This window comes from Carcharodon carcharias, chromosome 12, assembly GCF_017639515.1.
Source record: "Carcharodon carcharias isolate sCarCar2 chromosome 12, sCarCar2.pri, whole genome shotgun sequence".
In the NCBI taxonomy this organism is placed as follows: domain Eukaryota; kingdom Metazoa; phylum Chordata; class Chondrichthyes; order Lamniformes; family Lamnidae; genus Carcharodon; species Carcharodon carcharias.
Window position 1 is genome coordinate 46,811,087 of NC_054478.1, and position 72,089 is coordinate 46,883,175.

Here is a 72,089-nt window from a genome sequence, read left to right on the forward strand (position 1 = left end):
TGGACAAGTTTTACTGGTACCCTTGATTTCCAAGTTTTACCCTTTTCTTCCTTTTAAAGAGGAGGCAGCATGAAGTTTGCATGCTCACTAGTGGGACTGGGCATTATGGAATCATGACCTTCGCACCCAAAAGCAGCTACAGGTCAATTTTGAGCAAATAAATTCATTCTGCTGCAACAAAAAGCCCTGCTATCAGTTCATAGCTGAATCAAAATAAGCTTTCCACAAGGAAAACCATAATTCATAATTCAGTTACAAGAAGATGTTTTAAAAGCTCCAGCACTTAACCCAGGAATTTTAATGTTTAATCTTCTGAAGAAATATTTTATAAGTTTGAGAACAACCTAGTGGATCGATTCAAACCATAATTGTTTGATCTTTACACCAACAAACCTGGACAAGGATATATAATCATTAAGAAAAATTTAAGTAAAGTTAGTTGATTAATGACAGTGATAGAAATCAAATCAATAGTCAATCACTATTGCATACAAATTATTATTGAAAATAATTTTCCCATTTTCCTCCCTTGAGCGCTGAGGTTGACCTGAACTTCAGCCTTCAGATCTGCTGGAGCAGTTTTCCTGAAATGCACTATTTGTGTAATGAAATCCAACAGAAGTTCCCCATTTTCACTTCCTTCAATGAAACACTCTATGATATCCATGGCAGAGGAAAGCTTATAGATCCGATGCTTCATTCTCATTTCATCAAGTGTTTTGTGGACATCAGGAAAAAGATGATTGTTCGGAAACTGAGGCATAACATTTTCCCAGAGTGATTAAAATCCACTGTCATCTGTTATTAATAACATTTAAACAATGTTAAAAAAAGTACTTATTTAATGAAAATATAGATTTCCTCTATTTTTTTCTGTCGTGATGGTAGTTTACAATTTATTTACCTTTTTTGGAAAAGCAGATACTCTGGTGTAACACATGTGGCATATTACCCAAAGAATGTTAGTACATTTATATCTTTAATGGTTGGAATAAATTTTCTCTTATTACGTTTAATATGTGGCTTCTTGTTAGCACCTCACTATTGGAAACATTCCATCAGTAGTCATTCTATCATAGAAAAATATCACAGCTCATCTTACCATCACCTTCTCAAGGGCAATTAGAGATGGGCTATAAATGCTGGCTTAGCCAGCGATGCCCTCATCCCATGAATAACTACAAAAAACATGAAGGCTTCTATCAGATCACTGCTTCTCAGCTCCAGTGAATAAAAATCACTAAATTATGTAGTCTTTCTTGCTAACTGTAAACACTCAACCCCATCAAAATCCTAAAGAAACTACGTGACGCAAGGCAGATGAGCAGGACCTTGGTGTCCTGACTCTGACTTTGGAGCCGGGCCAGATGCTTGGCTCTGCCCACAGCAGAGTATATCCTACGGGGCACTGGCTCCCCACCAGCAGTGGTTGGGCCTCGACAGGGAACTCAGTTGGACCTGTGGGTCTCATTGGGATGAGTAGAGATGCCCTTTGCAGGCTGGGGTTGAAGCCCGAGGCCCGAAATCAGAGGGGGCAAAGTCTGCAGACCAGAGTGCATGCTGGAGAAGCCTGAGAGACAGAGAGAGGAAAGCAGGGCAGCAGCAAGGAGCAGGAGCAGAAGCCTGAGGTTGCTGGGTCACAGTATTAAGGAGCCCTGGCCATGAATATGACAGACTGAAGCCACTGATGGTGGCTGGAGCACCAGGAAGTGGCTGTGGAGCAGGCAGTTGGGGAAGACCTTACTGGGCCTCCTGGAGAGCATTCCTGAGTTTGAGAGACTACAAGCAGAGGGTGATCCCCTTTGTATGTGAGAGATAGGGTGCTCTGGGTCACATGGTGATGGGAAGTAAGCAGTAGGAGTTCCATCAAATGAACTCTGCCACCCGGCCGATTAGAGATCAGGACTTAAGCTCTCAACGCTATCCTTGTGAATCCAGAGCATCAGCCATAAATATCCATTGTAAATCGTTTGTTTATCTCAGCTAAGCTTCTCCATTAATGTTTAACAAGATTTGATGTCAGTGCACTAAAAGATCCCTGTTTTATAACTTACACGCAGTCCATCTGCTTGAACTTCACATTACGTATGCCCTACCTTTTCCATTGTTACTATAGACTTCCTGTAAAAGATTGCCCCAAAATTGCACACATTATCCCAAATATGACTGAGTTTAGATCTTGTTCGTGTTCTATATGTCCACTGTGAACTGATCTTAGCTCAATTACGTTAGTGAGGTAGTGGGAAGTGGATCAATGCAGGAAATCATGTGTTGCGAAAGGCACAAGGCTTTCTGAATTAGCTATGAAAGTTCCAGTGGAGTGATCTTCCTTCAAACGTATGGTCAGAGACTGCTGCAGCAAACTGGGGAATGTACATGGCAAGAGGTGCCTGAAACTAAGAAATGGACTTTCAAGTACACTTTGGTGCTACCCATTATAATGCTTATTTACTCTGTAACGTTATGCTTTCAGCACCCTCTACAACTGCAGCAGCTTTAGACTCTTGAAACCATTTTTCTCTCCCTCTCTTCCTCTTTTGACTTTTCCCATGTTACATGAGGCTGCAACAAAGCTGGTTGATCGCCCTTCATATCAACCATCATGTTTGGATTTGTTGGTGGTATTAACAAATGCCCTTCCTGTCACTAACACTCACCCTTCAGACCATTTAACATTTTCAATTTATAATAGATATATCAATGACTAGATGTCTGAGGGCCAATCTGTTGAGATTTCTGTGATCATAGTTGCTCATTTACAATGTTCAGTATTGACAACTATCCTCTGTTTTGATTATCAAGTCAATTCATTGCACACAATATAATTATTTACTTTGTCCCACGAGCTGCTCCAACAATTGCAATCTTTTCACACATATAACAGATTGTATAGAATGAAACATCAGGAGGAAGATCAATAGCAAAGATAAGAAATTTGTTAATCATTTTTCCCCTGTAGAATTTCAGTCTGTAGAGACATCCTGAGTGCTAGAATATCAAAAACACTGGACAATCACATACCTGAAGTATGGATTATTAACAATTTGCCATTAGTTTCCAGAAGACTATGGAAATATGTGATGGTACCCTGCACACTTTCCACAAAACACAGCATCTAGACAAGAAAAAAATACTGAGAAAGACTTCGGATTGGAGGAGGATAAGATTAGGCAGAGCCTGGTTCTGTCAGGATTGCACTGTTTTCTTTCATTTGTCACTTTCCTGTCATGGAAAATGTGAACAAATTTGCTGTTGCCCCAAGGAACAACATCTGGGGGAGTTTTGCATAGTGTGGGAATCATACCAAAAATACCTTTGTGAAGCCTCAGCAGCGAGCAAATGTGTTCTCTTATAGCCTTTGGACTGGATCTTAAATCCAAGGCAATGAATCCCAGGGGCAGATCACTTACCCATCCCAAATCTCCTGAAAAGGCTGAAGATTTTCTTCTCCAATGGTTCCTTTCAGGCCTTCTCCTTTTCACTGCTGCAAGATGACAATACTCTAATATTCCAATCTTCTGTCAGGATGGGAATTGCTGGGACAATATTCTGACCCTAAATTTCCTGTAGAGATTCACTGGTGAAAGAGTAATGGAGCAGACACTAAGCCTGAATACAAAGACCCAGTCCCCAACCCAAATTATAGTGATGGTAATTGTATCAATTATACTAATATGCAGGGCAGACACACACTCCAGGAAGGATGCTTCAGCAACTCGGAGACACAGAACGCCTGGAGGTACCGTTATAAGCTTCTGCAGGCTTTCCAATTTCTGGCAAAATCTGAGATCTGGGTCGACCTTCCCTGAATCCTTTATAAAGTGCACATCAGGCAGAATTGCCAAGAACAATGTGAGACCACATCTGGAGTACTTGTACAGTATTGGTCTCTTTATTTAAGGAAAGATGTAAATGCGTTGGAAGCAGTTCAGAGAAGGTTTACCAGACTAATACCAGGATTGGGCAGGTGTCTTATGAGGAAAGGTTGGGCCGGTTAGGCTTGTATCACTGGATTTTAGAAGAGTAATAGGTAACATGGTCGAAACCTTTAAAATCCTGAGGGGTCTTGACAGAGTGGATGCGGGGAGGATGTTTCATCTTGTGAGAGAATCTAGAATTAGGCGTCACAGTTTAAAAATAAGTGGCCACTTATTTAAGACAAAGGTGAGGAGAATTTTTTTCTCTCAGAGGGTCGTGAGTCTTTGGAACTCTATTCTTCAAAAGGTAGTAGAAGCAGAGATAGATAGATACTTGATGAACAAGGGGGTCAAAGGTTATCGGGGGTGGGCAGGAGGTTACAATCAGATCAGCCATGATTTAAGTGAATGGCAGAGCAGGCTTGATGGGCCGAGTGGCCTACTCTTGCTTCAAGTTCGTATGCTCATAAGCTGAAATCATTGCATTGCGTGGGCACTGAGGCCACCAATACTGCAGTTTTACACAGCAAAACTGAATGTCTCACCCACTGTTTATAGGGGGTATTTAGGCTGGGAAATGGGATATTCCAGCAATTCCTGCCCTCCCACTGCCTTTTCCATGTGGTGGGTTGGGATAGCAGCATGCACTGCAGACTAGCCTCAGTAGGGCCTGAGGAATTAACTGCAGCTGTTTTAAAACTGCAGATTCTAGTGAAAGGTCCCCAATCCTATTACTTTCTATTTTCCACCCAGCACTGTTTCAAAACTCATGGTAAACTGCCACTGGGTCAAAATCCTGGAACTCTCTTCCTAACAGCACTCTGGATGTACCTACACCACATGGACTGCAGCGGTTCAAGAAGGCAGCTCAGCACCACCTTCTCAAGGGCACCTAGGGGTGGGCAATAAATGCTGACCCAGCCAGTGAAGCCCACATCCTGTGAATGAATAAAAAGAAAGAAAGATACACCCACCCTGTAATGAAGAAATTAGATTACATGAGAATCATCTCAAACAATAAATATTAATATTAACTGTAGTCCAATTAAATCAACCTTGCTTCTCAGAGGTTTTTCCAATACTTTAGAACCACAAAATGCACATGTAATTTTAGAAGTTGAAATACAACAGAAGACCATCTCATTTAAAGAAAAAAGCATTAGCAAATATCACAGTATTAATATAATTTTTATCAATTTCTTCCCTTTCATCTGAAGGCATTGATGTATGCTGGATTACTGTCTCATGGGGTTGACAAGCACCATAACTGAACAACCATATTTCACCTGCGAGCACCAAAAGTGAATGGCACTGAATTATTTGATTATGGGTAAACGTTATCACGGCCAAACATACTTCTCCCCTCACCCATCTCCCATAAACAGGGAATTTCCAGAGAAAGGAAGAAAATCTAAATCAGTGTTATTATGGATGTATATGAATGCATGTAGTAAAGTAAATAAGATTGGGGAGTTACAGGTGCAGATTGCCAGGTGGAAATATGATGTTGTGGCGATAACAGAGACCTGGCTTATGGAAGGGCAGAACTGGATGTTAAATATTCCTGGATACAAGATGTTCAGAAAAGATAGAAAAGGAAGAAAATGAGGAGGGGTGGTAGTGTTGGTTAAGGAGAACATTGCAGGTCTGGAGAAAGAGGATGTTCCAGAGGGTTCAAGGACAGAATCAATTTGGCTAAAGCTAAGGAACAAAAAGGGTGCAATTACATTGCTCGGTGTAGTCTATAGACCACCAACTAGTGAGAAGGATGTAGTAGAACTGCAGGGAAATGGCAAAGAGATGCAAGCATTATAGAGTAGTTATAATGGGGGACTTTAATTACCCAAATGTAGACTGAAACAGTGGTAGTGTAAAGGGCAGACAGGCAAAAGTTCCTTGATGGTGTTCAGGAAATTTTTCTACAGCAGTGTGTGTCAAATCCAACAAAAAAGGCACACTGTTGGACCTGATTCTTGGAAATGAGGTGGGCCAAGTAGATCAAGTGTCAGTGGGGGAGCATTTAGGAGGCAGTGATCATTGTATTGTACATTTTAGGATGATGATAGAAAAGGGTGATAGACAATCCAGAGTAGGAAAAATTAATTGGATGGGAGTCGACTTGGATGGGGCAAGAATGGAGCTGGGCCAGATAGACTGGAATGAAAGAATGGCAGGAAAAACTGTAGTTGAACTTTGGGCTACCTTTAAAAACAGAATTGGTTCGGACATAGTCAAGGTATATTCCATTGAAAGGGCAAAGAAATCCAGAGCTCCTTGGATGAAAAAGGAGATAGAAATTATGATAAAGAAGAAAAAGTGTGCTTAAGACTGGTATCAGGTAGAAAATACAATTAAGAGCCTAGAGGAATACAGAAGGTTCAGAGGGGAGGTGAAAAAGCAAGTTAGAGAAGTGAAGAGGAATTATGAGAAAAGACTGGCAGCCAACATAAAGGGGAATCCCAAAATCTTCTATAGGCATATAAATAGTAAAAGGGCAGTAAAAGGAGAAATAGGGCCAATTAGGTACCTAAAAGGGGATTTACACATAGACAAAGGGGCCATGGCTGAGGTATTAAATGAACACTTTGCATCCATCTTTACAAAGGAGCTGGATGCTATCCAGGCCTAGTGACGGACAAGGAAACTCTGTCACTAGAAGGGTTCAAAATTGATAAGGAGGAAGTGTTGAATAGACACTCGGCACTTAAAGTTGACAAAGCACCGGGACTGGACAAAATGCATATGGTAGTCAGCTGACATAAGCATAAACATAATGTCATGAACAATACTGTTGCCAGCATGAAGATATTACATGAAAAAAAAAGGATTCCTTTTAAATGGACTCTGTGAACTTCAAAATGGCTGCTGATGCTTCACCTGACTATTGCAACTTTAACATCCTGGCAAGCTTTCTGAAAAGTTGCAAATTGGAATATAATGGACAGGGTTCTCCCTTAAAAGGACATGCCTAAACAACACTCTTCTGTGAAACTTCACACCTGCTATTGTCAAGGATTAATCCAAAACACAGGCACAAATAACTCCCAGAATCTCTGACTCTAGGTCTGCCATGTAACAAAGGAGGGCTATCGAGACTGAGTATCCAAAATGAAGAAGTGCTAAAGATCGCTATCTACCTTGTAGTGCATATCAATGGCTTTTGACCATGTGACTGAAACTCCTTCTTCACTATGAAAGACAATCATTTACTTTCCACTTTGTATCAATGGTCATTTATCATGTGATTGAAACTGCCCTCCAATTTTAAAATCCTTTTATCCAAAAACTGAGAGAGGGACTGGACGGTCTACAGAACACCACCAACAATATCACAACTGCCAATGAAAGGCTGTGTCATCTTGCACTCAAGGTCTGTGAGGCTTAAAGTATTTTAAAAGTCTCCTCCGACCTGTTTTAAACAGCTGCAAGTTGGCCTGTTAGAAATTGTACCTCCAGTTACATTAGTCATCAGGACCTGTCTAAACAACCTGGTGAAGAGTTCTGCTTTGAAGGAATCCTGCAGTTAATCCAGGTTTGACCCCAGCCATCTGAAATTACCAGGACATCAATTCCAGAGAGGGAAATGTTCCCTTCTTCACAGGGATCTCAAACACATATGAACTGCTAACTATTCTGTTTGGTTTTAGTACTTGTAGAAGTGCACTACTTTCTTTAATTGCATCTTTCTTAGGTATATGATGTGTGATTGATGTAGCATTAGACTTTCTGGGGCAAGTGTGTGAATATTTACTCCCACAGAACATCGCCCCCCCCACCCCCCCCCCCCCCCGCAACCTTTGGATTCCCCCCACTTCAGGACTCTTAAAATCATTACACCCCACCAAAAGGCTTGAATTCGACTTTCAATCCGAACCCCTGGGGTCCGACCATACCCAATTCCCCTCCTATGGCCCCACCCAACTTGACTGTCACCACCCACCAGCGCCCCCACCCCCCCCAACCCCCCACACCGAGGCCTGACCTGACCCAACCCTTCTCCTGTGGCTCAACCAGCACTCCCCCGAGACACAACCCTCCACCCCGAGCCAGACCCCTCCAAGGCAAAACCCAACCACCCCCCCCGAAAAATAGCCTCACTGAAATCCTACCCTATAACCTTGGACAATTACCATCTCCCTGGCCTGTCAAGGACCTTTAAACTTGGTTAGACCTTTAACTTACCTGGTTTGTGGCAGCTAGTGCCATAACAAATGGGCGTGGCCTCCTCGCATCTGACAGAGCTGCCCTCGACACTAGGGCCCGGGGACAAGCTGCACTCTCGGATCTCACCAGGCCTGAGTCAGAAGGTCGGGCAAGATAGGGTCAGAAATAATTTTGTGTAAGAAAGTAGGAGTGGAGTGTTATTCTGAGGAGTGTTGTGCAGAACTCGGGGGAAGTCAGACTCTGATGATAGGCACCTAAAAGTGTGATGTCACTCACCTTTACTGCCTTTATTAGATTATTAAACCTCTCGAGGCACTACATCCAGCTGTGAGGGACCACACTCCTGCTGCTGCTCAATATCTCACTGACCATCTGGCCTCTTCCTCACTTCCGTTGGGAGCTTCTCTTTGGTCCTTCAGCACTGCAAGCATGAGCTCCCAGGAAGAATCAGCGAATTGTGGGGTCTGGCAGGGGAGAGTGGGGGCAGGCGGAGTGTATGTGTGCCTTGCCATGCCTTCCTGCCATCCTTTGTCTTTTTTCTGCCTTCAAAAGCAATGTTGGTTGCAGCTATTCTGACCCCTGCTGGTTTTCCACTAAATAGACACCCTACCTTTGACAGAGTGTCAGTCATCGTCATGGGCAGAATTTTGAGGTTGAAGGGCGGGCACAGTTGGCGTGACTGGGAGCAGCCGGGAAATGGCCTGCAGCCCGCGATCAGCCCCGACCGCGATTTCATGCTGGTGGGCCAATTAAGGCCCACCCAATGCGAAACGCGCTCTTCACTTGTTGGGCAGAGCCGAGTGGGGGCCTGTCAGCCGCCAGGTCCAATGGCGACCCGGCGGCCAGCTTAAAAATGGTCCAGGCAGCCCCAGAAAGGCTGCCACAGAAGGATGTCTGCTCTGCGTTGTCTTGATGGAGTCGAGTGCGGCTGGAGATGCCAGGCAGGAGGGCAGGCCATGTGGGCACTCGGCTCCCCACTTTTCAGGTGAGTGCCTCACGGTCCTGCTGGAGGAGGTGGCTACCAGGAGGGACACCCTTGTTTCCAGAGATGGGAGCAGGAGGCCATTGCACCTCACAAAGAGGGCAAAGGAAGAGGTAGCAGCGCTGGTGAGCAGCCATGACATGGTGCGGCACACATGGGTTAGTGCCGGAAGCGGTCCAATGACCTGCTGCGCTCAGGAACAGTGAATACCGCGTTGGCATGGGTCAGCCTGCAAAAGTGTTAAGGTGTGGCCGTATCCCTGTGGACCTCAGGGATGCTAGGGTCTGAGTGCCAACTATCAATGAAGCCAGAGCTGGCCAAGGTGGGGTGAGCCCTTGCTGCTTGGACTGAGTGCCTTGTGGTTCAAGGGCCATGACTCGGATGTGCCCTGCGAAGTGTTCCTCAGGGCTGGCCAGGCTGAAATTGCGCTGCAGGTAGAGAGTAGACTAATCAATGCTCATCTACCCTTTCAGGAGAAGACAAGCCATAACCAAGCAGAGAGGGCACGTGCAGATGGAGGCCCACCCAACCTGCTGCTGCTCAGCAGATTCGAGCAAGATGCCTTAGAGCTGGCAAGCTCCCCATGCAATTGGGCGTGGAGTGGCGGGGCTGCAGGATGAAGGTAAGAGCACAGTGTGCAGAGGTGGTTGTTTCAGATTGTCCAGCCATTCTTGTGTAGTCTCTTCATTGATGGGAGCCTTGAACCTGGAGTCCCCATTGATCATTGGAAGATGATGGCACCATGATGCAGATCTCCACTGTCTCACCAGGGTGTCTGGCATGCACAGTGACAGTGTGGTGACTTTAACTAATGATATGTCCTTGTTCTCCCTTTTAGATTCTCCAACAAGCACTCGCTCTCTGGATCCTGAAGGGCTTCACTTGCACCTGCTTCAAACCCGCTCTCTGAAGCAGGCACCAGCGCAGATACCAGCATCTCAATGGGCATTAGATCAGCAGTTCGAATGTTAGTGCATATTGATGAGGGCACTTCACATTCGCATGTGGTGCAGGTAGAGGCAGAGAGTGCCCAAGGCGCAGGCAGTAGGAGGACTGCTGGGAACTGCTTGGTTGAAGGCAGCTGATGAGTCTCTGGAGTCGTCCATTAGATGGCAGGTGCTGGAGGTCCAGCGGGATGTGCGCGAGGATCTGGCAGACATCAATGAGGATCTGCATGCCTTGGTCTGTGTTGTGGAGGAGTCCATGCAGAGCATGAGCACCGTGTTGACCTTCATGGCCGAGCGCACAGCCCCTTCCATCGAGAGAGTGGAGACTCTCTTGGAGAGGCAGCTCCAGGGACAGAATTAGGGGTTCCTGCGATTGCGCTCGGACCTGCAAGCCCTCACACAGGCAATGACTTCAGGTGGTCAGTGCCATTGTGGGAGATGGAGGAGGCACCCAGTATCCCAGCTAGGTGCCTGTTCATCCATGAAGAGCAGGGAGGTCCAAAGCAACCTCACGTTGGTGCACGAGCAGTTAGTTGTCTCTACAGGCTTCTCTCAGAGTGCTCTAGATGATGTCTGCAGCTCCTCCGACCCTCTGCCAGTGACCATCGTGTCTGATGAGGCTACGATGACTGGGGAGATGCCAGCCATGGCGGGCCACTCCTTCCCAGGTGGGGCCAGCACAGGTTCCATTGGCCAGAGGACAACCGCCAAGGTATCAAGCCTATCAAGACATCAGAGTCAGCAGGCTGTCTCCAATGCCAGTACCAGAGAGAGTTCGGGGTGGGGCAACAAGATGTAGCACTCGCAAATGTAAGTTTAAGGCACCATGAGCACAAGAGGGACAGTTCATGGGTGGTTTTCTGTTCATTTATTTTGGTTCATATGTCTGCTTGTGTGGACATCAACAACAGTAATTATAATGTCATAATGATTTCAATGTGACAATAACACTAAATCTGCTTTGGTTCTGATGGCCTGAGTATGCTTCACATTTTTTCTTTCTAGTGCAGGGTATGCCTGTATGTAATGCTGGATGTGAGTGGCTGGATATTTTATTCTTTTCTGTAGTTTTCTGCTTATTCCCTTATAATAATGTAACACCATGGAAATCCAGGGCCGAACGTCATGGCTGTCGCATTCCACCAGCTAGAAAGCTGGAGGCAACATCACCACAGCCCTTTCTGGGAGCCTCAATGCGACCACACACCTATCAGGCAACTAACTGCCCGGTGTCAGGGCTTCCCTCCCTTCAAACAACCCAGTGCGCATTATTCTTGTGTTTTCTACAGAATTAAGTGCAGGTGATCCATCAACATTCAATACTTGATCCCTATTCTTCATATGTTATAGCCAATCTATATTTGATTAAATACTCTGTGTCGGATGATGAAATACATGTTTCATAAATATAACAGATACATCATTAGATACAGAACAATGGACTCTGCAGCACCTACCTGAACCACTTCCTACCCCCAAGACATTTAGACAGGAAACTCCCTTTTGCCCGATGCTGCAAAGGAAGAAAAGTTTTACTTTGAACAGACGTAAACAAATCTGAAATGATGTTTGTAACAAAGAACAAAGAAAAGTACAGCAGAGGAACAGGCCCTTCGGCCCTCCAAGCCTGCGCCGATCATATTGCCTGTCAAACTAAAACATTTTGCATTTAACAAATGGCTTCACTGAACAATGGCTGTGTAGATCTGAATTTTAATATGCAAAAGGACAGCAGTTAATTTATACAGCTGCAAAGCAAAAGTTATCAAATCATTTGAACTATTTCAGCTAATAACGAAGAAGAAAACAGCCTGTACTTGCAGTAGGAATGATGATGAATCTATCAGCAATCCTCTGAAACTGATGGCAACTTCTGGAGTCCACACATACAGTTAAACATGGAAATCCAAAAGTTGCTGTCAGTTGTTCTATGCATCTACACAGGTTGCATTGTGAGGTCCCTCCAGAATGCAATCGATTCGAAATCAGGGAACTGATAAAAACACACTCTCTTGTGCTCTTAATATTACGAACAATTGCTTGGAAAAGTTACACCTTGTTTAACTGCCAAACAGCCTCACTGACTCTGAAAGTTTAATTTTATATGTGCTGAATGTCTAATTTTTCCATTATGATAAGACATTCCATATATGTTTTCTTTCTATTAAAGGTGATGATACTTTAGCTTCTACCTGAATCTCATGTATATGCCCCAATCATTTATCTCCCTATCTGTAAAATTGAAAAGTTATGAGATTCAGTGGTTCTTATTTCCTGGTTTCCACTCTGCCAGAATAAGGCAATGTGATGAGCTGTATTCCCTGCCCAATGCAATTGAATAGCTGGAGATCCCATTGACTTGGCATCGGATTCAAACTGACATCTGGAAAGGGGAAATCCGTGCTACAGAGATCTCTATATTGTGAGATTTAAAAACAAAAAACCTTGTGACTTTTAACTTTAACAGATGCTGTATCATCCATATATTCTGTAACCATTTGGAACATTTCTTTTCACCAATACTTGACCAAGCATCCAAAATTATGGTGATTGGAACATCACAAGACTGTTGCACTTGATGAATACATAATATGCCAATTTTCCTTTTTCAAGTGTATCACACTGTTATACTGCTGATATACTGAGTGAGAATTTATCAGAGGTTAAGCTGCATTACCAGACGTGCAGCTCAAGTCCAATTTCCCTTGTGTTATTAATTTGACTGCTCAGTCAGTAGTGTTCTGCACTACAGTAATATAATCAAGGTAAAAATGTAAATTATAAAAAGCATGTGCTTTATATACATATATAGAAAAATATATTCATTTTATTCATACTGAATATAGAAAATTTATGTCAACTGTTGTATTCATTGAAGTTCAATTTGTTTATCTGTACGACATGATGCCTGCAGAGGTTTAACAACTCATTCTTCAGCCAATGCAGGGAAGCTGTTGGGAAATTTCTGTGTGATACCGATCTATAAAAACTAGAAAGATCCCAGTTTCAATCCTTGGTCTTTGCTGAATTATCTAACATCAGTCAGACGCTGATACGGCATTAGATTTGGACTCAGCACGCTTGTTAGGGGTTCCCATTTTCAATTGATATTTAACTAATTGTGGAATATATTTTTGTTTTCAATTCCACTCCTCTCTGGTGAAATAGCCTCATAAGCATTATTATCTCAGCTTATATGATTAGCCATTTTACTAAGGTACTGGAATGCTGCCAGTGTCCAACGGACTGGGAGAGGAATCATGAAAAGCTGAAGAAAAATTAATATTAAGATGCCAGATATGAAGTTATTTAACAATGAGTCACTCTTCCATCTAAAGCAGAATGTCATGGATTTAAGCTACACCCTAGGATTTGGGCACCTGATCTAGGCTGATACTTCATACACCTATTTATGGTGGCTCCCAGAAAAGCGAATTCCTAAAGAACTCCTCACTGTATGCTTCTATCTTCGGCTATCCACTGTAACTGCTTGCCCTTTCTCTCCCAATCTCTTCCCTTTTCTCACTCCCCTGGCTCTAATAGAGGGTGTATTTTAGCCCAAACCACAGGTTGACTGTTAGTTTAGCCTGCCAACTGCTCATTCTCTAACCATGAATGCTCTTTATTTTCCTCAGAGAGCAGTCGATCTTTTCAGCAATGGCTCATTTGGTAGCAGTCTCACCTCTGAGTCAAAAGCTTCTGGGTTTAAGTCCTATCCCAAAAACCTGAGCACAAAAGTCTGGGCTGACACCTCAGTGCAGTAATGAGTGCTGTTTTCTGGGTGGCACTGTACATCAAGTGAGACTTTAAACTGAGGCCACATCTTCTCCTTCAGGTGGATGCAAAACATCCCATTGGCTATTTCAAATAAGAGCAGGGGAGATTTCCCTGGTGTCCTGGCAACTATTTATCCCTCAATCGCCATCAGTTTTTTTTCTCATTTTCATTTTCAAATCCTTCCATGGACATTCCCTCCCTGACTTTGTAACCTCCTGAAGCGCCATTACCCTTTGAGAAACCTGTGTTATGCTATGATGTGCATGTACCTTTAAGAGAACTTTTCTTAAACTACTGACAATCATTATACACCTTGACAAGATATGATGTATTACATATAAACATACAAATTAGGAGCAGGACTAGGCCACTCAGCCCCTTAAGCCTGCTCCGCCATTCAATTAGATCACGGCTGATCTGATGGTAACCTCAACTCCACATTCCTGCTTACCCCCAATTCCTTCTGCCTCCTTGTTAATTAAGAATCTATGTAGTTCCGCCTTAAAAATATTCAAAGACCCTGCTTCCATTACCTTTTGAGGAATAAAGTTCCAAAGTCTCATGACGCTCAGACAAAAAATTTCTCTTTATCTTTGTCTTAAATGGACAAACCCTTATTTTTAAACAGTGTGACCTCTAGTTCTAGATTCTCCCAAAAGAGGAAACATCCTCTCCACATCGACCCTATCAAAACCCTTCAGGATCTTAAAGGTTTCCATTAAGTCACCCCTTGAGCTTCTAAGCTCCAGTGAATACAAGCCTAACCCGTCCAATATTTCTTCAGAAGACAACCCACCCATTCCTGGTACTAGTCTAGTAAACCTTCTCTGAACTGCTTCTAATGCATTTACATCCTGCCTTAAATAAGGAGACCAGTAATGCACGCAATACTCCAGGTGTGGTCACACCAGTGCCCTGTACAACTGAAGCATAACCTCCCTATTTTTTGTAATTAACTCCCCTAACAATAAACAATAAACAATAACATTCTCTCTCTCTCTCTCTCTCCGCCCCCCCCCCCCCCCGCCACACATACCTTAAACCAGCTTATATTTCAACTCATTCTTGGACTCGAACTCAAGTTCTGTCGAAGGGTCATGAGGACTCGAAACGTCAACTCTTTTCTTCTCCGCCGATGCTGCCAGACCTGATGAGTTTTTCCAGGTAATTCTGTTTTTGATTTTGTTTTGGATTTCCAGCATCCGCAGTTTTTTTGTTTTTATTAATAACATTCTATTATCTTTCCTAATAACTTGCTGTACCTGCACGCTAGCCTTCTGTGATCCATGCAGTAGGACACCCAGATCCTCTGAGCTCTGCAATCTCTCACCATTTAGAATATAAGCTTCTTTTTTAGTCTTCCTGTCAAAATGGACAATTTCACATTTGCCCACATTATATTCCATTTGCCAGATCTTTGCCCAATCACTTAACCTATGTCCCTTTGTAGCCTCTTTATGTCCTTTTCACAGTTTACTTTCCTACCTTTCTTTGTGTCACCAACAATTTTAGCAACCATACCTTCGGTCCCTTCATCCAAGTCATTTATATAAATTGTTAAAAGGTTGAGACCCCAGCACTGATCCATGTGGCACACCACTCATCACATCCTGCCAACCAGAAAAAGACCCATTTATACCAACTCATTGCTTTGTGTTAGCTAGCCAATCTTCTATCCATGCCAATATGTTATCCTTTATACCATGAGCTTTTATTTTCCACAATAACTTGCAGGCAGTCAATAAGCAGCAGTGGGAGAAGGCAGGTGTACTATAATTAGCACCCAGTAAATATTTTCTCTATATATTCTTAATCTTCAAATAAGGTACCTACATTATTGTTTCACCAATTTTTGTGCATGATTGGTACAGTTACATTGAAGAAAAGAAGAATGTAACATGGTGACAGTAGAGGAAGCATATTTTTGAAGATTCGACTACAAAATATACAAGGCTCAAACCTTCACACACAGCAGACAAAAAGAGCTAGTGTGAAAGTGAAACAATTATCAAGGCTCATTGGGCTGAATTTTGCCATCGGCGAGCAGGGGGCAGGGCCCACTCGCCAATGCACAAAATGATGCGGGATGACATTGGATGGAACCCCCGACGTCATCCTGCCCCATTTAAATTTTCAGGAAGGCGGGCCAGGAGCAAAATCAGCTGTGGGCCCGCTGGCCTGTCAATGGCCAATTGAGGCCATTGACAGGATCATTAAAACAATTAAAGGACCTGCCCGTCCAACCTTAAGGTTGGCGGTCAGGCCAGGAGCCCCGGCGAGGAATAGAGAAAACATGAAACCTCATCTACCGGCGGGATGAGGTTTCATGTAGGGATTTAAAAAGTTCAATAAAGTTTTAGTGAAATTTATGAACATATCCCATCTCATGTGACACTGTCACATAACGGGGACATGTTAAGGATTTTTTTTTCTATTTTTATTGTTTTTACAACTGTCGGCGATTTCCCTGAGGCAGCACCTAGCCTCAGGGAGATGTACGCTTTTTCATGCACATGCGCGAAAGAGCGCACTCTCGCATTTGGGGAATCACCTCTGCCCGCACAGAGCGCTCCCCGCCGGACATCACGCTGGCCGGGCCTTAATTGGTCCACCCACGTAAAATGGCGGCAGGGCCCGCTTCTCCGGCGGGGATCGGCTCCCCGCCCTCTGGAGATTGGGTCGAGCCCGCCCGCTCGGAAGGCAGAAAATTCTGCTCATTGTGTGTATAAGGATTCTGCAGCTCAGTCAGGATTTTTCACACACTATACCTTCACTCTGGGGTCACACCTCACTCCAGTCAGCAGTCATCAGGTCCCTGTAAGACTATTCAAATCTGGGAGAACTTAATTAGTAAAAGTCTACAACTACTGCAAAATTTATACAAGAGCAGAAATTAAGTAGCAGAGTCTGAAGTGAGATCTCACTTTAATTAAACTCCACAGGCAGGAGAATTCAACACTACTGACACTAAATACCCGATACTGAGCTGGGAAAGATAATCTATTCAGTAACAGTTCCTAACGGCTACAAGAAGCCTGTAAAAAAGTCTTATTTTCACTTAGGAAGTCCTACAGCCATGTTACTTCTTAAAATCACTCTTTTATGGATGGACCTTAGGGCTAAACCAGTAAAAATAGAAAGAGCTGAACATCACCACCATTGCAGTCATGCAGTAACCTATGATCAGCTAAGGCAGTGGCCACTAAAGGTAGTGCATGCCAGAGCCAAATTAACTCCAAATGTGCTGGAGGAAACTTGATAACTGTAAAAGCTCCAGATAGCTTTCAAAACATTGTAAAAGCTGAAAGACAATGTATCTCCTATCCGAATTTACTTTGTTCTGACAAGGCATCAAACTGTGTTCTCTGGACCTCAATAGTTCCGAAACAGAGAAACATGCCATAAACATTTAAATTGCTATCGGCAATGAAGGCTTCCGCAGACTGAACACGTCAGGTCTGTTCGATGGCCATGTTACAAATCCAGTTAAGATATGGCCAACACTCGAAAATCAATTATGAATGAAGCTCAACTTCCGCGTACACTCTCTGGAATTCTTGTCCTTTAGACAACAACCGACAGAGACCATTGACCAATTCATAGGTAGATGCAGAGAAAAACGATATGATTACGACTTCACAACAGCCGAGCTACCCAACAGAATAATCAAGCTTGTGACATCTCTACTCCAATGCAAACATTCCAAAAAGACATCTTGGACCAACCCAAAGGTTACACCATGGAAGTACCACTATAAAGCAAACATAAGTACAATGCCATACACATGGTTAGGCAGAGTCTACAGGCTAGGCATAATTCGTTCACTGTTGACACAATGGCTAACTTAGGAAAGTCTAGTAAGAAATACAGCCCCATACATGTACCCAGAAGTTGTCCAGCTTTTAATGTTTTATGAAAGGCATTATATGGAAATGCCCATTCAGAAAGCAAAGGCTAAAACAAGTGGTTCAATGTCACGGGAAGCCACAAACAAAAGCCACACAGGTACAAAATTCTAATCAACCAAGAGCACATACCAAACAGCGTGAAGACAAGATCCACAAAATGTCTCCCTAATCTATGTGGTCAGATCATGGGGTTGACCAGCACATCAACACACAAAATGAACAGACATTTAGCATGGTGAACATCAAAGAATGTATTGACACAGTGGTACCAAAAGAATCCTTTGCCACCACCCAGATTATATGTCCACAGATAAAAGGTCAGTGTAATCTATTTGGAAACCTGGATACCAGTGCAGGTGCAAACATGATTCCAGTTTGTACACTGAAATGTATGTACTCACAGAAGTGACAAGCTGTTAGATCCTGGTCACTAGTTCAGTTGGACTAATGGATCCAGGTGCATGGATTCTGACTGTGTGTCCATAGAGTGATCAGCGGACAGCATGCAGATTCTACATTTACAAAGGAAATCATGTGTACACCATGTTGATACTGACACCATGTAATAGATGTCAGCTGACTACATGACTAAATCCTGGACACAGTCAAATGGTACTGATGATTGACTATTGTTCATGCTATCCTGGTCACTAGTTCAGTGTGGTCACTCTAGAGTCATGACAGTTAACATGCGACATATTCATATACAATTGTATCATGGATAGACACTGCATGTACTGTACAATCAGCATTCAGAAATTCTGACATTACTACATTGAACTAGAATGCATGTCTGTACTATGGATATAAATCACTCCCATTATAATCTCAACACATAGCGCACTCTACACCCCTCTCCATTAACACTCACGCATCACACGCCCTGTCTCACCTGCATCAAATACTGCTACCCTCTCCACACTCCTCTTTGTGATCGCCACAATGGCATGCAAGCACCTATTGGCTGCGGTCTGTCCCTGGTCACTGTCCATGGTATTGTCAAGACAATGGTGAGGATCAGAGATCACAAGGAGCACCATCAGAAACCCTGCGCTTACATTGGGAGAAGATCACCTAACTCTGCAATGCAGATGATCAGCCACAGGCTACACGGCAATGTTTCAGCTGAATACATTGACCTATGCTGAACTTAAAAACTTCATACTGTAGAATCAATGTGCAATTGCTATTCGGTAGACAAGTGCAGACAAGCCTCCCCGGTCATCCGTCATCGATACCCCTAGGGGTATGTGATGCATTACTCTAAAAACAGGGAAAGCTGAAAGATGCCTATGACCTGCATGTGCGTAATGACTTGGCAAAACCTGAAGCCTGAAAGTTTGAGTACAACACCTACCTGACGTAACATATAATCCAGCAGAAATTATCAGCATAGGCCCAGAACCAAGATCATATCCAGTACAAACACCAAGTGGCATGACAGTGCAACAAAACAGATGTGAAATCAGAAAAATACCACAACCAGAAACACTGAGCTGTCCTACTGTGCACAGAACACACTCTAAGATGCAGCACAAACAAAACACCCCTAACCAGCATTCTGAAAACATATAGCAGCCTCCAATAAAGATCAGCATGACTAAGCCTGGATGGATAAGCAAATTACTGACACATTTCAGAGATTTGTATATTGATTGCTCTGTGTTAAAGCACATTTGGGCATGATATTATTTTCTTTGCTGCCATGTAAATAGTTTGTTTCTTTAAAGGAAAAACTTACACTCAGAAAAGGGTTGAAATGATGTGCATGCACCTTTAAGGGTGTGTATCTGAAACTATCGTTAATCATTACACACCTCCATAGGATATGATGCAATGCTCCCAGGACTTGCAAGCAGTCTATGGGCCGCAGGTGTAAAAGTCAGATGTATATATTAGCTCTGAGCGAACATTTGCTTTACAGAGTCTTAACCTTCAAATAATGAACCAACATTATTGTTTCACCAATTCTTGTGTATGATTGATGCTTTTACATCTAAAAGAATGCAACTGCCTGCATTTCCCCAATTCTGGCCTGTTGCACATCCTTGATGTTAATCAGTCTAGTGTGGTGGCCATACCTTTGGCTGCCAATGCCCTTGTCTCTGGAATTCCCCCTCTAAACTTTTCTCTAGCTCTCTTTTCTCATTTAAGGCACTCCTTAAAACCTACTACTCTGCTGTTATATCTCCTTGTGTGTCTCGGTATCAAATAATGTTTGAGAATGCACTTATGAAGCACCTTGGAATGCTTTACCATCTTTAATTGAGCTTTAAGGATGCAAGTTGTTGTTGTTGTTCCATGAATGCTACAGCTTGGAGGTACTGACAAGGTATTAAACTAAGAGTCTGTCTGCCTTCTCAGGAGGATGTACAAAATCCAGTTGCCTAAACAATGGCAGGCATTCAGTCGGTGTCCTAGCCAATATTTATCCCTCAACCATCATCACTAAAATCACATTAGTGTGGAAATTGGAATGCATTTTGCCACTTTTACAGGTGTTAAACAAGGATTAATTACACCAATTTAGCAATGGGATTGCCTGCATCCAACTTGCACAGGTGCTGATCCCACCACTAAACAGTAGGCCTCACTTTTTTGGGCATCCCAGATGGACACTTATTGGGTCTGTATAACTATTGAAGGACAATGTGGCTGCCAATGAAATGTAACTTGTTACAAAAAGATCTTTGAAGAAACATTATTGTGTGTTAGCCAATCAGAGCGGTACTATATTGTATTCAATTTCTTCTGCTAACAATTCTATATTCACTTTATTTTCTGTACTAGGCTCAAAGGCCAACCCCCCAAGTTATGTTGTTTTTGGGGCCTATGAACATAGGAAGTTCAAAGACACACACGTATACTTAAAAAACTGGCAGAGTCTCTGACCAGAGGCATCATAAGAGCTGCAATATTCCCTAAAAACTGTTAATTTAGCAGTGACCCCAATACCATGTCAATGACATGTAAAATAAATAATGACACAAGATTTGTAATTTAAGTTGTAGGTAACATTGTATATTATTATTAGGAGAGGGAAAATCAATTAAAAGCTAAAAGAGCGAAATGCAGTATTAATGGTAGACGATGGTACATTTCTAAGGGAAACTGAGAGAATTGTTAGAGATTTTACATTTAACTTCAATGATTCTGGTGAATTTTATGCACTTTGATACTTCCATAATAAAAATGACTGCAAAATATTAAAATGATTTACAACAATCCAATAAGACCATCAGTTCCCCAAAAGTTGCTTCAGCCGTCACTCTTTCTTTCTGCTCCTCTTCACTCCAGAATTTCACCCAGGCAAAGCACTGGAGCATGAACGAAACATGACTGGGGATTTACAGGCGTAGGCTGTGATAGGCCTAGGAAGCAAGAATATCCAAAGGAAATATGATAACATTTTAGATGGAGGAGAGGAAACATTGTGCATTAGGACAGTTAGATGTTAAACTTACAGAAGATTTTTTATTAGGTCACTGTTAAAATATCACATTTAGTTCTTGATTTCTTATATTAGAAAGGACTTAAAATCTTCACAACAATTGCAAGAGCTTTCAAACACATCTGAGTAAGCTGAGAATGTACTTTTTTCAGAATTTCTGAGCATGCATTTTGGGCATCACCAGAAGTCATGAAGTTATGAAGGCATGAGCTCTGTCTACCCCAAAAAATGATCTGTAGAAAGCCTGGCAGGGTGGGTGGTAGGGGGGGGTGGGTGGGGTGAGGTGGAGCAGGGGGAACGGGGCAAGTTCGGGTGGGGAGGTGAGACGTGGGATGGTAATCCCATGTTGGGTGATCCTCAGTGGTATCCTGCTGGACATTAAGAAAACCTCCAATCAAACTGCTCACTTGTGCCGTAAAATTGTCAATCTTACAAAGCTGATTGGGTTCCACTGAAGACAACTCTCTGGCTGGGGTCAGGTGGAAGGGGATGGGGGCATCTGATCAGTGAGCGGTTCACCAGTGTTATTTTTCCCTCTTCCATCTACGAGTGATTTTGGTGCTACAATAGCTTTGGAAATATGGTAACCATTAATTGGCACCAGATACACAGAGCAGTCTGGACTAGATGTCATTGGTATCCTCTCCGCTGCACTGTGAATGAGATAGGCCCTGCAAATTGATTCATTAACTAAAAATAACAGTCACTTACAACAACGTTTTACCTGTTGGCTGCGATTGCCGGTTTTCACGCCACATCATCACAAGCCCATCTATTATTTATGCATTCCAGAGAAACATGACGTTTCCATGGCAGGCGGGCTGTCATTCACCCACCGGCCATTACCCCTCCACTGGCACCTTGTGTGAAGTCCAGCCGCAAGCACAGCGCTCATAGCTTTCGGCTCACCACTGCTGCCTGGGAGACATGGCCAGCAAAGGAAAAAAGACCGCAGCCCCCTGCTTCAATGAAGGGTCCTTCGAGCGGTTGGAGGCACGCCGGGATGTCCTGTACCCCCATTTCTGGCCGCATAATGGGCAGCAACGTGACCAATCCAGTTTGGGAGGCAGTGGCAGCGGTGGTCAATGCACATGCCCTTCAGAAGAGGTCAGCCACCCAGTGCCGCAAGAGGATGAATGGTCTCCTTCATTCCGCCATGGTAAGTCACTCTACTCATCACTCTCAACTCACACACTTACAAACACATCACACATCCACAGGGCCTTCACTCACTGCCAGTTCGAGGGACATCACCATTCGCTCCCTCTCACACACCATCATTGTCCTCATCCCATCCTTGGGACCACTGCAACACGACTGGCGCGTGTGTGAAATCCAGCCGCACACAGGCCAGGTATACTTATCATCTGAAAAAAAACAAAAAAAAAAACAAACAAACAAAAAAACTGCGGATGCTGGAAATCCAAAACAAAAACAGAATTACCTGGAAAAACTCAGCAGGTCTGGCAGCATCGGCGGAGAAGAAAAGAGTTGACGTTTCGAGTCCTCATGACCCTTCGACAGAACTTGAGTTCGAGTCCAGGAAAGAGCTGAAATATAAGCTGGTTTAAGGTGTGTGTGTGGGGGGCAGAGAGATAGAGAGACAGAGAGGTGGAGGGGGTTGGTGTGGTTGTAGCGACAAACAAGCAGTGATAGAAGCAGATCATCAAAAGATGTCAACAACAATAGTACAATAGAACACATAGGTGTTAAAGTTAAAGTTGGTGATATTATCTAAACGAATGTGCTAATTAAGAATGGATGGTAGGGCACTCAAGGTATAGCTCTAGTGGGTTTTTTTTTATATAATGGAAATAGGTGGGAAAAGGAAAATCTTTATAATTTATTGGGAAAAAAAAAGAAGGGGGAAACAGAAAGGGGGTGGGGATGGGGGAGGGGACTCACGACCTAAAGTTGTTGAATTCAATATTCAGTCCGGAAGGCTGTAAAGTCCCTAGTCGGAAGATGAGGTGTTGTTCCTCCAGTTTGCGTTGGGCTTCACTGGAACAATGCAGCAAGCCAAGGACAGACATGTGGGCAAGAGAGCAGGGTGGAGTGTTAAAATGGCAAGCGACAGGGAGGTTTGGGTCATTCTTGCGGACAGACCGCAGGTGTTCTGCAAAGCGGTCGCCCAGTTTACGTTTGGTCTCTCCAATGTAGAGGAGACCACATTGGGAGCAACGAATGCAGTAGACTAAGTTGGGGGAAATGCAAGTGAAATGCTGCTTCACTTGAAAGGAGTGTTTGGGTCCTTGGACGGTGAGGAGAGAGGAAGTGAAGGGGCAGGTGTTGCATCTTTTGCGTGGGCAAGGGGTTGTGCCATAGGAGGGGGTTGAGGAGTAGGGGGTGATGGAGGAGTGGACCAGGGTGTCCCGGAGGGAGCGATCCCTACGGAATGCCGATAAGGGGGGTGAAGGGAAGATGTGTTTGGTAGTGGCATCATGCTGGAGTTGGCGGAAATGGCGGAGGATGATCCTTTGAATGCGGAGGCTGGTGGGGTGATAAGTGAGGACAAGGGGGACCCTATCATGTTTCTGGGAGGGAGGAGAAGGAGTGAGGGCGGATGCGCGGGAGATGGGCCGGACACGGTTGAGGGCCCTGTCAACGACCGTGGGTGGAAAACCTCGGTTAAGGAAGAAGGAGGACATGTCAGAGGAACTGTTTTTGAATGTAGCATCATCGGAACAGATGCGACGGAGGCGAAGGAACTGAGAGAATGGGATGGAGTCCTTACAGGAAGTGGGGTGTGAGGAGCTGTAGTCGAGATAGCTGTGGGTTTGTAATGGATATTGGTGGACAGTCTATCACCAGAGATTGAGACAGAGAGGTCAAGGAAGGTAAGGGAAGTGTCAGAGATGGACCACGTGAAAATGATGGAGGGGTGGAGATTGGAAGCAAAATTAATAAATTTTTCCAAGTCCTGACGAGAGCATGAAGCAGCACCGAAATAATCATCGATGTACCGGAGAAAGAGTTGTGGAAGGGGGCCGGAGTAGGACTGCAACAAGGAATGTTCCACATACCCCATAAAGAGACAGGCATAGCTGGGGCCCATGCGGGTACCCATAGCCACACCTTTTATTTGGAGGAAGTGAGAGGAGTTGAAGGAGAAATTGTTCAGCGTGAGAACAAGTTCAGCCAGACGGAGGAGAGTAGTGGTGGATGGGGATTGTTCGGGCCTCTGTTCGAGGAAGAAGCTAAGGGCCCTCAGACCATCCTGGTGGGGGATGGAGGTGTAGAGGGATTGGACGTCCATGGTGAAGAGGAAGCGGTAGGGGCCAGGGAACTGGAAATTGTTGATGTGACGTAAGGTGTCAGAGGAATCACGGATGTAGGTGGGAAGGGACTGGACAAGGGGAGAGAGAAGGGAGTCAAGATAACGAGAAATGAGTTCTGTGGGGCAGGAGCAGGCTGAGACGATCGGTCTACCGGGGCAGTTCTGTTTGTGGATTTTGGGTAGGAGATAGAAGCGGGCCGTCCGAGGTTGGGCAACTATCAGGTTGGAAGCTGTGGGAGGGAGATCCCCAGAGGAGATGAGGTCAGTGACAGTCCTGGAAACAATGGCTTGATGTTTCCAGGACTGTCACTGACCTCATCTCCTCTGGGGATCTCCCTCCCACAGCTTCCAACCTGATAGTTGCCCAACCTCGGACGGCCCGCTTCTATCTCCTACCCAAAATCCACAAACAGAACTGCCCCGGTAGACCGATCGTCTCAGCCTGCTCCTGCCCCACAGAACTCATTTCTCGTTATCTTGACTCCCTTCTCTCTCCCCTTGTCCAGTCCCTTCCCACCTACATCCATGATTCCTCTGACACCTTACGTCACATCAACAATTTCCAGTTCCCTGGCCCCTACCGCTTCCTCTTCACCATGGACGTCCAATCCCTCTACACCTCCATCCCCCACCAGGATGGTCTGAGGGCCCTTAGCTTCTTCCTCGAACAGAGGCCCGAACAATCCCCATCCACCACTACTCTCCTCCGTCTGGCTGAACTTGTTCTCACGCTGAACAATTTCTCCTTCAACTCCTCTCACTTCCTCCAAATAAAAGGTGTGGCTATGGGTACCCGCATGGGCCCCAGCTATGCCTGTCTCTTTATGGGGTATGTGGAACATTCCTTGTTGCAGTCCTACTCCGGCCCCCTTCCACAACTCTTTCTCCGGTACATCGATGATTATTTCGGTGCTGCTTCATGCTCTCGTCAGGACTTGGAAAAATTTATTAATTTTGCTTCCAATCTCCACCCCTCCATCATTTTCACGTGGTCCATCTCTGACACTTCCCTTACCTTCCTTGACCTCTCTGTCTCAATCTCTGGTGATAGACTGTCCACCAATATCCATTACAAACCCACAGCTATCTCGACTACAGCTCCTCACACCCCACTTCCTGTAAGGACTCCATCCCATTCTCTCAGTTCCTTCGCCTCCGTCGCATCTGTTCCGATGATGCTACATTCAAAAACAGTTCCTCTGACATGTCCTCCTTCTTCCTTAACCGAGGTTTTCCACCCACGGTCGTTGACAGGGCCCTCAACCGTGTCCGGCCCATCTCCCGCGCATCCGCCCTCACTCCTTCTCCTCCCTCCCAGAAACATGATAGGGTCCCCCTTGTCCTCACTTATCACCCCACCAGCCTCCGCATTCAAAGGATCATCCTCCGCCATTTCCGCCAACTCCAGCATGATGCCACTACCAAACACATCTTCCCTTCACCCCCCTTATCGGCATTCCGTAGGGATCGCTCCCTCCGGGACACCCTGGTCCACTCCTCCATCACCCCCTACTCCTCAACCCCCTCCTATGGCACAACCCCTTGCCCACGCAAAAGATGCAACACCTGCCCCTTCACTTCCTCTCTCCTCACCGTCCAAGGACCCAAACACTCCTTTCAAGTGAAGCAGCATTTCACTTGCATTTCCCCCAACTTAGTCTACTGCATTCGTTGCTCCCAATGTGGTCTCCTCTACATTGGAGAGACCAAACGTAAACTGGGCGACCGCTTTGCAGAACACCTGCGGTCTGTCCGCAAGAATGACCCAAACCTCCCTGTCGCTTGCCATTTTAACACTCCACCCTGCTCTCTTGCCCACATGTCTGTCCTTGGCTTGCTGCATTGTTCCAGTGAAGCCCAACGCAAACTGGAGGAACAACACCTCATCTTCCGACTAGGGACTTTACAGCCTTCCGGACTGAATATTGAATTCAACAACTTTAGGTCGTGAGTCCCCTCCCCCATCCCCACCCCCTTTCTGTTTCCCCCTTCTTTTTTTTTTCCCAATAAATTATAAAGATTTTCCTTTTCCCACCTATTTCCATTATATAAAAAAAAAACCCACTAGAGCTATACCTTGAGTGCCCTACCATCCATTCTTAATTAGCACATTCGTTTAGATAATATCACCAACTTTAACTTTAACACCTATGTGTTCTATTGTACTATTGTTGTTGACATCTTTTGATGATCTGCTTCTATCACTGCTTGTTTGTCGCTACAACCACACCAACCCCCTCCACCTCTCTGTCTCTCTATCTCTCCGCCCCCCACACACATACTTATCATCTGGCCTGGCAGGCATTTTGCTTATGCTCTCTCCATCTCTATTCATTGCAGGGCAAGCTGGCATACAACAGAGACAGGTCGCGGACCGGTGGTGGAATACCCAAAATCAAGGTCCTCACGGATTTTGAAAACAGAGCCATCCAGCTGGCTGGCCACAATTTGGACCATTCCTGTGCAGACGGTGAGGTCGGCGCTTCTCTACCAAGTGAGTATCCAGTGGTGCAACATCCATCAGACAACCATGCCGTGAGTGATGTGTCCTCTTTCACTGGCCACTGCCATGCACTAATTATCTCCCTTTGCTTTCACAGGCACATCTGCGAAACAGCCAACAGAGAACATGACCCAGGGCCTTCTAACAAGCCCCAAAGAAACCTCTGGTTTAAGTATCTGGAGGCACCCTCTCTGAAGTCTCGTCACAGAGCTCACCTATACCCTCCACCAGCGCAGAGACAAACACCTCGGTGGGACCTAGCTTTAGAGTAGCCCCGGGATCACAATCTGGTGAGCATATCACACTGTTTGATCCACAGCAGGCAGAGGCAGGGATTTCCCAGGTGTCCGGCACTCGGAGGACTGCTAGAGGCCAGAACGTTGCTGAGTCCGAGTCAGATGTCAAGCCTCTGGACTTGGTCATGGCACAGTTGCTGGAGCTGCAAAGGCAAGCTCGGGAACATCAGAAAGGGATGTCCACTGCACTCCTCAGGTTTCAAGGCATGATGGAGGAGTCCATCCACCTTCAGACTGAGGTGATAATGTCGGCATGCCAACATATTGAAGTCAACACTGGTAGGGTGGCAGCCGCATTGAAGACCTTGATCCAGGACTTTGCTCCTGCACTGCTGTGCAGGCTCACCTCCATTGTTGATGCCATTGTCGGCCTCCAGCAGTGTGTACGCGAGAGGGGTGCCTGGTAGCTCAACCTCACTCCAGCTACCCCTGCTTCTCAAGAAGTCAGCCTGGGGCCCCCGGGCACCCACAGGGAGGAGGATCCACAGGTGCACACTCTGGGAACATCCATCCAAGTGACTCCAAGAGTGTCCGGCCAATCTGACTCCCCTCTTCCTGTGACCTCAGCAGCTCCAGCTTCACAGGCCGAGGACGGTACCAATGCCATACAGCTGGACCCCAAAAGCAGGCTGGGGCCCTCCGAGTCTCGGCCTCCTGGAGGACGCCTGCCAAAGTCATCACAGACAGGGCATTGCAGTTAGCAGGCTGCCTCCACCTCCGCTGTGGATGTCTGGGGAGACACAAGACCTAGCGGCAGGGTTAGGTCAGTTAAGGAGAATCAATTGCACAGCCTGGGCGTGGGTGTTAATCACTTGTACATACTGTTCACTATTGTCAATGAACTCCCAAGAATGTCATCCTGTCTATGGCTCCTTGTTCTGATGAGCAGCTTTCGTGTCACTCAGATGTGAAACCTTTCTGCATAAAGGCAGGTGTCTCAGTCTAGGGCCTCTTCCCTGTGCTCTGTGCAGCCTTCAAACCAAAGTGATGGTCCAGCTTCACACTCCCCAGAAACAGTACTGATGCCTGCACCTCAGGGGTGCTTGTCATTGCTGCCAGAATGTAGTGGGCAGGCTCCACAGAGTTCTCTCATTCTCTCTGTGTGCTCTCAGTACCCTTACGGAGGGGCTGGCCCCCATCTCTTCAGCATCTGTGATCACTGATGTTGTGCTCTGGCTCCTGAAGGGATAAGGTGCAGAAAGCATTAGACAGGTGGACAAAGCATCAGGTGCTTCTAAAGTTTCATGGCTGCGTCTCTGAGATGGCCCTGATCACGGTGCACAAACGAGCTGCCCTCAGCCAGCAAGGACTCAGACATTCTCAGAGGCTGTGTGAAGATTCATGGAGTGCCCTCACTGCATGTTGTCATCATCCTCCTCTGATCGAGCGACTATTAGGGCCTCCACTGCACCTCCATGACAGGAGAATTTTCACAGATGGCATTCATGCTGCCATAAGGCAGAATGGAGTCAAACGTTCAATAATGCGATGTGAGGATCTATGGGGTCACCGCACTGCATGCCGTCATCATCCTCCAAAAATCTAGCAGCTATGAGGGCCTGTAGAGTGCACCTGCCTCTTCTAGCCAGTGCGAAGGCCTCACCGACCCCTGTCATTGCCAGCTCCGAGGAACTCCTCAGCCTCATCCCCTATGGTGTCCTCCTCATTGGTGGAGATGTGCAGCTCTTCCATCTCCTCCTCAGCCAGCTCCTCTCCCCGTTGCAGCGCCAGGTTGTAAAGGGTGCAGCAGATGGTGACGATGCATGACACCCTCTGCAGACTGTATTGCAGGGCTCCACCAGACCGGTCCAGGCACTGAAACCTCATCTTCAGCATCCCGATGGTCTGCTCCACCAAGTTACGAGTTGCAGCATGAGCCTCATTACACCGTTGCTGTGCTGCCTTCTGAGGCCACCTCACAGATGTCATCAGCTACAGCCTCTGTGGATAGCCCTTGTCCCTGAGGAGCCATTCCTGCAGCTTCTATGGACCCTGGAAGACTCCAGGTATCTGTGACCAACTCAGGATGTAGGTATCGCGCACAATGCCTGGAAACTGTGCGCACACCTGCAGGATACACTTTTGGTGGTTGGATGCTAGCTGCACATTCAGTGAGTGGAATCCTTTGCGGTTGATGTACTCCACCATGTGCGGCAATGGAGACCTGAGCACCATATGAGTGCAGTCAATCGCAACCTGCACCTTTGGGAATCCTGAGATCAGGGTGAATCCAATAGCCCTTGCATCCTGGTTGTCCCAGTGCTGGGTGAAATGCACAGAGTTGTGTGCTCTCGAGAAGATGGCATCCGTGACCTCATGGATGCATTTGAGGGCGGGGGCTTGTGATATCCCACAGAGGTCACCTGTGGAGCCCTGAAAGGAGCCACTGGTATAGAAATTGAGTGCTGTGGTCACTTTCATAACCACTGGCAGTGGATGCCGTCCATGTACTCTTGGTGCCAAGCCCTGCAGTAAGTGACAGATGTGTGTGACCAGGTCCCTAGACAGCACAGTCATCGGCAACGCTAGTTCTCGGTCATCTGTGGAAATGATAGATGACATCTATAGGTCACTGCTCCCTCTCGCTCCTGGGCAGTGTGTGCAGGAGCCCCAGCAGCCCCTTCTTCCTGAGGTTGCTGCTCCTGCCTTTGCACAGCCAGCAGCCTCAGTCGCTCTCTCCTCCGTCTTTTCCGCTTTCTGTTGGCCATCAGGCGTACAGCTAGGCCACTAGGCTCCATGCTCCTGAAGTGGTCCTCCTGTGGCATGAAAGACAGAGAGACCTTTTTGTCATGGGTGAACTTAGCACCTTCCCTGGCCCTGTGTGACAGGCCCTTAATGCTTCCTGGAGAGTGCTGACCACCCCTCGGATGGCTACAGATGAGTGCCCTGCGACATGGGGGAGACTGCCCCTAACTGGGATGCTGAGATTGCAAGGGGCTGTGAGTGCCTCCAGCAGTGACTGTTACATGGCCAGCATTGGCGAGGAGACTGTACAACATGTGCAGTCCAACTGCTCCACGGTCCAATAGTCACAATCTATACCGGGGCGGGGGGGGGGGCAGGTTGAATGGGGATAAGGTCTGGAGCGCTTGGTGGCACTTTGGTGGCCCCCCCATTGCTTGCATGGGTGGGCAGTCTAAGATCCCAACCCCAATCATATCACTGTGGCTGCGCCTGATCTGTCTCAGTCGCAGAGGCATGGCCAGTTTATACAGTGTATCCCTTATGCATGGTCATTTCCCTCACTTACCCTGCCCCCACTCCCACAATTTATTGCTCGTGGGATTCAACGCCAGGGCAGCAGTTGCAACCGCTCCCCCCGTGACACAGTCACCTCCGAGGCTGGGCTTCAGTTGCCCCAGGACAGCCCCCCCCACCCTGACAACAGTTGCCTCCGTGGCAGGGCGGCACTTCACCCCAACCCCACGATGCCTCTGAAGCCTGCAAAGTAACAGGTGACCCTGGCAAGATCTGAAGAATGATGCTATTCACTCACTTCCAGTTCCCCCAAAGTGAAGGCCACCAAGTGCACATTGCCTGTGTGCTGTTGTGAAACATGTCAACGTGCTTTCCCACCTACGTGGACAGACAATATTGCAGGGATCCAAGAGCCTGGCAGGATGGCCTCTTAATGATATGCTGAAGTATCACAATGAGCTTCCCTCCAGCTGTTGGCAGGAAACACACGGCCTGCTGTCAGCGGGCTGAGTGGATGTTCACGACCTGCATTCCTACCATCGTGAGACTGATCGTGCCATATTGTCCGCTCATGCCACCAGTAGCGGGCATGAAAAATTTAGCCCTATGATGCTCATATTCTTTTCAGGTTCCTCAGGTTTGAACATGAACAAAAACATGCCTTGCCTGGTCACTACATCAGCCAGATTCTCCTCAATGAACTTTTTCATGCACTGATGTTCAGTGGAGCGTTCCAAGAAAAGTTCAAATGATTTAAAATACAGACCAAAATCTGAGAAGAGGGATTTCATAGATGACTCCATCTCAGGTTTCCTGCTGTTCAAGAGAAGTAAAGGTTCAGTTCAATCTGAGTTTCTATCTCTAAAAAAGCTGGTTCTGGACTTTGCCTTGACCTGAATTGTAAAATTTCAACACTCAAGTACTATCTGCAGCTAGAAAACATTAACTCCTTCCTGTAAGACCTGTTCAATTATATTCCTCATCCATAGCCTCATGTGCTTACCTCCACCTCATCGTGCTCTTTCATTGCCTTTCTATCCACCCTTAATCTCTCTCTTCATGTAAACTCCCCAACCCATATTCATGGCTACCCCCTTGAACTTGTCGTCTCACATTGTCTTGCTACTCCCATCATATCAATCACAGATAAGGCCATCCCTGATCACTTCCTTGTGTCACTGTCCACCAAATCGCTGTTCTACGCCCCTATCTACACCCATGTAAAATCATAACTCTCTCTCACCCTGGTCATTCCCTCTGTTAAGTGCATGATGGGCTGACTGGACACCTTCTGTGCCATAACTTTGATTCATCTCCACTTCCTTATGCCCAAGGGATGTAGATTTGAAAGGAAATGGTAGACAAGTGGTTTAGCCATTTTCTCCCAGATCTGGTTGGGCCACATGAAATATTATTCATTCCTGCTCTCCTCTGCTAAAACCATTCACTATTCCAGGGTCTTTAATGTCTACTTCAAACCATATTCTTCAGCCCATCTCCACTATCTCCTTCACTTTCACCTATAACAATAAGTGTGAGGAACTCATGGACTCCTTTGTCACTAAGATCAAGACCAACCAATCAACTGCCTCTGCACTTCCCTGCCTCTCATTAGCCCACTAATCAAACTTCTTGTAAAGTTTCCCCTTGCACCCACCCTGAACTTGCACATTTCTCTAGCTTCTCTCCTATCCCCCACCTCCTCCATGCCTTCTCTGAAGCCATCTTGTATATGAGACTATTTCCTGTTCCCTCAACCCTATTCCCACTAAATATTTCAGGTCTGTCCCTCTCTTCTTTAAATCTGCCATCATTACCCCTCTCCTAGACCCCATCGCCCTTGCAAACCTCTGTCCATTTCCAACCTCCCATTTCTCTCCAAAGTCCTTCAATGAGTTGTTGTCTCCCAAATCCCTGCCCATATTTCCTGGAACTCCATGGTTGAATCCCACCAGTCAGGCTTTCCCCGTTATCGGACCAAATCAGCTCTTGTCCATCACAATTGACATCTGATGTAACTGTGACAAAGGTAAATTATCCCTCCTCCTCTGTCTCAACCTTTTTGCAGTCTGTGACACAGTTACCTACACTATCCTTCGCCAACAACTCTCAACAGTCATCCAGCTATTAGGGTCTACTGTCACCTGGCTTCATTCTTTTCTAACTAATCAAAACTAGATGATGACATGCAATGGCTTCTCTACCCAAGCCAGCACGTCACCTCTGGGGTCTTTCAATGATCTCTTCTTGGGCCCCTCATATTTCTCACCTATATGATGCCTGCCAGCAACATCGTCTACCTGTACAGTGGACACATCCAGCTGCACCTCACCAACACCTCTCTGAACCCCTCCACAGCATCTAAGTTAACAAAATGTGTCTGATATCCAGTACTACCTCTTTGATGAAACTTTCAGACTTTTGTAATAATACTCCATAATACTCCAGCTACATCAGATGTCAATTGTGATGGACAAGAGCTGATTTGGTCCTGTAATGGGGGAAGCCTTGGTTTGGTGTCATTTATAGGGTTATCCAACAGGCATCCCATGGGCCAGTATCAAGCCTGTCCATCTGGTCTGGAGTGGACCCCAGAGCAGGGGGTGGGAGGGCAGAATAGGGGCTCACCAAAGTGAGTGAATATGTGTGCATGCATGTGATGAGAGTGTGAGAGGAGAGAGTGTGTGTGTGTGTGTGTGTGTTTGTGTATGTGTGTGTGTGTGATGAAACTAACATTTTTTTTCAGAATATTTTTCTGGTTTATTGTGAAGCAGGCTTATGGGGTAACTATAGTTGGGCTTGTGTGATTTAATAACATTTGTAGTCAAGTAGATTGCAATCTTTAAATTATCAAAAAAAGCTAGGGGCTTGACATGCTAATGAGTAAATGTGGATGCTGGCTTAACATATAAGATGTGAAGGGAACTTGCACTTTTAGATAAGTGAAGGGATATTTGGATTTTAAAGGGATCTTATTCTGTTTACAACAGATAAGCAAGGCTAAAGAATGTGATTATTTTTCCCAAAGCTTACTGACAATATATAGCGGCAACATGAACATTTTTATATCATGAGGAAGATACAAGTTCAAAGACACATGAACAATAGAATTTACACATTAAAAAGAGAGAAACATATATAAGGGAGAATGAAAGGCTATGTGTCAGAAAGCCATGAAAGATCAAACTGGAGTGTATGAAATAGCCTTAATGAAGCCTCCAGCATTTGTGCATAAACTTGCTATCTAACAGAACTGAAAGTGGGTAAAAGCCATTTGGAATCCCACTGTCCAGAGTATTATGGTGACTTGCTGAGTTTGTTTAAATCTAAAATCTATTGTGGGCCATTGACTTAAAGGGAGTATAATTGGAGGTCAGGTTAATTAGGAATCTTAGGAGTTATTATAGTAGTAATTGTAGTGTTATTTATGCATTTGAAATCTTTTAATTTGTTAAAAAATATTTTAATTTAATTTTTAAAAATCTCTAAAGGTGTTGATGGACCTATTACTTCTGAATTCAGTGCATACATCTCGTAATAAACATTAATTGCAAAATTGTTGTGATAGCATGACAAAGTTTCCCTCGTGGATTTGGTCTTCCTGGCACACATCATCTGCCTTGTCATAACAATGTGTATGAGAGAGTGTGCGTGTGTGTATGGGAGCAAGTCAGTGTGTATGTGTGAGAGAAAGAGAGCTTATATGTGTGCGTGTGTGTCTGTGGATGTGTGTGACAGAGAGAGAGAGAGGGAGAAAGGGAGATAGAGAGAGAGAGAAAATGTATGGCCTGAATTTTGTGGAGTCTCGCTTCCTGCAATGTGAACACATCCCCACCGACTCCAAGTTGCTCTCAGCCATTTCATGCTTGAGTGACTGTTAAATGGCTCCAAGTGCGAATTCTGCCCCTCACTCAGGAGGAAGTCCTGCCTTAAAGAGCTGCTGGCCAATTTGATTTGCCAGCAGTTCTCCAGCTCCTGCAGCTACAGTACTACAGTGGACAGAAAATAAACTTTAGGAAGACGTTGGAGCTTAAGTCCGGGGACCGGAGACCGAGGTAAGTTGAAGGGACCCCAATGCAGGGAGGGTAAGGAAGGCATGGGCGGGACGCGATGGGAGAGATTGGGGAAGGTTTGGGGCTACTGGACCTTAAGGCGGAAGGTGGTTTCTCAGAAGAGAAAAAGACCAGCTACTGTTTGAAATGCAGAGACAAAGAGGATACTGATGTAGGGAAGCAGGGAACTGCCTGTCCGAGATCTAACTCTTTTGATTTTTAACCTTTCCCCTTGGAGGCTCAATCCTCCCACCAGCCTAATAATTGGCCACTTAAGGGCTTTAAATGGAGCAAGGATGGGCTTCCCGTCTGAGGCCTTGCCCGCCCAACGTAAAATCGCTGTGTGGTCAGAGTCGGCAGGAACTCAGAGGGAATCTTATCCCTTCAATTTCACACCACCACCCCTCCCCCCCATCTAAAAACCCACCAGTGGCGGAGTGTAAAATTCTGGCCGATTATGTATTTGAGAGGAGTGTGTGTCTGTGAGTGAGTGAGAGAGGGAATGTATGTGTGTTTATGTGTATGTGTGACAGAGAGGAGAGTGTGTGAGCGTCTGGCTCACTCCCAGTCTCAGAGTCCTCATTCACCCTCACCCCCCACACCCCAAATCGCACACACAACCACTCAAACAGTGGGTGAGGGTGAGTGAGTGAGCACCCTGAAGCTGGAAGTGAGCCTGGTCACACATTCTCACCCTCTCACGCTTCAATGGTCATATTTATTTATCAAGCATTTTTTTTTAAATTAACAATTTATTGCTTTGACATTTTTTTGTTCAACAAGTTGTTTCTTTTCATACCTCTGTTTTTTTTCAAATTCATGTTTAATGTTGTACCAAACCATGTCTTTCAAAAATATGCTCATCGGCACCCTGAGTGAGAAAAGTTGAAATGTGGTCCTCTCCACCATTCCCCCATCCAGACCTGATGAAAAGGGTTTGGACAAGCCTACATTATAACATTCCTTTGAAATGCCTTCTTGTCACAAAATGACATTTGTTAAAATTCCCCTAGGGACCGACAATTTTTAAAAAGAGATTTCCCAATGAAGGACAGAACTGAAGGATCAGCTTTCACAGTTTAAAACTTTTACTGTAACAAACAAACTCAAAACAACAAAGATCAAATGTTGATTAGCAGACAACTAATGCATAAAATTGAAGAAAAGGTGCTTTTGCATTATCTGCAATCCCTTGCATCCAGCAGGTATGTAGCTTTACAGGAAAACATAGAAACAGAACACAAAAAATAGGAGCAGGAGTAGTCCTTTGATTATTCATTATGATCATGGCTGATCATCCAACTCATTAGCCTGCTCCAACTTTCTCCACATATCCTTTGATTCCTTTCACCCCAAGAGCTATATCTAACTCCTTCTTGAAAACATACAATATTTTGGCCTCAGCTACTTTCTCTGGTAGCAAATTCCACAGGCTCATCACTCTCTGGGTGAAGAAATTTCTCCTCAGCTCAGTCCTAAATGGTCTACCCTGTATCCTCAGACTGTGACCCCTGGTTCTGGATTCCCCCACCATCGGGAACATCCTTCCTGCATCCACCCTGCCTAGTCCTGTTAGAATTTTATAGGTTTCTATGAGATCACCCCTCATTCTTCTGGACTCCAGCGAATATAATCCTAACTGACTCAATCTCTCCTCATATGTCAGTCCCGCCATCCCAGGAATCAGTCTGGTAAACTTTCACTGCACTCCCTCTATGGCAAGAACGTCCTTCCTTAGATAAAGAGATCAAAGCTGCACACAATATTCCAAGTGTGGTCTCACCAAGGCCCTGTATAATTGCAGCAAGAAATCCCTGCTCCTATACTTGAATCCTCTTGCTATGAAGGCCAACATACCATTTGCCTTCTTTACCACCTGCTGCACCTGCATGCTTACATTCAACGATTGGTGTACGAGGACAACCAGGTCTCGTTGCACATTCCCCTCTCTCAATTTATAGCCATTCAAATAATAATCTGCCTTCCTGTTTTTGCTACCAAAGTGGATAACCTCACATTTATCCACTTTATATTGCATCTTCCATGCATTTGCCCACTCACTCAGCTTATCCAAATCACCCTGACGCATCTCTGCATCCTCCTCACAGCTCACCCTCCCACCCAGCTGTGTGTCATCTGCAAATTTGGAGATATTACATCTAAATCATTAATATATATTGTGAAAAGCTAGGGTCCCAGCACCTATCCCTGCGGTACCCCACTAGCCACTGCCTGCCATTCAGAAAAAGACCTGTTTATTCCTATTCTTTGTTTCCTGTCTGCCAACTAGTTTTCTATCCCTCTCAATACACTACCACCGATCCCATGTGCTTTAATTTTACACGCTATGTGGGACTTCATCAAAAGACTTCTGAAAGTCCAAATAAACCATATCCACTCATTCCCCCTCATCAACTCTACTAGTTACATTCTCTCAAAATTCCAGTAGATTTGTCAAGCATGATTTCCCTTTCGTAAATCCATGCTGACTCTGTCCAATTCTGCCACTGTTTTCCAAGTGCTCAACTATTAAATCTTTTATAATGGACTCCCCACTACAGACATCAGGCTGACTGGTCTATAATTCCCTGTTTTCTCTCCACCTCCCTTTTTAAATAGTGGGGTTACATTAGCTACCCTCCAACCTGTAGGAACTATTCCAGAGTCTATAGAATCATGGAAGATGACCACTAATGCATCCACTATATTTAGAGCTACTTCCTTTAGTACTCTGGGATGTAGATTATCAGGCCCTGGGGATTTATCGGCCTTCAATTCCCATCAATTTCTCCAACACCATTTCCGTACTAATACTGATTTCTTTCAGTTCCTCCCTCTCACTAAATCTTGTGTTCCCCAACATTTCTGCTATGTTATTTGTGTCCACTTTCTACTGTCAATCCTAGCTCTGGGAGATGAGCCTAGCAGGAAAGACAGTGGAACAGCAATGGCAGGAGTTTCTGGGAGTAATTTGGGAGACACAGCAAAAATTCATCCCTAGGAAGAAGAAGCATACTAAAGGGAGGATGAGGCAACCATGGCTGACAAGGGAAGTCAAGGACAGCATAAAAGCTAAAGAGAAAGAATACAATGCGGCAAAGAGCAGTGGGAAACCAGGGGATTGGGAAGCCTACAAAGACTAACAGAGGACAACTAAAAAAAAAAGGAGGGAGAAGATTAAATATGAGGGTAAACTAGCCAGTAATATAAAAGGAGATTGCAAGAGTTTTTTTAGTTATATAAAAGGTGAGAGGGAGGCAAAAGTGGACATTGGGCCGCTGGAAAATGGCACTGGAGAAGCAGCAGTGAGAACAAAGAAATGGCGGAGGAACTGAATAGGTACTTTGTGTCAGTCTTCACAGTGGAAGACACAAGTAACATCCCCAAAATTCAAGAGAGTCGGGGGGCAGAGGTGAGTATGGTGGCCATTACCAAGGAGAAGGTGCTAGGAAAACCCAAAGGTCTGAAGGTGGATAAATCACCTGGACCAGATGGATTACACCCCAGAGTTCTGAAGGAGATAGCTGTAGAGATAGTGGAGGCATTAGTGGTGATCTTTCAGGAATCACTGGAATCAGGGAGGGTCCCAGAGGACTGGAAAATCGCTAATGTAACCCCCCTGTTTAAGAAGGGAGTGAGGCAAAAGACGGGAAATTACAGGCCAACTAGCCTGACCTCAGTCACTGGTAAGATTTTAGAGTCCATTATTAAGGATGAGATTTCAGAATACTTGGAAGTGCGTTGTAAAATAGGGCAAAGTCAACATGGTTTCATCAAGGGGAGGTCATGCCTGACAAATCTGTTAGAATTCTTTGAAGAGTTAATGAGTAGGTTAGACAAAGGAGAGCCAATGGATGTTATCTACTTGGACTTCCAGAAGGCCTTTGACAAGATGCCGCACAGGAGGCTGCTCAGTAAGATAAGAACTCACAGTGTTAGAGGCAAGGTACTAGCATGGATAGAAGATTGGCTGTCTGGCAGGAGGCAGAGAGTGAGGATAAGGGGGTCCTTCTCAGGATGGTGGCCGGTGACTAGTGGAGTTCCACAGGGGTCAGTGTTGGGACCACAACTTTTCACTTTATACGTTAATAATCTAGATGAAGGAACTGAGGGCATCCTGGCTAAGTTTGCACATGATACAAAGATAGGTGGAGGGACAGGTAGTATTGAGGAGGTGGGGAGGCTGCAGAAGGATTTGGACAGGTTAGGAGAATGTGCAAAGAAGTGGCAGATGGAATACACTGTGGGGAAGTGTGAGGTCATGCACTTTGGTAGGAAGAATAGAGGCATAGAATATTTTCTAAATAGGGAGAGAATTCAGAAATCTGGAGTGCAAAGGGACTTGGGAGTCCTAGTGCAGGATTCTCTTAAGGTTAACTTGCAGGTTGAGTCGGTAGTTAGGAAGGCAAATGCAATGTTGGCATTTATTTCGAGAGGACTAGAATATAAAAGCAGAGATGTGCTGCTGAGGTTTTATAAGGCTCTGGTTAGACCACATTTAGACTATTGTGAGCAATTTTGGGCTCCGTATCTCAGGAAGGATGTTCTGGCCCTGGAGAGGGTCCAGAAGAGGTTCACGAGAACGATTCCAGGATTGAAAAGCTTAACATATGAGGAACGTTTGAGGACTCTGGGTGTATACTTGATGGAGTTTAGAAGGATGAGGGGGGGATCTGATTGAAACTTACAGAATACTGAAAGGCCTGGATAGAGTGGATGTGGGGAAGATGTTTTCATTAGTAGGAGAGACTAGGACCTGAGGGCACAGCCTCAGAGTAAAGGGAAGACCTTTTAGAACAGAGATGAGGAGAAACTTCTTTAGTCTGAGAGTGGTGAATCTATGGAATTTATTGCCACAGAAGGCTGTGGAGGCCAGGTCATTGAGTGTATTTAAAACCGAGATAGATATGTTCTTGATTGGTAAGAGGATCAAAGGTTATGGGGAGAAGGCGGGAGAATGGGGTTGAGAAACTTATCATGATTGAATGATGGAGCAGACTCGATGGGCCGAATGGCCTAATTTCTGCTCCTATGTCTTATGATCTTATGGTCTCCCCAGCAGGTTCCGTTCTTCCTGCCATGTCATGTCAAAGCTTCCAGTGTCTATCAACTATTGTTCCAATCACTGTTTGAGTTTTCCAGATCCAATTATCCCCGGAGAGGCACACCTTGGTGATGCTTCATTCTTTAAATCTTTATGTGCGCTGCCTGCTCTGCTCCCTTTCTTCTAAACAGGAACCAAAGTCTCACCTGCATCTTGCTTAGTGCAGAGCACAAAAGCAATCCCCCTGCTTCCCCACGGTAGTATCCTCTTTGTCTCTGTGTCTCAAACAGCAGCTGGCCTTTTTCAGTGAGATACTGGCATTAAATTGGCACCGAACACTTTAATGATCTTCTATCTGAGTTTCTCTCCCCAATGGCAAACAGATCACATGGGCATTTCTCCAAACTGAGGCATTTATCAAGGCTTCACCATCTCCCTTTTCAGGACATTGTTTCACCTTCAGTGAAAGGGGACAATTTAAAAGTGTTCTCCTGTAAAGCTCAACGTTCATGACACATTTTATTGCTGAACAATGGGAGAAATACAAGTTATTGTTTTCCCTTGCCTGTGGTCTGAATCTCGGTACTCTATTAGAAAAGCACAAATCAAGTTACAATCACATTAATGCAGCAATCAAGTCACACTTGCCTCATGTAACACTACAAATTGCAAGCATACAATTCAACAACTGTCCTTATTGCTACCACCAATTACTATTGAGGTTAATGTGCAACTACTGTGAACTCTAAACAATATTCTGATTAACATAGCGATCCATAATTTAAGCTCAAATATTGATGCCTGGCAACACTACAATGAGTCACTATTGAAGTTAAGGATTAAAGTAGCAATCTACAACACTCCAAATTGTTATTGAGTTTAACTACAAAGCAACTCGCAGCCAAGATGTCAATATCCAAACAACTTCAGAGACCAGCAGACTGCAGAAACTTCATGCCCCAGGCTCTACATGCTTCAGGCTGCAAGGCACAGACAAGACAAGCGGCATGCAGCTTCAGGCTGCAGGCTTGGCAAGGTATGTGCTTCAGTAAACCCCACTTCTGGTTCCTTGTGCAGTTGCTTGACAGTGCCTCAATGGATACATGGCTGTGACCAATCGTTTGCAGTACTGACATGAGTGCATGTGCATGCAAAAATTCTTGTATTTTCTGAGACCTCTCATCAGATCACAAGTGAGACTGAACTCAACTGAGACATCATGGGCTGAGCTTTCACTCCAGGGGTCAGGAACCTGGCCACCAGATCATTTCCGTGTACCAGTGCGACATTGCATCAGGGTCATTGATAGGATCTTCAAATGGAAATAAGTTAATTAGCCTGCGGGTGAGTTCAGTGCCCAATCTGTGATGCCAGACATGCCCTGGAGGTGAATTTGGACCAGGAGACTGCTTTGAAAAGGTGAACGGCAATCATGACTGAGCCTGCTACTCATTAAGGACATGGCTTCTCAGGTTGAAGACCAGATCAGTACTGGAAGGGGCAGAGGAAGACTGGTTCTGCACAATTTTTTGATGCCTTTCTGCAGGGATTCAAGGAGCCTATTGCTGAGAGACAGCAAAATATCTTCATGGCAGATGAAACCCCCACCATCCCCAAAAAATGAAAATGGCTTAGTTGTAGGTAGCAGCATTTCAGCCTTCTGTTTGCTATGAGGCATGGTCTCCTTCCCATCCCCATGTGCTCAGATACTCTGGACTACCCTCTTTATCACCCTCCTGTTCTTCTTCCTCCCCGTCGGCCTCCTAGGATGAGTAATGTACCAGGTCCTCCTCATCCAGCTCCAGTCTTCATTCTTTGGTTATGCTGTGCAGCATACTACAGATGATCACAATGCCAAATACCCTGGATGGTTTGTATAGGATGGTTTCACTGTAAAAGTCAAGGCAATGGAAGCACATCTTCAAGATGATAATGGTTTTTTCTAATGCATGTTTGTGTAAGTAGATGGCTCTGGTTGTAACGTCTCCCTGCCTCCATGTCTGAATACCAAGCAGGCATCAGGAGCCACCTCCTCAGGGGATAGCTCTTTTTGCCCAGCAACCACCCGCTGTTGGCCTGAAGGGGTGCCGCACATAAAGCTTTCACAGGATGAAGGAATCGTGATAGTTGCCCAGAAACTGAGCTCACACCCACAGGATATGCTTCCTGTAGTCACACACCCGCTGGGTGTTAAATGAGTGGAAGCCATTTCTTTTGTGGAATCTGGCTGGCTGGTGTGGTGGAAGTGGCAGTAGCATTGAACAGGTATTTTGTGTCTGTCTTCATTGTAGAAGACACAAAAAACATCCCAAGGATGCTTGAAAATCAAGAGATAAAAGGGTAGGACGAACTTAAAACAATCACTCTGGAAAAACTGCTGGGAAAACTATTAAAACTAAAGGCTGACAAGACCCCTGGACCTGAAGGCCTGCATTCGAAGATCTTAATGTAAGTGGCTGCAGAGATATTAGATGCGTTGACTATGATCTTCCAAAATTCCCTAGATTCAGGAACATTCCTAGTGGATTGGAAAATTGAAAATGTGACACCTATATTCAAGCAAGGAGGGAGACAGTAAGCAGGAAACATAAGCCAGTTAGCCTAACATCTGTCATAAGGAAATTTGAGAATCCATTAAGGAGGTAATAGCAGGATATTTAGAAAATCATAATACAATTAGATGGAGTCAACATGGTTTTGTGAAAGGGAAATCGTCTCTGACTAATCCTTCAAAGAACTTCTTCCTCTAATTTTAGAGTAAGTAACAAGCAAGCTGGATAAAGGGGAACCTGTAGATACCGTGTACCTGGATTTCTAAAAGGCATTCAATAAGGTGCCAAAACAAATGCTAATTCACAAAATAAGAGCTCATGGTGTAGGCAGCAGCATGTTAGCATGGATAAAAAATTGGTTAGCCAGCAGGAAGCAGAAAGTCAGGATAAATGGGTCAATTTCAGATTGGCAAACTAACTAGTGGATTGCCACAGGGGGTCAATGCTGGGGCATCAACTATTTCTGATCTATATTAATGATTTAGATGAAGGGACCATATGTATGGTAGCTAAATTTGTTGATGACACAAAGATAGAAAAGTAAGTTGTCATGAGGCCAAAAATACAGAGGGATTTAGAAGGGTTGAGTGTGTGGGCAAAATTTTGGCAGATGGAGTATAATGTGGGGAAATGTGAACTTGTGCACTTTGGCAGGAAGAATAGAAAAGCAGTACATTCTTTAAATGGAGAGAGACTGCAGAACTCTATGGTACAGAGGGATCTGGGTGTCCTGGCACATGAATCACAAATAGCATGCAGGTACCGCAGGTGATTAGGAAGGCAAATGGAATATTTAACCCATCTGGTTCACTATTGTCCTTAAGGGAAAGAAATCTGCCGTCCTCACCTGGTCTGGCCTAACTGTGACTCCAGACCCACTGCAATGTGGTTGACTCTTAAATGCCCTCAGGATAAGGGCAATTAGGGATGGGCAATAAATGCTGGCCTAGCCAGAGAAGCCCACATCCCACGAATGAATAATATATTTTTTTAAAATTGGCATTTATCGCAAGGGGAATAGAATATAAAAGTAGGGAAGTGTTGCTACAGCTGTACGGGGCCTTACTGAGATAACAGTAAGCAGTCTGCTTGATTGGCACCACATCCACAAACATTCATTCCCTCCACCACGTGCAGTAGCAGCAGTGTTTACCATCTACAAGATGCACTGCAGGAATTCACCAAGGCTCCTTAGAAAGCACCTTCCAAACCCACAGCCACTACCACCAAGAAGGACAAGGGCAGCAGGTACACAGGAACACCACCACTTGGAAATTCCCCTCCAAGTCACTCACCATCCTGACTTGGAAATATATCGCCGTTCCTTCACTGTCGCCTAGTCAAAATCCTGGAACTCCCTTCCTAACAACACTGTGGGTGTACCTACACCACAGGGACATCAACAGTTTAAGAAGGCAGCTCACCACCACTTCTTGAAGGGAAATTAGGGATGGTCAATAAATGCTGGCCCAACCAGTGAAGCCCACGTCCCATGAATGAATAAAAACAGACATCTGGAATACTGTGAACATTTTTGGTCTCCTTACTTTAGAAAGGATACAATTGCATTCAAAGCTGTTCAGAGAAGGTTCACTTGACTGATTCTTGGCATGAAAGTGTTATCTTTTGAGGAAAGAGTCAGTAGATCGAGCCTATACCCAATTTAGAAGAATAAAAAGTGTTCTTATTGAATCATATGGGATCCTAAGGGGACTTTACAGGGTTGAGAGGTTCCCCCCTGTGGAGGGTCTAGAACTAGGGGGCTCAGTTTAAAAATTGGGGTTCTCCCACTTAAGACTGAGATGAAGAGATTTTTTTTTAAAGATGGTCATTAGTCTGCAGAATTTTCTTCCCCAGAGAGTAGTGAAGACTGTATCATAGAATATATTCAAGGTTGAGTTAGATAGATTTATAATCAACAAGGGAATTGTAGTAATTGTAAGTTAAACCATTTCTTACTGTAATGGGGATCATGTGACTGTACAGACAAATCAGCCCTAAGCTTTTTAGCCTTGGTCTGGAGTCTGAAAATAACGTTTACTGTTTCATACAAGAAATCTGCCCTGCACTTCAAGTTTATTACAGGAATCAAGGGTTAAGAGAAGGGGGCAGTGAGGGACATACAGGAAAGTGGAGTTGAGACCACAATCAGATCAATCATAATCTTATTGAATGGCAGAATAGACTTGAGGAGCAGAATGGCCTAATCACATATGTAATTCTTGTGTTCTTGTGTGTGTTGATGCTCTGATAGCAACATGGGTGAAATTGATGACCCCTGGACCTAGAGGAATCCATCAAGAGCAGCAAAGGCCAATGCCCTCAGTACTTGAACTGGCCAATCTATGTCAAAATGGATGTGTTGCCCCCATCCTCGGGAACAGTGTATCCAAGACCTAGTGGGGGCTTGATGAGCTTCCAACTGCTAGATGCCAACCAGGTCTGCGGCTGATCCCTGGAATGAACTAGATGCATAAAAGTTGATGCTGATAATGACCTTGATGGCTGCAGGTAGGGGACTGGGACATAGGAGTTGAGAGGTATCAGGCCATTTTGAACCAAAGTGTAAATTTCCAAGTTCAACTGCCTGGACAGGCCCAACCTCACATGGCACGAGCGCTCTGTCATTTTCAGGGAGCTGATTTGTGAGCAGTATACCCAATATGTTGGGCAGTGTCTTCTTCTGCTTGCACGCTCTGTCATTGCTCCTCTGGTATGCTCCTGACCTGGAAGATGATACTGCTGAATCTCCTCTTCACTACTGGGTCCAATGTTAGTGTAGCCTGTTCCCATCTCCACTCCCTCAGCTGACGCTTGGCTTCCTTCACCAACCTCTGTTGCCCAGGTAATGCCAGCAGTCTGGCACCCCTCTCAGCGCTCCAACATCTCATTGTTGAGATACAAACCTCTCAGCACCAGTGATGGCAATTATGTGCTGCTGGTTGAGCTGGGAAGGTGTTGTCTGAGGGGTCTTGGTGAGTTCCTGCAGTGCGTCTTGTAGATGCAATACACTGCTGCCACTCTGCTTCGGTGGTGGAGGGAGTAAATGTTTGTGGTGGGGTGCCAGTCAAGTAGGCTGCTTTGTCCTGGATGGTCTTGAGTTTCTTGAGAGTTGTTGCAGCTGCACTCATCCAGGCAAGTGGAGAATATTCACGCTCCTGACTTATGTCTTGTAGATGGTGAACAGGTTTGGGGGGGGTGGGGGGGGGGTGGCGGTGCTCAGGAGGTGAGTTACTCGCTGCAGGGTTCCTACCATCCGACCTGCTCCTGTAACCACAGTATTTACATGTTCAGTTCAGATTCTGACCAATGGTAATCCCCTGAATGTTGATAATGGGGAATTCAATGATGGTAAAGCCATTGAATGTCAAGAGGTGTTGGTTAGATTATCTCTTGTCGATGGCCATTGTCTGGCACTTGTGTGGCATGAATGTTACTTGCCATTGTCAGCCCAAGCGTGGATATTGTCCAGGTCTTGCTGCATTTGGACATGGACTGCTTCAGTGTCTGTGGAGTCACTAATGGTGCTGAACATTGTGCAATCATCAACAAACATTGTGCAATCATCAGTGAACAACCCCACCTCTAACCTTATGATGGGAGGAAGGTCATTCATGAAGCAGTGAAGATGGTTGGGCCCAGGCTGAGGTCTGGAGTTTAGTGAGCCCTGATGTGCGAAATGACAAGCTCGAGAACAGAAACAATATCTATCAAGTAAAGTTAAATGTTACAACTTAATTCTGCTAGCCAGGAAAAAATACTATCTACCCACATATATCCATGCAAAGTGCGCAAAGCTAGTCTATAGTATGTTTCAGTCCTTTATCCTTGCATCAGAAATGTCACTGAATCAATTAGCCTTTATCTTAGAACGCAACTGGTAATAAGATTAAAGATAACCAGTAGTAAAATGAAAGCAAATAAACCCATTCTGCCACAATACAAAATCCCTGCTATATATTCTTTGATGAATCAAATTAAGATTTACTTAAGGAAATTAGGACATTGACACCAGGGTAAAATGTAATACTAATTGGTCGTATGTATGATTTAGCAAAATGATTCAGTTTAAGATTATAATTTAAACGGTCCAGTATTTAGCCCAGGAATTTTAGCTTTTGACCTTTCTTCAATTTAGTGGATTAATTCAAAGCATAATTGCTCAATCTTGACACGAACAAATCTGGAGCAAGGATATATATTCATGAAGAAAACTTTAAGTGGAGTTAGTTGGCTAATGGCTGACTGATAGAAATCAAATCAATAGTCAGCCACTATTACTTTCAAAGTCTTATTGAAAATAATTTTCCCATTTTCCTCTTTTGAGCACTGAGATTAGCCTAGGTATTGAAGAATTTCAGCCTTCAGAGCCACTGGGGCAGTTTTCATGGAATGCACTATTTGTGTGATGAAATCCAACAGAACTTTCCCATTTTCATTTCTTTCAATGAAACACTCTGAGGTCCATGTGAAAGGAAGGCTCATAGATCCCATACTTCATTCTTGTTTCAGTGTTTTGTGGACATCAAGGAAACCACTACTGGTATGAAGCTGCAATCCAATTTTTTTCCAAAGTGAATGCCATTCACCATCAGCTACTAATAATAATACCTGAAATATGTTTGTAAAAATATTTTTATTTAATGTATATGCTGATAGTGAAGATTTATTCTTTAAATTATTTCTTTATGTATAGTTGATGCTTTTTGGAAATATAATATAATGTATATATGTGCAATGCTACAGAGTGAGTGCATCTCTCTCAATAATGGTTAGAATACATTAGGAAAGTGTTTGCCAAGTAGTTTATTTTTTGAATATCATTCATTTTGATTTGTTGAGTTAAAAATCAAGACACAGCTGTTGTGATTTCTCCAGCCTCAAATTTTGGTGAATCATAGACAGTTGCAGCACAGAAAACAAGCCATTCAACCCATCCACTGCTCCTCTTTTCATCTAATTGCATTCTTGCTAATTCCCCATTCTTTTAAATTTTCCCCTTTCAAGCCTTTAGTTCCCATTTGAAAGTATCTATTAATTCGGCTTCAGAAACCTTAACAAATCTATGCTCTGCCTTTTTCCTTTGTTATTATAGCTTTCCTATAAATGATTGCCCCAAAACTGCACACAATAGGCAGAATGTTATGGCCCCATTTTGGCAGGGAGTGGGCCATAAAATATGGCGAGACATTCTAAACCCCATTGGCTTTGGCGGGAACGTAAAATCCTACTGCTGTAAAATTTCGCCCAATATTTCAAGTGTGACAAATTAAGTTATTTGTCCACCATAACAAAATATGCTTTAAGGTGGTAATAGAGAAGGTTAATAGATTGGAGAAAAACTGATTTTGAGGGGCTGAGAATAGGACTTGGGAAAATAAAATAGGCAACAATATTGGCAAAATACAATGTAGAACTACATTGGGATACATATGCAGAGTGTTCAACAAGTGTTAGAAAAGTATATTCCATTAAAAGGAAAGAACAAACTAGACACTAATGAGACTCCTTGGATGAATATGGACATTAGGGAACAATCAAGGGTGAGGAAAGGGGCATGGATTAAATATATAGACAGCAGAGATGTGCCTGATAGAGAATATGAAGAGATTGGGAGAGAAGTAAAAAAATAATAATTAGGGAAGCTAAGAGGAACCATGAATTCAAATTATCAAGGAACATAAAACAAAATAGGAAAATATTTTATAGACAAAAGAAAGGAAGGCTGAGATGGAGATAACATAATTAAGGGATAGGGTAATATCACACTTAATGGTTAAAGAATGGCAGAAATATTAAAAAAATATTTTTCTTCAGCATTTACCAGGGAAGTTGAACATGAGATTGAATAATGAACTGCACAATGAGATAAATTAAGTGAAAATAAATAAGGGAATGGATTGAATAAACTAATCAAATTCATAGAGGATCAAGGCCTTGGTTTAGATTGATTTTATTCACACATTTTGAAAGAATCTAGATAAGGTAGGAAAGGAGAATTACCACACGTGCTTTAAGTCCTCATTTTAATTTGCCCTGATTTAAGCTGATTTGCTATAAAGTGGTGTTTGTTTTTGGTCCCGTTTCCTTGATTTAAATCATGTTTCCCGGTATAAAGATTTTTTTTGCATCATTGCGTTTCTCACGTCATCATGTTTCGTGCATCATCCCACAATGCACGTCTAGTCCCATCATGCAATATCGGGTCCTGTTGGGTCAGAGCCATTGTTGGTAGTGTGGTATTCAAGGTAATATCAATCTTTTTTAAAAAAAAAACAGAGAGATCCAACGCCAGAGATTTTAAATTTTGGAGTTTTGCTGTTTGTGAGACTTTGATCACATTTAAAATTGATATTTCATTAAAAAACGTTGGAAGATTTAAATTTGTTTTAAAGTTTGGAGCTTTGCTGTGGATGAAATCGCTTTTAAATATGAGAAATGCCCAGTTCGTGGTGGTACGTGCCGGCTGCTGCAAAGAAAGCAAGAAAAGTCATCAGCCTAGCAGCGAACTTGAATGTTTTAAAATGCCTCGAGGCTGGAGAATGAGTGCTTGGGCTACCCCCTCTGGTGTAACAGTCAGGTCTTCCCCAAGCTAACATGCCCAGCATCAAGGCTCTACATCACCCCAAGCTACCTTCACTTAAAAAGTTTTAGGGATGTCATCATCCCTGAAGAGGTCTATCACCTCCCAAACACATTGAACCAGAGTAGAAGCAAGTCATCCCTGAACCTGAGGGACTGCCTAAGAAGAGAGAGAGTCTGGTGAGTGTTATCTAATTTGAATTTTTACAGGATTGTTTTTTTCCAGGTGAGAAATGCCCGAAAGAACTTAACTCCAGCTTTAACATTGATTCCTGTGGGAAACCATGATTCACGTGCAGTTAACTCACTTAAAGTACCCATTTTCAGGAATGCAACCAATACTTTTGTGAGGACTTACTGTTTGTAATACTTTCTTAGTAAAAGATGTAGTGCCAGAGTACCTGAGGATAGCTAAAGCAATTCCTATATTTAAGAAGGGCGTCAGAACATGTCCAGGAAATTATAAACTAGCCAGTTTAATGTCACCAGTAGGAAAAATAATGGAATCTTTACTAAAGGAGAGAATAGAAGGACATCTGGAAATGAGAAATATAATATAGTCATATTTTAAAAGGGAAAATTTTGCTTGACCAGTCTTACTGAGTTTTTTTGAGGAGGTAACAGAAAGAGTAGAAAGTGGTAATGCTGCAGATGTAGTTTATCTGGATTTTCAAAAAGCCTTTGGTAAGCTTCCCCATAATAGACAAATGAGTAACATCAATAAATGTGGAGTCAGTGGACAAGTGGCAGAATTATTTGCTAGCTGACTTCAAGACAAAAATCAGAGAGTAGGATTAACAGTAGTTATTCAGGTGACTGTAACAAATTACAGGTGGACATCAATAAACTTGCAAAATGAGCATGTAATTCACAAATGAAGTTCAACACAGGTAAATGTCAGGTAGTACATTTTGGTAGGAAGAATAGGGAGTTCATGTATTACTTGGATGGTGCAAGTCTAGATTAAGTAGGGAACAAAATGGTCTTGGAGTACAAATACATCAATCAGTAAATGTTGCACCACAGGTTAGCAAAGCCAAGTGTTATGTTTTATTTCTAAAGGATTAGAATTGAAAAGTAGGGAAGTTATGCTAAAGCTTTGTCTAACGTTGGTTAGACAACACTTTGAGTTGAAGTTATGGTAGCCGTATTACAAAAAGGATATTGAGGCAATGAATCGGGTACAGAGATTTTCACAGATGATGCCAGAAATGCATGGGTATACATACCAAGAAAGGATTGACAGGCTCGATCTCTTTTCTCTTGAAAAAAGAAAGCTAAGGGGTGATTTAATAGAGGACTTTAAAATTATGAAAGGTTTTGACAGAGTGGATGGATACAGAGAAAATGTCTCCACTTGTGAGGAACAGCATAACTGGAGGCATCAATATAAAATAGTCATCAAGCAATTCAATAGGGAACTCAGAAGTAACTGCTTTACCCAAAGTGTAGTGAGAATGTGGAACTCGCAATCACAGGGAGTGGTTGATGCTCATAGTATACATGCATTTAAGTGGAAGCTAGTCAAGCGTTTAGGAAAAAATGGGAACAGAGGGTTATGATGGGAAATTTAGATGAGGAAAGATGAGAGGAGGTGCATGCAGAGAATTAACAGCAGCATGGATTGGTTGGGCCAAATGGCCTGTGTCTATGCCAAATATCCTTTGTAATCTGATTGGTTCTCTGCAATTTTGCTAAATTCTTTAAAATAGACATCAAAATAAAATGCTTTTGTTTGTTTCAACAGGTTGCTCTGGCTGTCTTAAACTTGCAATGAGGATTTGAACATGGGAACTGATGGACAGATATTGCTTCCCTGCAGTCAATCATAATTCAATCATTATTCTTTGAATTTGCCATTGTTTATTAGCCGTCTACACTATTTCATTTGGTGTTGTTGAGATGCAGTTCATCTGCTGTTTTATATTCAGATGAATTCAGCAGTGAGTTTGATCATTTACATTGAACATTTAATTATCCATTTCCACATTCTTAATTAGATGACTAACTAATTGATTTCTACAGAGTTTTGCAGTCTCCATACCTTGACTTTACGTTCAGTCTCAGGCAGTATCTTAAGAAATGTCAAACATTTAAGAGAAGATAGGTTGATATTTCATCACAGAAGCTTCCATACAAAGTATAAAAATTAATCATTTTAACTTGAAATATCAACTGAAACAGACATCTAGAAATAAAGTTAAATATGTTTTCCAAGAAAATATGTTTTCATTTGTATTTGTTTAAATGTGAGTTAAAACAATTCATAGAACAACAGGGTATAAATTATATAGAATAAATACATTCAAAGTTGATACAAGAGGATTTGCGATGACAGAATTAAATTGACTTAGGCTGGAATTTTCCACCCCCCACCACCCCCCCTGGATGCCGGGTTCCCCAGCAGCAGACATGGTGAGTCATTCAAACCTTCATTCACTTCAGCGGGACTGGAAAATCCCAGCGTTAGGCCGGAATTTTCCAGCCCCATTGACGTTGGGCATCATGGTGGGTATGAGCAAACAATATGGCAGAAGGTCAAAAATCGAATCAACGCCTTCATGAAACCAGTTTGCATTTGTCTGCTCCACCCGTCAATGGTTGCATTTCCCACCACCACATGTGGGGAACTTCATTTTAATACATCTGCACATAATTATAATCCCAGCTTGCCAGAATCATCCTCCCACACTGGATCACCCAAGAACGTCAGTGTAATTCTACACCGACGTGTTTCACAACAGCATTTTAAAGGCATGCACATGGCGAACTGAACTCTGAGAGGAACTCGGAGGTGCGTGCTCGCGAGGATCGCCCATTCGACTTCAAGGAAGAGGTGCCATGCTGTCAGGCATGAGCACAGGTTTTTGCCCAGCAGTCTAACAGTGTGGTGCCAGGGCAAGAGCTGCACTGCGGTTGGGGTGAGTTGTGGGGGGCAAGGCAGAACGGTCTGATGGTAGTGAACAAGCACATGTGGTGGGTCAGGGCATGGAGGGAAGTGACCATGAATTAGAGAAACCTTGTATAAAGCGAGCATTCTTCCGCAGCTGAGACATTACAGGCGCAGCTATATTGACATGCTTGGAATCGGGCTTCAAGCTTATCTGCTCACTCAAGCAACACAGAGGCATGAAAATGCCACCAAATGCTCCAGAACCTTTCAGCCCTCAGGCACAGACTGCAAATTAATGAGCATTCTAGTGGACTGCAGAAAAATTGGAAGACTGCGTACATTGTACAATCTCCTTGCGAAAGCTGGCCATGGAGCAGTCACTGGTGGAAGTGCTCACAGCCCCTTGGAATGTCTTTATTCAGTTTTGGACCAGTCTCATCCATGGTTCAATCTAACAGTGCAGCCTTGCAGCGTGGGTTAGGAGAATGCCTGTGCCTGAGCTGAGAGCACAACATGCAGTCCAATGGGCGAAGCTGCCGCCAATCAGTCAGGTGGAGTGGGGCGGAGGTGGGCAGACTTTCAGGCAGCCATGTAGCACACTAAACTCTGGACATCCAAGTGGTGGCCCGCACTCTCTGGGATGCGTTAAGGGGCCTTCAAACTTAAAAAAGAGAGGTTCTTAGTACATCCATGCTAACCCACGCGTCTCACTCTTTCATTCTGCAGGAGGAGTACATCAGGATCATGGAGCCTGGTGACCTAATTGTATGCCTCAAGGCTTACAAGGAGCAGAGACAATGGAGAAGAGAGTGACGGTGGCACCTGGCTGGGCAGAGGGAGGAACAGCATCCTCAGGAAGAAGGGGCAGCTGGGGCACCTTTACACCCCACTGAAGAGCCACAGTGAACCATCGCTGGTCGGCGTCTAGCTAGACCCAAGGTCTACAGACGGTGTTTGTCATCCTTGAAGATGACCAACAACCAGTGTCGCCAAAGTCTGTGCATGTTCAGGGAACTGGTCTGTCACATCTGCCACCTGCTGCCTGATTTGGCGTCATGGGGACATGGAGGGCATCTACTGCCAGTGCCTCTGATAGTGACTGTGGTGCTCAATTTCTACACCAGTGACTCCTTTCAGGGCTCCACATGTGACCACTGCAGGGTTTCACAAGCCTCCACACACAAGTATATCCAAGAGATCATGAACGCCATATTTGCAAAGGCACACAACTTTGTGCATTTCACCCAGGATCAGGAAAGCCAGGAAGCAAGGTGCCATCAACTGCACTCATGTGGTGCTTAGATCTCCATAGCAACAAGCAGTCAACTACATCAACTACAAGGGCTTCCATTCACTGAATGTTTAGTTGGTGTGCAACCACCACAAATGCATCCTACAGATCTGTGCATGATTCCCAGGGAGTGTCGATGACTCCTACATTCTCAGTAGGTCTGAGATGCCTGACGACTTCCAGGCTTCACGGAGACTTCAGGATTGGCTCCGCGGGGACAAGGGCTACACACAGTAAACACAGAGGACATGGCTGATGATGCCCGTGTGGCGGCCTCAGACTGCAGCAGAAGGTACAAGGAGGCTCATGCTGCAATTTGCACTTTGGTGGAGCTTGCTTCTGCTCTGTGAAGAGGGTCAGTCATATCATGGAGATGCAGCGGGGAACCCTTCAGGACCACACTGTCACCTGACACGGATGAGATTGGGGGCAGTGGGGTGGGGGGGCGGGGGGTGTGCAGTCACACCAAAAAGATGCTGGGAGCACACAGAGAATGACAGAACTCTGCTAGCCGCTAGCCCAGGACATAATGGCAGCAATGATGAGCCCCATTGAGGTGCAGGCATGACTGATGTGTCCAGTGACAGTGAAGTCGAACCATCAATGTGCTGGAAAAATTGCACAAAGCACAGAGAAGAGGCCCTGGACTAAGACACCTGCCTTTATCTTGTGCAGGAACCTAGGTTTGAGTGACATGAATACTGCTCACTATAACAAGGAGCCATAGGCAAGGAGATATTCTTGGGAGCTTATTTACAATAGTCAACATTATGGACAAGTGATTAACGCCCGTGCCCAGTCTTTGCACCTTCTTAACCTTCCTAACCCTGCCGCTATGCCTTGGTGCTCCTCTGACATCCACAGCGGAGGTGGAGGCAGCCTGCTGATTGTCTGTGATTACTTTGATGGGTGTTCTCTGGAGGGCCGAGACCTGGAGATTCCCAGCCTGCTTTCAGGGTCCTGCTGTGTGGCAGTGGCACCCTACTTGGCCTGTGGAGCTGCAGCTGCTGGTGTCAAAGGAAGCAGGAATTTGGATGGGCTGGACACTACCATCGTCACCTGGGTGGATGGCTCCGGGGTGTGCACCTGCTCATCTTCCTCCCTATAGGTACTTGAGAGGCCCCTGGCTGACTCCTTGAGGAGAAGGGGAAGCTGGAGTGAGATTCAGCTGGCCCGTACCCCTTTCACATTGACACCGTTGGAGGCCAACTATGGCATCAACGATGGAGTTTAGCCTGCACATCAGTGCAGGACCAATGTCCTGGCCCAAGGTCTCCATGGTGGCCGCTATCCTACCAGGGTTGACCTTGGTGCGTTAGCATGCTAGTGCTATCACCTGAGACTGAAGGCAAATGGACTCCTCCATTGTGCCTTGCAGTTGGAGGTGTCAGTGGATATCCCTTCCTACTGTTCCCCAGCTTGCCTTTGCAGCTCCAGCAACTGTGATATGACCAAGTCCAGCGGCTCATCACCTAACTCAGACTCAGCAGATTTCTTAGCTCCAGCAGTCCACTGAATGCTGGAAACCTGGGAAGTTCCTGCTGCCACCTGCTGTGGATCAGACCGTGAAATGTGCTCAACAGATTGTGACCCCGAAGCTACTCTGAAGCTAGGTCCCTCCAAGGTGTTTATCTCTGCACTGGTGGAGGGTGTAGATGAGCACTGTGACAGGTCTTCAATACAGGTGTCATCAGATTCTTCTTCCAAGGTGTCTTTGGAGCTTGAGTCAAGGACCTGGGTCATGGACTTCCATGGCTGCTTCTCAGATGTGTCTGCGAAAGCAAGCAGAGATAATTAGTGCATAGCAGGAGACTGTGGAACAGGGAAACTGACTCACAGCTTGGTTTTCTGATGGATGTTGCACTGCTGGATCCTCACTTGGTTGAGTTGTCCAGATTGCCACCACCGCTTGCTAGGTGTCTCTATTGCATTTCAGAGAGAAGGTAAAAGCAAAAATGGATCCAGGGCTCAATGCTCCCTTTTTGAGGGTCCTAATGCAATGGGAAGATGCGAAGGAGGGAGTAGTGATGCAGAATACAGCCCCATCAGGAGGCCCTGTCTGATGTCCAGGCTCAAGGGGAACCAGAGCAAGAACAAGAGCGTTAAGAGGAGAGACCCAGATAATGGAGGAGAATCGCCCGACCAAGGGTATACCAAAGCAGGCTCTAGTATTGATAAGTGAGTGAGAAACAATACTGGGCATGTCTGCACTTGTCACAAGCTCTGGTAGATCACACCTGCCACATTCTTTTGAAGACCTGACCCCCTGTGGAGTTGGAGGCTATCCCCTGCCAGTGGCTTTAAAGGTGACCACTATGCTCAATTTCTTTGCCTGTGGGTCGTTCTGGGGTCCCTTACCTAGTCTGGCCTACATGTGACTCCAGACCCACAGCAATGTAATTAACTCTTGAATGTCCTCTGAAATGGCCTAGCAAGCCATTCAGTTGTATCAAACTGCTAAAAAGTCTAAAAGGAATGAAACCGGACAGACAGCCCAGCACCGACTTAGGCACCAGAAACAAAAATGGCAAATTCAGCCCTGTTGACCCTGCAAAGTCCTCCTTACCAAAATCTGGGGACTTGTGCCAAAATTGCGAGAGTTGTCTCACAGACAAGTCAAGCAACAGCTTGACATAGTCATTCTCACAGGATCATACCTTACAGATAGCGTCCCAGACACCACCATCACGGTCCCTGAGTATGTCGTGTTCCACCACAATGCAGACCCAGCAGAGATGGTGGCACAGTGGTGTACAGTCAGGAGAGAGCCGCCCTTGGAGTCCTCAACATTGACTTTGGACCCTGTGAAATCTCATGGCATCAGATCAAACATGGGCAAGGAAATCTCCTGCTAATTATCGTGTACCGCCGCCCACTCCTCCATGTTGGACACCACTTGGAGGAAGCACTGAGGATGGCAAATGCGCAGAATATACTCTGACAGGGGGACTTCAGTGTCCACCACCGGTAGCACTACTACACACTGAGGTGGCCAAATCCTCTAGGACATAGCTGCTAGACTGGCTCTGTGGCAGGTGGTGAGGGATCCAATGAGAGGGAAAAACATACTTGCCCACATCCTCACCAGCCTACCAGCTGCAGATGCATCTATTCATGACAGTATTGTTAGAGTGACCATCGCACAGTCGTTTTGAAGACAGAATCCCCTCCTCATATTAAGGATACCCTCCATCATGGTATGTGGCACTACAACCGTGCTAAATGGGTTGGATTTTGAAGTGACATATCAACCCAGGAATAGGCATCCATGAGGCACTGCGGGCCATCAGTAGCAGCAGAATTGTACTCAACTGCAATCTGTAACCTCATGGCCCAGTATATCCCCCACTCTATCAATACCACCAAGCCAGGGGATTAACACTGGTCAGCAATGAGGTTTGCAGAGGGCATGCCAGGAGCAGTACCAGGCACAAATGAGGTGTCAACCTGGCGAAGCAGCAACACAGGGCTGCTTGCGTGTCAAACAGCATAAACAGCAAGCGACAGACAGAGCTAGACAACTTCACAACCGATGGATCCGATCCAAGCTCTGCAGTTCTGCTGCTTGCAGTCGTGAATGGCGGTGGACAAATAAACAACTCACTGGAGGAGGAGGCTTTGCAAATATTCCCATCCTCAATGATGGAGAAGCCCAGAAATCAGTGCAAAAGATAAGGCTGAAGCACTTGCTACAATCTTCAGCCAGAAGTGCCAAACGGATGATCCACTGACAGATGCCAGCCTTCAGCCAATTAGATTCACTCCACATGATATCAAGAAATGGCTGAAGGCACCGAATACTGCAAAGGCAATTGGCCCTGAGAGTATTCCAGCAACAGTACTGAGGACTTGTGCTCCAAAACTCCCTAGCCAATCTGTTCCAGTACAGCTACAGCACTGGCATCTACCTAGCAATGTGGAAAATTGGCCAGGTATGTCCTGTAGACAAAAAGAAGGACCAATCCAACCCAACCAATTAGCACCCCATCAGTCTACTCTCGATCATCAGTAAAGTGCTGGAAGGGATAATCAACAGTCCTATAAAGCGGCATTTGCTTTTTGTTTCCTCTCTGGGAGCTGAACAGAGGCAGTTGGGAGTTGGGAGCGTGCGGCATAGAGTGCAGGAATCAAAGAGTGGCCTTTCCTGCCTGGGAGATGAGCAGAGGCAGTCAGGAGCAGCATAAATAGAGCCTGGGGATTGGAGCATGGCCTTTCCTGCCTTGGAGATTAGCAGAGGGAGTCAGGAGTGGCATAAATAGAGCCCAGGGATCGGAGCATGGCCTTTCCTACCTGGGAGCTGAACAAAAGCAGTCAGGAGTTGGGAGCAACATCTCAGCTGCTGAAGAAACAGAGTAAAAAGAAAACTGTGACATCACAGGGAATTAGTAAGCTAATTGGCTGGTATGTGCTTGGTGTAAGAGACAGTGTGTTATCGCCAGCTTAGGGCACCGGAGTTAAGGTAGATCTATAAATAAAAAGAACTAAAGCTAAAATAAAATAAAAATAAAGATAAAATAAAATAGTTAAATTAAGTGTTAAATAAAATAATTAAAACAAATACTCAAAACACATACCAGTGCAATTAATTACTTTTATTTGTGGGTGGTTCTAGCAATTAGGTAAGCACAGTAAGTTGCAGCATACATAGGAATTATTCTAAATTAATTAAGAAAGTAACTAAATAACATACACAACGATGGCAGGACAGGTGTGGAATGTGGGGACTCTTGGAAGCCAAGGTGATCCAGGACAAACACATCTGCATGAAATATAAGCAGCTAGAGGATTTCCAGATCAGAATTATTGATTAGAAAGCCGAACTGCAGACACTGCAAACCATAACGGAGAGGGGGGAGAAACACCTGGACACTGTGTTCAAAAAGATGGTCACACCTCTTGGAATAGGGTTATCTGTTTTGATCAGTAGTGAAGGACAGGAGGATATGACTGTTACTTAGGCAGGGAAAGACAGCGAGTAGATAGGAGTGGAGGAGCCTCAGATTTTGCAATTGGTGAACAGGTTTGAGGTGGTCAAAAGTTGTGTGGACGAAAGCGAGATCTGCAAGGTGGATGAGCAGGTTAGCCATAGCACCATAATACAGGAAGCCGTTCAAATGGGGAGACTGAATAGGAATGTAGCATTAGTGGGGGACAGCATAGTGAGGAGGATTGACATTGTTCTCTGCAGCAAAGCGTGAGAATCCAGGCGACTGTGTTGCCTGCCGGGTGCCAGTGTTCAGGACAGCTTCTCGGGGCTGGAGAGGAACTTGCAGTGGGAGGTGAAGGATCCAGTTGTCGTGGTCCATGTAGGTACTAACGACATAGGTAGAACTAGGAAAGAGATTCTTCATAGTCAGTATGAGGAGCTAGGGACCAAATTAAGAAGCAGAACCTCAAAGGTTCTAAAAGGTTAATCAGGAGAAAGAGATTAGAGTATAAGAGGAAGCCAGCTAGAAATGTAAAAACAGATAGCTAGAGCTTCTTCAGGGTATTTAAAAAGGAAAAGAGTACGTAAAGTGAGTGTTGATCCTCTGGAGAGTGAGAATGGGGAGTTAATAATAGATTATCAGGAAATGGCAGATGAAATGAACAAATATTTTGCTTCTAAATTCACTATAGAGGATACAAAATCATTCCGGTAATAGCCGTAAGTTAAGAGGTGGAAGGGAGAGAGGAACTTCGTGAAATTACAATTACTGAGCAAACTGTTGTAGCTGTAGGCTGACAAGTCTCTGGGTCCTGATGGACTTCATCGTAGGGTCTTAAAAGACATGGCTAATGAGGCCGTTGATTAGTTGATTTTCTAAAAATCGCTAACTTCTCGAAAGGTTGCATCCCGACGGGAAAGTAGCATATATAACCCCTCTATTCAAGAAGGGAGGGAGGCAGTAAACAGGAAACTATAGGCCAGTTAGCCTGATGTCTGTCGTGGGGAAGGTACTAGAATCGATCATTAAAGAGGTTATAGCTGGGCACTTAGAAAAACTCAAGGTAATTGGGAAAAGCCAGCATGGTTTTGTGAAAGGGAAATCACAAACCAATTTATTTGAGTTCTTTGAAGGAGTAACTTGTGCCGGATAAAGGGGAGCCTGTAGATGTACTGTACTTAGATTTCCAGAAGGCATTCGATAATGTGCTACATCAAAGGTTATTGCAGAAAATAAAAGCTCATGGTGTAGGGGGTAACATTAACATGGATAGAAGATTGGCTAGCTGGGAGAAAACAGAGAGCATGTGTAAATAGGTCATTTTCTGATTGGCAGAATATAATGAGCCGAGTCCTGCAGGGGTCTGTGCTGGGCCTCAACTTTTTGCAATTTATATCAATGACATAGATGAGGGCAGTGAGGGCTAGCTAAATTTGCAGATGACACAAAGATAGATAGGAAAGTATGTTGTGAAGAGGACATAAGGAGGTTGCAGACAGACTGAGTTGAGTGAGTGGGCAAACATCTGGCAGATGGACTACCATGTGGGAAAATGTGAAGTTGTTCACTTGGCAGGAAGAATAAAAAAGCACAGTATTACTTAAGTGGAGAACGACTGCAGAATTCCGAGATGCAGAGAGATCTATGTGTTTTCGTGCATGAGTCAAAAAAAGTTAGTATGCAGGTACAACATGTAATTAAGAAGAAATGAAATACTATCCTTCAATGCGAGAGGAATTAAGCATAAAAGCAAGAATATTATGTTTCAGTTATACTGGTGAGACCCCAACTTGAATACTGCGTGCAGTTTTGGTCTCCTTATTTAACGAAGCATGTTCATGCATTAGAGGTGGTTCAGAGGAGGTTTACTAGATTAATACCTGGAATGAATGGGAGACCTTATGAGGAAAGGTTAGACAGACTGGCATTTAGAAGAGTGAGGGGCAATTTGATTGAAGTATATAAGATCCTGAATGGTCTTGGCAATGTGGAAGCGGAAATAATATTTCCTCTTGTGGCTGAGTCCAGAAGGAGACGGCATTGATTTGAAATTAGGGGTTGCCCTTTTAGGACAGGGATGAGAAGAAATTGTTTTCTCTCAGAGGATTGTGCGACTTTGGGACTCCCTGCCTCCAAAGGCATTGGAGGTGGAGTTATTGAATACCTTTAAGACGGAGGTAGATAGATTCTTGTTAGCCAAGTGAATCAATGGTTTTCAGGAGTAGATGGGAATGTGGGATTATTAATACAAACGGAGCAGCCATGATCTTACTGAATGGCAGAGCAGGCTCGATGAGCTGAATGGTCTACTTCTGTTCCTATTTCACATGTTCATAATAACCTACTCACTAACGCTCAGTTTGAGTTCTGCCAGGGTCACTCAGCTCTTGATCTCATTACAGCCTTGGTTCAAACCTGGACAAAAGAGCTGAACTCCAGAGATGAGGTGAGAGTGACTGTCCTTGACTTCAAGACAGCATTTGGCTGAGTGTGGCATCAAGGAGCCCAAGCAACACTGGAGTCAGTGCGAATCAGGGGGAAAACTTTCCGCTGGTTGGAGCCATACCTAGCACAAAGGAAGATAGTTGTGGTTGCTGGAGGTCAATCATCTCAGTTCTAGGACATCACTGCAGGAGTTCCTCAGTGTAGTGTCCTCGGCCCAACCATTGTCAGCTGCTTCAGCAATGACCTTCCTTCCATCAAAAGGTCAGAAGTGGAGATGTTCACTGATGATTGCACAATGTTCAGCACCATGCATGACTCCTCAGGTACTGAAGCAGTCCATGTCCAAATGCAGCAAAACCTGAACAATATTGAGGCTTGAACTGACAAGTGGCAAGTAACATTCACATCACACAAATGCCAGACAATGACCATCTCCAACAAAAGAGAATCTAACCATCTCCCCTTGACATTCAATGGCATTACCATCATTGAATCCCTCACTATCAGCATCCTGGGGTGGGGAGGTTACCATTGACCAGAAAACTGAACTGGAATAGCCATATAAATACTGTGGCTAAAAGAACAGGTCAGAGGCTAGGAATCCTGCAGCGAGGAACTCACCTCCTGACTCCGCAAAGCCTGTTCACCATCTACAAGGCACAAGTCAGGAGTGTGATGGAATACTCTCCAATCGCCTGGATGATTGCAGCTCAGACAATACTCAAGAAGCACAAACCATCCTGGATAAAGCAGCCCACTTGAACGGCACACCATCCGCAAAAATTCACTCCCTCCACCACCAATGCGTAGTGACAGCAGTGTGTACCATCTGTAAGATGCACGGCAGAAACTCACCAAGGCTCCTTAGACAGAACCTTCCAAATGCACGACTGCTACCATCTAAGACAAGGGCAGCAGAGACATGGGAACACCACCACCTGGAATTTCTCCTCCAAGCCTCTAACCACTTTCACTTCATTCCAAAGTCCTGGAACTCCCTACCTAGCAGCACTTTGGTTGCACCTACACCACATGAACTGCAGAATTTCAAGAAGGCAGCTTACCACCACCTTCTCAAGGGCAGTTATGGATGGGCAATAAATGTTGGCTTTGCCAGCAATGCCCACATCCCATGAATGAATGAGAAAAAATGGCAGCAGCCCCTAATATTTATAAACCCCAAAGGCTACCTTTCAACCTTGTGAGTTTGGTGAAGAAGGAAGCTTTTTCCCTTTCTTGAATTGTAATTCGGGTAAGTTCAGATGGCTGTGGATCCAATATAAGGATTACTTCAAAGAGAAGAATGTTCAGCGGCTCATGAAGTTAGGAACTTGTGATTTTTATATTAGGAGGTCCAATTTCTTTGCAGTAAACTCAGAGCATTGGAATCAGACTAGAGCATTTCGAAAAGACTTTTAAGCCTCTCAGTTCTTAAAAGGCTAAGGAGCCACAGCCTTTCTCTACAGCTGTTGTCTTGTCGGTGATATTCTACAGACTTCCCCAGGTCTCTCCTGAGTTTTGGGGTGAAAGGATTTCAGTATTAGAGCACCAATTTAAGTCACATGATCAATGGCCAATGATATACAACAGAAGATAGATGGTGATCTCTCACACTTAACTTGTGAATAATTGGTCTTGTCCATTTTGCTTTGTTACATAGGGTCTAGGAATCTATTAGCTCTGTGTTTTGGAGTAAGCTTCGAATAATGGCAGGCGTGAATTCCACAAAGGAGTACTGTCTAGGCATGTCCATTCAAGGTGGGAGGGGGGTGGGTGGTGGAAGAGTTACTCAGCACAGAATTCCCACCCTCTCACCTGTTCTTATTTATATGGCTGGTCCAGTTATGTTTCTGGTAATCCCTGGAATATTGATGAGGGGGATTTAGTGATAGTAATGTCATTTGAATATCAAGGTGAGGTGGTTAGATCTTCTTTCGATCCTGCCTGGCATTTGTGTGGCATGAATGTTACTTGCCACTTAGCAGCTCAAGCCTGAATGTTGTCTATGCCTATGGACACTGATTGTTTCAGTATCTGAGGAGTCACGAATGGTGATGAGCATTGCACAATCATTGCCAAACATTCCCACTTCTGACCTTGTGAAGGAGGGAAGGTGGGAATTGATGAAGCAGCTGAAGATGGTTGTGTCGAGGATACTACCCTGAGGAACTTCTGAAGGTATCCAATCCTGCATTCTGTGCATCACCAAGGAAAGAATTTTCTGGTCAGCAAGCGAGGACAGGGCCCGTTCACTGACACGTTAAATGACACGCGGTGACATCAGGTGGACGATTTTCAGTTCGGTGGGCACGCAGCCAACTTGGCTGCATGCCCACTGAACTGTCAAAGGCCTATTAAAAATTAACTGATATAATTAAATGAGCTGCCCATCCAACCTTAAGGTTGACGGGCAGGCGAAGAGCCCAGGCGACCTTTGCATTTTTCATGGGACCTCATCCGCGGGCAGGATGTGGTTTCATGAAGGGTTTAGAAATTCAATAAGAATTATTTTAAAAATTCATTGACATGTCCCAGCACAAGTGACACTGTCACATGAGGGGACATGTTTTAAAAGTTTTTAATTGCTTTATTCAGATGTTTAAAAGTTAAACAAATCTCTCTGAGGCACCTCTGTGCCTCAGGTAGATTTCTTCGCTCTTTCGCTGGCACTCACAATAGAATTCCCAGCCTCTGACCTGCTCTTGTCATCACGGTATTTATATGACTGGTCCCGTTCAGCTTCTGATCAATGGTATGCCCCCACCAGGATGTTGATAGTGGGGGGATTCAGTGATGGTAACACCATTGAATGTCAAGGGGAGATGGTTAAATTCTTTCTTGGTGGACATGAACATTGCCTGGCACTTGTGTGGCGCAAATGTTACATGTTACTTATCAGCCCAAACCTGAATGTCTTGCTGCATATGGACACAGACTACCTCAGTATCTGAGGAGTTACAAATGATACTGAACATTGCATTTACCAGAGAACATCCCCACTTCTGACCTTATGATGGTGGGAAGGTCATTTATGAAGCAGCTGAAGAGGGTTGGGCCTAAGACATGACCCTGAGGAACTCTGTAGCAATATCCTGGGAATGATACAATTGGCTTCCAACAACCACAACTATTTTCCTTTTTGTTAGGTATGGCTCCAAATAGTGGAGAGTTTTCCCCCAATTCTCATTGTGCCTGGTATTGTTAGGGCTCCTTGATGCCCCACTCAGCCAAATGCTGCCTTGATGTCAAGCGCAGTCACTCTCACCTCTGCTCTTTTGTCCATGTTTGGACCAAGGCTGTATGAGGTCAGGATCTGAGAGGCCCTGGCACAACCTAAACTGAGCATCAGCTTAAGTGCTGCATGTTAGCATTGCAAACAACACTTTCCATCATTTTGCTGTTGAACAAGAGTAGACTGATAATGTGGCTTTTGGCCGTGTTGGACTTGTCCTGCTTTTTGTGGACAGGACATATCTGGGCAATTCCTTACATTGCCAGGTGGATGGCAGTGTTGTAGCTGTACTGGAATAACTTGGTCAGGGAACGGCTAGTTCTGGAGCACAAGCCTTTAGTACTATTGCCGGAATGTTGCCAGGACCCATAGTCTTTGGCTATCCAGTGCCTTCAGCTGTCCCTTGATATCACGTGGAGTGAATTGAATTGGCTGATGAATTGCATCTGTGATGTTGGGGACCTCTGGTGAAGGCAGTGATGGATCATCTACTTAGCACTCCTGGCTGAAGATTGTAGCAAATGCTTCAGCCTTGCCTTTTGCACTTATGTGCTGGGCTCCCCCATCATTGAGGATGAGGTTATTTGTGGAGCCTCCTCCTCCAGTGAGTTGTTTAATTGTCCACCATCATTCACAATTGGATGTGCTAGGACTGCAGAGCTTAGATCTGATCCGTTTGTTGTGGGATTGCTTAACCCTCTCTATTGCATGCTGCTTCCACTGTTTGGCAGGCAAGCTGTCCTGTGTTATAGCTTCAGCAGGTTAGCACTTCAGTCTTAGGTGTGCATGGTGCTGCTCCTGGCACACCCTCCAACACATTCATTGAACCAGGGTTAATCCCTTTGCTTGATAATTATGGTAGAATGGGGAATCTGCCAGGCCATGAGGTTATAGGTTATGGTTTAATACAGTTCGCCTGCTGCTGATGGCCCACAGCGCATCATAAGTGCCTAGTTTTGAGCTGCTAGATCTGGTCTGAATAGCATAATGGTCGTGCCACATAACACATTGGAGGGTATCCTCAGAAAACAGTCTCAGTCTCCACAAGGATTGTACTGTGGTCACTCCTACCAATACTGTCATGGACAAATGCAGCTGCAATAGGTAGGTTGGTGAGGATGAGGTCAAGTAGATTTTGCCCTCTTGTGATTCTCTCACCATCTGCTGCAAGTCTAGTCTAGAAGCTATGTCCTTCAGAACTCGGCCAGCCCGGTCAGTAACGCTGCTATTAAGCCACTCTTTGTAATGAACATCGAAGTCCTCCACTCAAAATAAATTCTGTCCCTTTGTCATCTCGAGTGCTCCTTTCATGTGGTGTTGAACATATGGGGATACTGATTTACCAGCTGAAGTAGTAGTGCAGTAGGTGGAATCAGTGGGAAGTTTCCTTGTCCGTGTTTAAACTGATGCCATGAGAACTCATGGGGTCTAGTATCAATGTTAAGGACAGTGCCACCACATCTGGTGGGTCCGTCCTATTGGTGAAACAGGACATATCCAGGGATGGTGATGGTGGTTTCTGGAACATAACTTCTTTAACTTTGTGTTTAAGGATCTATTTCCCCTCTCAACTATACCACAGGACTGAGGGTGATGGGAAATATGCAATTTGTGTGTGACTCTCAATAATTTCTGCTGTCTGGTCAAAATTTTTCCTGTGAAATGCATTCCTTGGCCGCTGTCCACCTGTAATAGCGGTCCCCACCTACAGATTATCTCATTCAATAGGTTAACTTGCTGCCTTTATGCCTCATGGCCATAATGTCAACACCTCGCAGAATGACAGGATTCTCCCCATTTCAGGCCATGACAGGGAGACTCATAAAAAACTCCAGGCCACCTGACATTGACTGCTATTAGTCCAAAGACACAGGAACCCTGCAGCTTCAAGGAGCTAGAACAGATAGTGGAAGACAGCCGAGGTAAACTGTCATGTCACAATAACTTGGGAAATGAGCAGGCAAAGAAATACTTTGATGGGAAATTAAGACCTTTTGAATTCCAGATAGGGGACGTGGTTATGGTACTCAATTACAGTGAAAAGGAAAATGGGTTTGAGCCAACAGGGAAAGGACCATTTCCCATAATGGAAAAATTGAATCCAGCTGTATGTTTGGTACAATTCCAGGGAAATGGGAAGCCAAAGGGTAAAGAGAGGAAGTACACTATATCAATCATTTAAAAGCTGTGCAAGAATAGATACTCTACTTCTTCTCTTTCAGTTTCGATCAGAAGGATCTGTGGATTAACACAATTGCTGGTGCTCATCAATGCCATCCCAACAGAAAGCCTTTCCACTTGGGCATCATGTCATGTATGGATTGCTAATGCAAATATGACCAGAGGAGAATGATGTTCCACTCCAATGGACTATTGTGATATGACTCTGAAGAGGCATATCAGGATGCATCATGGGATTATTCAGGCTTGGCCAAGTTGCAGATTTAAGTTTTAAAAGTTGTCTGCTGGTAAAAAAAAAATAGAGTGAATATGACCTTTTGGCCAGGCCCAGAAGTTAATGACTAGCCTTATGGGTCAGTCCATGATAAAGCTAAAGGAATGTGAACTTTGGGTCAGGATAAATAAGTTACTGAATGGTCTATGAGTTATACTGTAATAAACTGGGGGGTTTCTTAACCTCAGGGTCAAGCTAAATTATGCAGATGAATTAGCAGAGCAGCAAAATATCAGGATAGATAAGAAAAGTTTGTTTTAGAAGGAACTGTGAACATCATTTGTGCTAAAGTTCAGGTCATTTGTGATTGCTTTACAAATTCCTCTGTAACTGTGAGGAACAGGTCATTCCCTGTTTAAGTTGTAAAATCATTTGTAATTAAGGATGCAACAATTAGACAAGATAAGAACATGTGAGCTAATGATGAGATACCTAAAAAAACGGTATGAATATCTGACAGAAACTGTGGCCTAAATTTCACAGCGATTTCACACTAGGAGACCAATTAAGGGCCACCCAGCATGAAATGCATCTGCTCAATGGTTGGAAGAGCTGGGCGGGGGCGGGGCAGGAGCCTGTTAGGCGCCAGGTCCAATAGTGACCCGGTGGGAGATTTAAAAGCATCAGTGGCAGCTCCCTGAAGGCTGCCAGGGGACACTTTGGAGTTGTTTGATGAAACGTTTCTTTTGGAGCTGCAATGGCATCTGCACCTGTTGGGCATGCCAAGTGGAAAAGCAAGTCCTGTGGACACTTGGCCCCCCAGTTCTTGGATGAGTGCCCTGGAATCCTCGTGGAGGAGGCCAGTGCCAGGAAGGACATCCTCATCCCCAGGGATGGCAATAGGAAGCCACCATACCTGACCAAGGAAGCATGGGCAGTGATGACAGCCCTGGTCAGTGGCCATGATGTTGTGTGGTGCACATGGATGCAGTGCCGCAAAAGGTTCAATAATCTGCTGCACTTGGCAAGGGTGAGTACCGAGTTGGCATGGATCTGTGTGGGGAAGTGTTAACGGCTGGCCATCCGCCTGTGGTACTCAAGGGTATAAGAATCTGAGTGTCAACTGTCAATGACATCGGCACCAGGCAAGGCAGTGACCTCTGGCTGCTTGACTTGAGTACCTTGCGGGTTGAGGGCCATGACTCGGATGTGCCCTGCAAGGTGTTTCTCAGGTCAGTTGGCCGGACTGCAATCGCGCTGCAGGTAGAGAGTGGACTAATCAATGTTCCTCTGCCCTTTCAGGAGAAGAGAAACCATAACAATATCAAGAGGCCAAGGAAGGTGGAGGTACCCCAAACCTGCTCATATTGATAAGGTACAAGATGGCGTGCCGGTGACTAACTCGTTCCAGCAGTCGCAGAGAGGCAGGGGTCTCTGACGAAGGTAAGAGTGCAGTGCACAGATGCAGGTGTGTAAACATTGTTGTGTTGTCTCATCTATAATAGAAACCTCAAACCTGAAGTCCCCATTGTTCATTGAAAGATGATGGCACCATGCAGCAGATCTCCATTGTCTCACCAGCCCTCTTAGCATGCACAGTGACAGTGTGATGACTAATACTAATAACATGTCATTTTTCTCCCCTAGAATCGCCATCTAGCAAATGATTGCAGGACTCCAATGAGCCACCCTTGACACCGGAGGACCAGTGGCTGTCAGGTGCACCTGCATCACACCCCCTCTCTGCACCTGGCACCAGCGCAGATATCAGCACCTCGGTGGGCATTAGACCATTGGCTAGAATGTCGATGTGCAGTGGTGAGGGCACGGCACACTTGCTTGAGGAGCAGGTGGAGGCAGAGAGTGCCGGCAGTCGGAGGACTGCTGGAGACCAAGACCATGCTGAGTCCGAGGCAGATAACGAGACTCTGGAGTCATCCATTAGGTGGCAGATGCTGGATGTCCAGTGGTGTGCATGGGAGGATCTTGCAGAGATTCCTTAGTGTTTGTAGGCTATGGTGTTGCACTCGAATCTGCAAGCCCTCACACAGGCAATGACCACAGAAGGCCTCTGCCATATGAGAGATGGATGAGACACCTAGTATCTCTGCTCAGTAAGTCCCCATCAATGATGAGCAGAGAGGTCCAGACCGACCTCGCATTGGCGCATGAGCTGCTTGTCGTCTCTGTGGGCTCCTCTCAGGGTGCTCTGGATGATGGTAGCAGCTCCTCCGCCCCTCTGCCAGTAAGCACAGTATCTGATGAGGCCACAATGACTGAGGAGTGCCCAGCCATGGCTCTGACTCTCCCTCCCAGACAGAGCCTGCACAGGCTCTACTGCCCAAAGGGCGACTGCCAAGGTCATCACGGTCAACAGGACAGCACAGTCAGAAGCTGCCTCCAATGCCACTGCCAGCAAGGGGGTTTACCAAGATGCAGCACTCATAAATGGAAGGTTAAGGCACCGTAAGCACAAGAGGTGATCTTCTGTTCTTCCATTTTTTATTAATTTGTTCACTGTTGTGACCATTACCACCTTATATTGTTATGTTAATTTTCTGTGAGTGCAAACATGATGTAAATTTTGCTTTCATGTTAATTGCCTGAGCATGATTCACTTGTTTTGTAGGTGTAGGGCATGCCAGTATCTCATGCTGGACGTGACTGGCTCTGAACTTTATTGCACAGGCACTGAGTGGACTTTGGGTTCAATGGAATTGGTCATTTTAAATATCTGGTAAGGAGGTGGCACCCTGGCATGAGGTGAAAGCAATGCCTTGGCAGCCTCGCTGAAAGGTCGTTGAATCAAGCCTTCCCTGGTGTCTCTGCCTCCCTGAAGGTTCCAGAGATCAGCCTCCAAGTCCTCACTGTGTTCTTCCCTGGGCTCCTCTTCTGATCCACCATTGGAGTCATCGTCTGTGGCCTGTGGAGCTGTCACAAGATTCTCAACCTCCAATGGGCCCTCCTTGCCAGAGCCAGATTGTGAAGAGCACAGCAAGTAATGACTATCAGAGACACATGCTCTGGGGGGTATTGTAGTGCATCCCCCTGAACGGTCCAGGCACCTGAATCTCACCTTCAGCAAACCTACGGTCCTGCCGACTTCAATATCGTTCACGTGTGTGATGATGTTGGGACGGATGCCCGACATCATCTCGCACAATTTCATGCGTGTTCTGGTCGGACACATGCCCGACCTCGAAACGTAAAGTTCAGGCCTGTGTAACTTAAAATTGCCTTTTAGAGTGTTCTGAAAGAGCATTTCCCTTGTGTACACTTGTACTAAATAAAGATCTGCTCCTGAATCTACCTACAACCCTCTGTGTTGAGTGCCTTTTAGATACTCCACAACAATTAGTGCCGTGAGCAGGGTCTCTACCAGCGACTGTGGACCCAATTGGTTGGATGCAGCAGGTGGGTGAGTACCTTTAATTTATCACCAATAGTTAGGATGTAAGTCCGGCGATTGTGTGATACAGTTCACAGAGACCTGAACCTCAGTCAGCTGAAGGTGAAGAAGCAGGAGCTGTGCAGTAAACTGTGAGGCACCAGTGTTGAACAGTGGATAGGTCAGAGCCGTCCCTTGGCGACAAGCCAGGTAGAACTGCACCAATAGACAGGCAGGTTAGAACTGCTGTAGCGCAGACCAGTGGCAAGGTACCAAATAGATGAGAATGGACTAGATGAGAATGAGTGGGGATCAGAAGGATTGATAACTAAATTCTTAATGGATAGAAATAAGAAACTATTGGAAAAAAGAAGAAAGAAAGGATGGGATCTGGATGACTCCCCAGCTAAGTTGAAGAGGTGGTGGGATGCCTAGGGCAGGGATAAAGAAGAGAAAAGTATGATTAACGTTATCAGTAGCTACTCAAGACTCAGTAAACATGTAAAAAATCAATACGAAAAACCAAAATAAAATAAGTGTAGTACAGGCGCCAGGACCAAGACTTATATCCCCAGACAGTGCTGATGACACTGACTGATGAGAACCGGGAAAAGAGACTGCCAAATATGACAGCCTGGATGATGTCTGGGACTGGGAGCAGCCACTGGAATATAATGTTGTGGCTCTCTCAGCTCCATCTGACAGAGACGAAAGGGCCAATGGCCATGGGCCCCATTGTACACAAATAACATGGAACAGTTGGAGAACTGCCAGACAGCTATATTGTATGTCCCTTTTACTCAGGCCAAAAGACAAATGCTGACTAGGGACCTACATGCCCCTTGACAAAACTACACAAATACTGATTTCCGGAACAAATTGGAAGAAATGGTTGACATCCACTCACTCCACCATGATGATATACAAGTCCTAGTGAGATCTAGGGTGACCTGCCAGATCTGGCTACAAATGAAGAATTTAGTTACCACTGGAAGGTGGATGAGCATCCGGTGTCTTATAGAAAGAGCTTAGAAATATGAGAATAGCACAGATGAATAAGAGTTGGTGCAGGAGGGAGGGTTTCAGATTCCTGGATCACTGGGACCGTTTCTGGGGAAGGTGGGACCTGTACAAGTGGGACGGTCTACATCTGAACCACAGCAGGACTAACATCCTTGCGGGCATGTTTGCTAGTGCTGTTGGGAGGAGTTTAAACTAATTCGGCAGGGGAAGGGGACACAGAATGTTAGCAGAATAGGGACACATCATAATACAGTAAAACAATCAAGTCAGAGGGAGTACAGCTGCAATAAGCTTCAAGGGAGTAAGGCAAGGCTGGATGACCTCTACTTTAATGTCAGGAGTATTACAGGTAAAACGGATGAGTTAAGGGTGAGGATTGATATGTGGAATTGTGATATAGTAGCCATCACTGAGACGTGGTTGAGGGAAGGGCAGGATTGGCAGCTCAACATTCTGGGATATAGAATCTTCAGGTGTGACAGGGGAGGGGGTAAAAGAGGAGGAGGCATTGCATTATTAGATAAGGAGTCAGTTACTGCAGTAAGGAGAGATAATATCTTGGAGCGGGCATTGAATGAAGCTTTGTGGGTAGAGCTTAGGAATAAAAAAGGGGTAACCACATTATTGGGTGTTTATTATAGACCCCCAGATAATCAGTGGGAAATTGAGGAGCAAATATGCGCACAATTTGTGGAGGCATGTAAAAACAATAACAATTGGGTAATTATTTTAGGTGATTTCACCTTTTCCAACATTAATTGGGATAGACATAGTATTAAGGGCTTGGATGGAATGGATTTCTTGAGAACTTTTTAGGTCAATATGTAGAGGGTCCAACAAGGGATGGTGCATTACTGGACCTAATTCTGAGGAATGAAGCTGGACAGGTGGCTGAGGTGCTGGTGGGCGAGCATTTTAGTGATAGCGACCACAACATGGTACAGTTTAAGTTTGTTATGGACAAAGAAATTGACAAGTTGCAAAAAAATGTTTTGGGTTGGGGGAGAGTGGATTTTAGTAAAATAAGGCAGGATCTGGCCAAGGTAGACTAGGAACAATTACTTGTGGGGAAATCTACAGAGGAACAGTGGGGGTGTTCAAAAAGGAAATGGGGAGGGTACAGGCTCAACATGTTCCCTCTAGGGTGATAGGAAGGAGTAACAGGCCCAGAGAAACATGGATGACCAGAGATATTCAGGTTACGATGAGAAGGAAAAGAAAGGCTTTTAGCAGGTACAAGGGAAGCAAATCAGTTGAGGATTTAGTGGAGTACAGACAGTGCATGGTGGAGCTTAAGAAAGCAATTAGGAGAGCAAAGAGGGGATATGAGAAAGCTCTGGCTGGTAAAAGTAGGGAAAATCCCAAGATATTCTATAAGTATATCATTGGGAAGAGGATAACCAGGGAAAGAGTAGGGCTCATAAGGGACCAAGGGGGAAATCTATGGATGGAGCCAGAAGACATCACTAGAGTGTTAAATGAATACTTCACATCCATCTTCACCCAAGAGAATGAGGATGAAGGTATCAAACTTGGGGAGAAAGACTGCGAGGTTCTTAAGCAAATTGATACGGGGAGTGACAAGGTAATGGAGGTGTTGGCAGGCTTAAAAGTGGACAAATCTCCAGGTCCAGATCATTTGTGTCCCAGACTGCTGAGGGTGGCAAGGGAGGAGATCGCAGGGGCTCTGACCCAAATTTTTAATTCCTCTCTGGGATGGGGGAGGTGCCAGAGAACTGGAGAACAGCTAATGTGGTTCTGCTATTTAAGAACGGTTGTAGAGAGAAGCCAGGGAACTACAAGCCAGTGAGTCTCACATCAGTGGTAGGGAAACTATTGGAGAA

General features: G+C 44.9%; 1 protein-coding gene across 1 annotated transcript; it reads right to left on the reverse strand.

Annotated features, from left to right (window-relative positions):
• Positions 1 to 467: 467 nt before the first annotated feature.
• LOC121284669 (histamine N-methyltransferase-like) lies at positions 468 to 31,223 on the reverse strand. Its single transcript, XM_041200228.1, is given in 5 exon segments — positions 468 to 550; positions 553 to 754; positions 8,100 to 8,212; positions 11,468 to 11,523; positions 31,087 to 31,223. Coding segments are annotated over 5 exon segments (591 nt in total).
• Between the last annotated feature and the right edge of the window lie 40,866 nt (positions 31,224 to 72,089).